At 37.1% G+C, this 72,089-nt stretch overlaps 2 protein-coding genes and 1 long non-coding RNA gene across 5 annotated transcripts; 2 read left to right on the top strand and 1 right to left on the bottom strand.

Moving 5' to 3' along the window:
* Positions 1-1,428: 1,428 nt before the first annotated feature.
* Positions 1,429-3,181, top strand: LOC149813222 (4-alpha-glucanotransferase, chloroplastic/amyloplastic-like). The gene is made up of 4 exons (XM_089992313.1): positions 1,429-1,792; positions 2,387-2,449; positions 2,892-2,980; positions 3,076-3,181. The coding sequence occupies exons 1-4, from the start codon at positions 1,439-1,441 to the stop codon at positions 3,164-3,166; spliced, it is 597 nt and encodes a 198-aa protein (XP_089848439.1). The 5' UTR covers positions 1,429-1,438; the 3' UTR covers positions 3,167-3,181.
* Positions 3,182-38,855: 35,674 nt separating this feature from the next.
* LOC149813221 (4-alpha-glucanotransferase DPE1, chloroplastic/amyloplastic-like) lies at positions 38,856-55,453 on the top strand. 2 transcript variants are annotated; one of them, XM_089992314.1, is made up of 8 exons: positions 38,856-38,881; positions 38,970-39,001; positions 39,075-39,149; positions 40,607-40,653; positions 40,762-40,850; positions 41,062-41,106; positions 41,458-41,610; positions 55,059-55,453. In XM_089992314.1, the coding sequence occupies exons 3-8, from the start codon at positions 39,145-39,147 to the stop codon at positions 55,158-55,160; spliced, it is 441 nt and encodes a 146-aa protein (XP_089848440.1). In that variant the 5' UTR covers positions 38,856-38,881; positions 38,970-39,001; positions 39,075-39,144; the 3' UTR covers positions 55,161-55,453. The 2 variants fall into 2 exon arrangements, with proteins under 2 accessions (XP_089848440.1, XP_089848441.1); XM_089992315.1 differs by lacking the exon at positions 38,856-38,881 and having other exon boundaries at positions 38,914-39,001.
* A 1,654-nt stretch (positions 55,454-57,107) lies between these two features.
* Positions 57,108-66,249, bottom strand: LOC149813220 (uncharacterized). Of its 2 annotated transcripts, none has more exons than XR_016428301.1 (2): positions 66,129-66,249; positions 57,108-57,597 (listed from the first exon to the last, which is right to left on the bottom strand). It is a non-coding gene; the product is annotated as an uncharacterized LOC149813220 (long non-coding RNA). The 2 variants fall into 2 exon arrangements; XR_016428302.1 differs by having other exon boundaries at positions 57,108-57,556; positions 66,129-66,209.
* Positions 66,250-72,089: the final 5,840 nt, after the last annotated feature.

Raw genomic sequence — 72,089 nt, 5'->3', positions numbered from 1 at the left:
AAGTGAAAACCTCCCGTACGTTTCCAGGGGGGGTATTTGCCCATCCATCTATCCCAATGAACCATCTATGGAAGCGTTCTACTTTTTTCTATTCTTCACTCTCATGTACTGATGGCGTCGGTGACTCTGTCTAACATCCTAACTTTAAGTGTGTACATTACTACATTTCACGTTTTCAACCGATTTCTTTTACCCTCTTGTTTTAAAAACACAGTTGGAATCACACGGTTGATCACTGTTCAGTAAACGAAAATTCAATAATTATATTTTAACAAAAGAATATCAAATGAGCTATTCTCTCTAGGCACAGCCAATCATCAAATGGGGAGCACGAAAGCACCGCCATTACCGTACAAAAGTTTCTCTTATTTATATATATGAAACAAAAAACCCTTTTGTGCTCATCCAATAGTAATATAAAAGTAAAATATGAATAGATTCAAAAAGCACAAATGAAAACCCTGCATTGCACCGAATTAAGGTGTCGACGGTCGGGTTTGATTCAGATTCAGGTGGAATCAGACTTGGACCAGATTTTTGGGTATGGTATAGGATTTTAACCCAGATCTAATCTGGTTTATTATGAGAGAAATCATACCGGGACCCAATAAAAGCTATATGAATCAGACTCGGATCATACCCAGTCAAATAATAATATTTATTATTTACATTGAAAATTATGGGTCTTAATACAAACTCAGGTCAGACCCGGGGCTCGTATAAAATTTCACAAACTATACCAGAGTCCATGTGTTAATCGGACCAGGTCTTAATCAGGTCTTCTTATTTGTCATCATACCAGGACCCCATAGGATTCGGTCCAGGTCGGGTTTGGATAAAACCGACCCGTTAACACCCTACACCGAATCGAGCGATATTGTTTACGAGCACTTGGCTAAGGGGTTAGCTCTTATTGTATATCCGAAGTTGGCCATACATCACAAGTTACATGTTTTGGTGAAAAGATCAGATGCAATATGATTGCACAAGCACTGTCAGGTGTGGGGCCCAAGACCTGACGGAGGGCGATTGAGTGCTTAATGCACAATTTTTATTTTTGTGCAATCATATTGCACCCGATCCGGACTCCATGTTTTTGGAGGAGGGTATTATTCCTCACCGCAACGCTCAAGTTAAGGATCCATTGATTACAGTGAAAGTGGGATTTTACGTCGAGTTCGATCAAACTAAGGACTCAGTAAAAGAAGTGATGGGATCCATCTTAACATTTAATCTTAGCCGTTCAACCAACGGTTGGGATTAATTACATTCTCAGCTGGATGTAAACTGATCTTAGCCATATATCCAGATGCATCAATTAGACGGTCAAGATCGACGTACCTCTGTGCCATATGTCAGGAGGATTGGATCCTTTTTGAACGGCACCTACTACTGGAAAACTCTCTCTCTCTCGCCGTTACTGTGTTGGCCGCGGAGAATGGCGCTGTCTCTTCACTACCACACACCATCTTCCCCACCGGCCACCAAGCAACCCCATTTCGGCAAGCGGCTCTCTCCTCTTCCTACGCTCTCTCCACGGAAATCAGGTTTGGGGTTCAAACCGGCCGCGACCAGAAGCCCTCTGCGCAATGCCGCGGACTTCGCAGTGGGCGAAGACCTACCAGAGGATTACGGCGAGTGGTACCCCAGGAAGGAGGCTAAGGACCGAAGGCATGCGGGCGTCTTGCTCCACCCCAGCTCCCTGCCGGGTCCCTACGGCATCGGCGATCTCGGCGACGAGGCATTCCGTTTTCTGGATTGGCTGCATTCCGCCGGTTGCTCCGTTTGGCAGGTGAAAATTCGGTCATGGTGCCTTTTGATTAGCTGTTTCTTCGTCTCAATTGGACTGAATTTTTGGAATTGAGGTTGTTCGGTTTAAGGTTGTGGAATGTGTTTAGATTTTTTCTGCTAAATTAGCAATGCTTGGCCTGAATTGAATTTAGTTCAACCTGAATGGGGCCTTGAGTCGCGTTTGCGTTAATTAGGTTTTTCTGAACTTCATGGTTTTCTTGAAGATGTCGAACTCTGTTTTGTATCTCAACCCTGAAAATTTTGTGCATTGGTAATGATATTTGTATTCTTAGGAATACCTGTGGATTTTTTTTTTGTTGCATTTGTTACCCAATAACAGATAGGCTTGATGAATGTACATTCTACTTGAGCTTGTTATGAGAATGGTGATGTTTGTTTCCCTATTCTTGCTGCCATTTCACCAAAATATGTCATGTTAAGGCGACGTCATTCTTTTATTGTGTGTATTTCGTTTTTTTTTTCTGAATTCTTCCTTTTCTTAGATGTTTCTGTTATTCAAGGTCGACGGTTTATTTGTAATATTGCAATCATCTTTGTGTGATCATTCTTTTAAGTTTTTTCTTAATTTGAACAGGTTCTCCCTCTAGTTCCACCGGGCCGGAAAGGCAGTGAAGATGGGTTGCCCTATGCAGGCCAGGTATTGTTTGTGATAGTTGCACTAAGCGTAGTGTAAATGCCAGTAAGTTGCAAAGTCTAAATCAATTAGACAGTCATGTGCGCACAGGCAAAATGATGTACCTTGACAAGAGATGCTGTATTCTCATGGCTACAAGCTACTGATAGTTGTAGTGTGAATTTTTGCATTTGAAAATTGTTTGAGAATTTATGCTATGTTGTGGATCCAAAATGGAGCTAAATCATAACAAAGTTATGTATGCATGACATATTGTCTGTTATGCTGTGCGGCGTTCAACTTCTTGTTTCAATGAATTTAATTGGATTCGATTTCATCATCCAGTTTCCCCTACCAAACACTGGAGTTCTCATGTAAACTGTACTCTAGTTTTCCTCTTAGTACTGTGTAACTGCATTGTCATATAGCGGCTGAGTTGTCTGAGATGATATATACTTGGCTGCAGGATGCAAACTGTGGTAATACACTTCTTATTTCTCTGGAAGAACTTGTCAAAGATGGTTTGCTGGAGGAGGAAGAACTCCCAGAGCCAATGTGAGGACTGTTAAGAGCTTTCATCGATATGCAAAGCATAAACTTTTTTGGAAAATGCTAATAATATTATTTGCGCTATATTTCTTAAATGCAAGGGATGAAGCATATGTGAGATTTGCAGATACTGCCGACATAAAAGATCCTTTGATTGAAAAGGTAACAATGTATAGGAAATTTTGCACTTGAACTTGTAACTTACCTTTGCCTATTGTATTTGAAGACACCATGCACCGTAATTCGCTGGCCATGACACTGAAATGTTTCTTTGAAATTTGGTTAATATTTTTTTGGGTTATTTAGTGTTGGATACTTTTCCTCCTGAAGTAGCGATTCTATAGGACTTGCCTTTCTTCATTGTAGGCATTTTTTTAAAATAGCTATTTCTCTCCATTATTAACTTGATTGTCACGATGTATTTCACAGGTATGGTTCAAGATGTCTTCATCATACCCTTGATTTCTCTAAGCATCACATGGGCATTGACAATATAAAAGTCATTTTGCACTGAGATTTCCATATAATAACTTCATTATTCTGCATAAATGAGAAATTTTACTTAATACTTTATTTTTACAAAGATACTACACATATATTTTATTTATTTATTTATTTTCTGCACCCTAATTTGAAGAATGACATTGAACTCAAACTTGGACTCAAGGGATTTGGGCTCATTTAGGTCTATCTGGATGGTTTGTTCCATCATCTTCTCAAGTTCTTAAAGACAGTTTTACTGGCTAACAAGCTTTTTTCCCCCTTGTTTTTTTCTCTTCTTCTCCCAACATCCTTCCTACTAAAATTTTGTCAACCAAGTGATGCCTGGTAAGGGGAGAAGAGAGAGAGAGCTCTGATTTTTGTTGGGAATCAACAACCACAATTACACTTAGTGGTTGCACTAAAACATCATTAAGGTAAATAGGTTTTACAATTCTTTTACATGGACAAAACTGCCCTGGGTTAGTAATGTATATTACATTACAATATAACATATACGTGAACCATATGGATCCTCTACAAGATCCATATCTGACACATATTCTAATACCCTCCCTCAAGTTGTGCATGAGAGTGAACCATGTGCAACTTGTTCTTCAGGTACCAGAAACGGTTACTTGTGAGACCTTTTGTGAACATATCAGCGACTTGGTCTTCTGAAGACACATAAACCGGTTCAATCTCTTTATCTGCTATCTTTTATCTGATGAAATGTTGATCAATCTCAATATGCTTGGTCCGACTGTGATGAACGGGATTGAACGCAATTTGTACAGCACTTCTATTATCACACATGAGAGTCGAACTTGAGATACTCTCTCCCATCTCTGTAAGTAGATGTCTAATCCAGGTCACTTCTGCTGTGGTAGCTGCCATAGATCTATATTCTGCCTCTGTGCTAGATCTTGCCACAGTTTTCTGTTTTCTGCTACTCCATGAGATAAGATTGCTTCCAATGAAAACACAGTATCCTGAAACAAACCTCCTTTCATTTGGGTCCCCTGCCCAGTCTGCATCTGTATAGGTCAATATGTCATGTTTCGGTGTTACCCATAAAGATTGTACATATGTGAGTCCATCACCCACCGTGCCTTTTAGATAGCGAATAATACGTTTGACAGCATCCATGTGACCAGTCTTTGGTTCATGCATGAACTGAGATACTTGATTTACAATATATATAATGTCTGGTCTAGTAAAGGTAAGGTACTGTAACATGCCCACTAAACTGCGATACTTGCTTGCATCAGGATATAACTCACCATCACAAATACTGAGTTTTTGATTGACAACACTGGGTGTAGGCACAGGTTTGCAATTTGTCATTCCTGCTTTGGCTAGAACATCAAGAGTGTATTTGTGTTTAGTCAATGACATTTTTTCATCCTGTCTGTCCACCTCTACACCAAGAAAATATCTTAGTTCTCCAAGATCTTTCATCTTGAATCGCATACTTAGTAAAGCTTTAATTCGTTGAATATGGTCTGGAGCATTACCAGTGATCACTATATCATCAACATATATAAGTAAGAAAACCATACTGGTTCCATCCCTGTATATGAATAGAGAATGATCTAGTTGAGAACGAATAAAACCGTGGTTCTGAATCTCTAAGGAGAAGCTTTCAAACCATGACCTGGAGGCTTGCTTTAAACCATACAATGCTCTGGTTAATTTGCATACATATTCTTTTGGGTCTCCATCTGCATAACCTTGAGGCTGCTCCATGTAGACCTCTTCTTTTAAATCCCCATGAAGGAATGCATTTTTAACATCAAGCTGACTAAGGGTCCACTCATGTTCAATAGCTAGGCCAAGGATAATACGAATAGTCCCCATTTTCACCACTGGACTGAAAGTCTCATCATAATCTTGACCGTATTCTTGAGTGAATCCTTTGGCAACAAGACGTGCCTTGTATCGTTCAATGCTACCGTCCAGTTTATACTTAATCTTATACACCCATTTTGAGTCAACAACATTTTTATCTGGGGGACGACCAACTATCTTCCATGCTTGACACTCATGAAGTGCCTCGATCTCCTCAGTCATCGCTTCAATCCATTTGTTAGATTGAACAGCTTGACAAAACCCAAGTGGTTCATCGTGTTTTTCAACCTTGGATAGAAAAATCTGAAAATCCATAGAGAAGTTATCATAACTCACCCATTTTTCAATAGGGTGCCTTATCCTGCCTGATCTTCTTGGTGCCTCTCTGTTGCTGGACAATGCCACGTGTTCTCCAATAGGTGCATCTGTTTGCTCTCTGGGTCTCCTTGTATAGACATTTTCTTTGTATCTCAGACATTCTGTTTTCGATATCTTATCTGAAGCCGTCTCATTATGTATGCTTTCAGGAGCCAAAGTGGTATGTTCAGCAACATGTGAAATAAGTTTAGCACTGAGCCATGGATCATACCAATTATCAGCTACGTCACCATGTTCATGGTTGTGATTTGCTTTATTTTCCAGAAAACTATTTTCATCAAAAACAACGTTTTTGAAAATTCTGATCTTCATATTGGCAGGGTCATAGCACCTGTAACCCTTGTGTTCATCTGCATAACCTACAAATTGACATATAGAGGCTTTGTCCTGAAATTTGGTTCTCATGGATTTGTCAATGTGTACATAACATGTGCATCCAAAAACTCGTAACTCATCATAATCAGGATGTACACCAAAAAGAACATAATAAGGAGACTTATTTTCAAGGATAGGCATAGGAAGACGATTTATCACATGAGTGACAGTGTGAAAAGCTTTTGTCCAAAGACTAATGGGCAAGTTACAACCATGCATCATACTCATTGCACTTTCAACGATATGTCTGTGTTTACGTTTAGCAATTCCATTTTGTTGTAGAGTGTATGGGCAAGAAACTCTACGATGTATCCCATTATCTTGGAGAAAATCTAAAAATTCTTTGGAGGAATACTCACCACCTCCATCACATTGGAGAATTTGAACATTTTGGGAGAATTAAGTTTTAACATAGGCATGCAATTGACGGAAAATAAGAAAAACCTCTGATTTGTGTTTCATAAAGAATATCCAGGTAAAACGAGAGAAACTGTCAATAAAAGATACATAATATTTACTTCCAGAAGAGGAAGGATTGGGGGCTGGGCCCCAAACACCAAAACATATTATCTCAAAGGGCATGAAGGCTCTTTTATTTATTTGATGAAAATGAAGTACATGACTTTTGCAGACCTAACAACTGGGATACATTTTATCCTTCAATGAAGGTGAAATAGACTCTGAAAGAAAACCATTGGACACTAACTTTTCAATAAAGACTTGACTACAATGACTAAGACGAGAATGCTAGAGATCTGGCTTATTACATTTGGATATACTTAGGACGCTTTTAGAGACATGATCAGACTTGGACTTCAGGACACTGGAGGCTGGATCTTCATTGAAGACATACATGTTTCCACGTCGCTCTCCTTTAGCGAACATCTCCTTCGTTTGAAGATCCTTGACAAAGACAGAAGTAAGAGTAAATTCCACAGATGAATTGGTAGAGTCAACAAGCTTAGAAACATAGATAATATTTTTCTTTATATTTGGTGCATGAACAACATCAGACAAATGAATAGATGACTCAGACAAAGGAATGAGGACGTTGCCTATGTTTGAAATAGGGTGATGAGTCCCATCTCTAGTTACAATATTAGATTTACCAAAATAGGGAGTCAAAGTAGAGAACTTACCTGCATTGCCAGTGACATGAGTTGCTGCCTCAGAGTCAACATACCATATTCCATCATCATTCTGTTTCAGATTCAAGTTGGCCATCGCAGATAAGGGAAGATCCTTAGCATCATCATTGACCCAAAATGTACCTGCAGTTCCTGATGTAGCAACATTTCTATTGTTTTGCGTTTATTCCGATTGGGTTGAACCAGCAATTGGCTTTGATGTGACCTCGTTTGTTACACTGGTAGCATCTGGGAACATTCTTTGAAAAACTGACAGTGGAATTTGGTGTAGGTAGTAACCCACGTCCACCCTAGATTGGAGTTCCCCTGCCTCTTCCACGTCCTCCTCATGTACGATCAGCTATCATCTTTGTGGTAAGAACCTCATGCGTAGATGATTGTCCTGTTGAAACATCAAACATGCTTTTCAGAGTCGTCTCGTACTGAAAAAGTTTGGCACGTAATTTCTCAAAACTGAGCAACATAGGTAAGCATAATAAAGAGGTAACAAGAACATGATACTCTGATCCCAGGGCATTCAATGTCTGCTGCACCTTTTCTTTATCTGACACTGGATACCCAACCATGGCTAATTGATCTGTGATGCTTTTGACTTGATTTAAGAATTCAATAATGCTCATTGCTCCCTTTTTTAACATATGAAATTCACGTTTAAGAAACAACACTTTAGCCTCTGATATCTCAGAATAGGTCTGAGCTAAAACCTCCCACAAAACTTTAGATGTGCAATCATCCAGAATGAAAATCAATTCTTCTTGTGACAATGTGGAAGTGATGTACGATGAGGGCCTGGTCGCGTTTCATCCAAGTAACAAACGCAGGGTTGCGAATAATATTTGGCAATCCTCCATCCTCTTTGGCTTCAGTTGTGATAAATTCTGTAGGCATTAGAGTGGAGCCATCCAAGTGACCTGAAAGATCCTGACTTCGAATAAAAGGGGCAATTTGCCTTTTCCAAGTCAGATAGTTGTTTGTAGTTAATTTTTCCGAAACTAGCTGCCCTAGGAAATTGGAAGAAAGACCCGAATTGGCTGAAGTATCCATTTGTAGACTTGTTGACAAAAACATTTTTCTATGATGAACAGAATGACACTAGTGGCTGAAACTGGATTGTTTTATCATAAACTGGCACAGTTGACAAAAATCGGCACAGAGAAAGCAATGTCACGACAAGAGAAATATATTTTTGTGAGTGTAAAAAAAAATTGACAGAAAACGAATGGGAGATCTTAGATATGGGCAGGTAAAATAAACGAGAATGGGGCAGGCGTGACAGGCAGATTCCTTGTTGGGAAAACTAGGGAACTCGACTTTTCTAATATTAGAATATTAGATATTAGATATTGGATATTAGAAGATGATAAGACAAGAGGGAAAAACAGGAAAATAGACTTTTCACAGCAAAGCAGGTTGCGAGATGAGATAAGAAGAAAGGGAAAAACAGAAAACTCGACCTGTTTTAGAGAACTTGGCTTTTGGGTTCGGTTGAAGAAGATGAGGAGGACTCGACTGAAGAAACTCGGCTTTTGGGCTCGACTGAAGAAGATGAGGACTTGGTTGAAGGAACTCGACTTTTGTGAAGATCCTGTGAACTCGTCTGAAGAAGATAAGGAGCAAGCTCGACTGAAGGAACTCGGCTTTTGTGAAGATCCTGTGAACTCGTTTGAAGAAGAGAAGGAGCAGGCTCGACTGAAGGAACTCGGCTTTTGTGAAGATCCTATGAACTCGTCTGAAGAAGAGAAGGAGTAGGCTCGGTTGAAGGAACTCGGCTTTTGTGAAGATCCTGTTAACTCGTCTGGAGAAGAGAAGGAGCAGGCTCGGCTGAAGGCAGATCATAGCCAATGGAGCAGACCCTTTCACGTTCCTGATAAAGACACTTTTACGCCCAGAGTTGCCGCTGCTCATGATACCATGATAAAATCCTGCAAAAATCGAGAGAGAGAGAAAGAGAGCTCTGATTTTTGTTGGGAATCGGTAGCCACTATTACACTTAGTGGCTTTACTAAAACATCATTAAGGTAAATAGGTTTTACAATTCTTTTACATGGACAAAACTGCCCTGGGTTAGTAATGTATATTACATTACAATATAACATACACGTGAACCATATGGATCCTCTACAGGATCCATATGAGCATGTTTTTAAAGGACCCTCACTCAGGAGAGCCATTGCAAAACTTAAAAGAATAGAGATACATCTAACATGATATCATAACCCTAGTACACAGCCAAATTAATAACACTCTTTGACTTTGTCTCCTTTACAAATTGCCGAGAAGCAACTCACCTTCAATTTGTTTTCTATCATGTTGGTTAGTTGAACTTGGAAATTTCTTGGCTTCATTTTGATTAAGGTCCTGCTTGAACATTTTCAGTAGATGCCTTATGTAATATCATGTATTTTTCCATGATTTTTAAATTCAAAAATTATGATTTTTAAATTAAGTATTTAATGAAATTGATAAAAATCATGGAAAATATATTTAAAAATAGTTGACGTCAGCTGGGCATGGCCTAGAGCCTACTGACAAGACCTAATTGAGCCAATTTTTGAGAAAATTTTCTATTTTAACCTTTAAATTTGAGCAAAAATTATACGAAATTTAGGTTAAATTTAGGCGAAATTTGGGGGCAAAAATAAAGTATGTGTACCATTTGATGCGCCTTGTAATTCTAAGCACATTGATGTCCTATTTTTCTAAAATCGGGTTATGGTTGGCTCGAAAATCGCTTTTTTTAAAAAATGACCTGCCTCTTTTTTTGCCTTTTTCTGAATTGGTTCGGACTGGATCTGTTCTGTTTGATCTAAGTTAATATGAATTTGGATCCAGTCTATGTCCCATATTAACTAAGATCTGGTCCAGTTAGGATCTATATAGATTTTGGATATGGATTTGGATCTGAATTCGAAATCGATACATGGCTAATTTAAAACTTTAAAATCAATTTAAAATTTAAATTGGGTAGGTAAAAGAACTGTACTCCAGAAAGACTTTCAGAGGGGGGCGACACCCTCTGGAATATTCTCAGGATATTATATTAATGATTAAAAAAAATAATTACTCTACTTATGGTAAGCCTTCTCTAGAGGGATGTCACCCTCTAGATAAATCCAATCAAAATAAAAAAACAATAAATAAATACTATAATAATAAAAGAAGGGGATAATAGTATATAAAGAGGGGTTGGTCTCCTCTCTCTCTCTAGAAATCGTGATTCTAGAGAGAGAGGGAGAGAGTTAGAGAGAGAGTAGAGAGAATCCCAAAATCGTGAGAGGGAGAGAGAAAGAAAGAAAAGAGAAGAAAAAAGAAGAAAAAGAAGAAAAAGAAGAAGAAAGAGTAGAAAAAAATCTATTTTCTATACATCCATTGTCTTCCTCCAGCCTTTTTCTATGCTTCGATTAAGGTACGGGTTTTTTTCTCTAACTTCGTACGGGAAGAAATACGTATAAACTAATTTATGTGTAAGTTTAGATGAAAAAGGAAAATCTGATTCAAAAATATGTATGCGCATGTATTAAGTGACAATTTTATGTATTTCTTGAGATTTTGATTTCTCTCTTGAAATATCTATGTTTTTATGTTGATTTTCTTGATTTGATATAAGCATGCCATTGATTTTTCCCTGCTTAAGCATGTGTTCAACTTTTGTTGACTTTGGATTTGCATACAGTGTGAGATACATGCTGTCGAGTATTCTTATAGTTTATGTCGATGACATAGTGGTGTCAAGTGATGAAGAAATATCTAAACTCAATCAGTACTTGAAGCAAGTATTTGATATCAAAGAACTAGGAAAGTTGAGGTATTTTTTTGAGAATTGAAGTGTTGCAGTCTTCCAAAGGATTAATTCTCTCACAGATGAAGTATGTAATAGATCTTCTAAAGGAGACCGTATGTCAGAAGCAAGCTCATTGTTACCCCAATGGAGGTGAACCATAGACTATGCAGGAATGAAGATAGCCCATATGAAGACAAAATCTGGTATCAGAGACTCGTGGGGAAGCTTATTTACCTTACCATTACAAAGCCTGATATTGCCTATGCTGTGAGCATATTGAGTAGATATATGCATGCCCTTAGTCAATCACATATGTAGGGAGTAACCTGAGTGCTGAGATACCTCAATGGAAATCCAGGTAAAAGGAATCCTTTATGCTAATCATAATCATTGCAGGGTACGGATGCCGACTTGGCAGGTTGTTTAGATGATAGGAGATCTACTACGGGCTATTGTGCATTTATAGGAGAAAATCTTGTGGCTTGGAAAAGCAAGAAACAAGATGTCATTTCTTGCTTAAGTGCTTCAGAATATAGGGCAATGGCACTAGGGGCATGTGAAGGTATATGGATAAGCTCTATTATGCAAGAAATTGGTATTAAGAGGGACAATCCTATGTTATACCGTGATAGCAAATCAGCTATCCATATAGCAATAAATCATGTATATCACGAGAGAACAAAACACATAGGAGTGGATTGTCACTTCATATGAGAAAAGATTGAAGATCAAACCTTTGAGATCACTCTTCTCAATACTCAAAGGCAACTTGCAGATGTTCTCACAAAGGTAGTGTTCAAGACAAAACATGTTGATTTGATCAACAAGTTGGGAATGATTGATATATCCGCCCCCAACTTGAGGGGTAGTGTTGAAGAGGTCTAATTCTGTCCATAATCATTGGCTATAATAGGAGTCCTTTTTCCATTGTATACATGTTTTTTTGGTGTTTTGAAATCTTGTAAGGGCATTTTTTCTGAACTTGAAAAGTACTTAACTTTAATAAAAAGGAGACTAGGATGATCGGGTGGTATTGCTCAATGTTGTCAGTATTAGTATCGGCTCTGAATCGTTTGGCCATTGATTCAGCTATATCGGTCGATACCGATACTCAAGAGAATTTGTAAAGACTCGTATTTTTGAAAAAAAAAATGTGTTTCGATCCAGGCTGGATCCGGCTTGATCCTGGTTGGATGTCGACCCACTAGTTGACATCCAGCCCCCCCATGGTTTATTTAAACCCCCCACAAGGGGGGGGGGGGGGTGTGGCGGTAGCGGCTCTGGCTCGCCATGAGAGAGCAACCTCTGGTTGCTGCCGTTTTTTTGAGAATGGGCAGCCAGAGGGAGGGCTTGATGCCTCTCCCTCCTGCCCTTCTGGCCGGATGGAGGGCAATCTCCTCCTACGCCTGCCTCCTTTTTCTGGAAAGACAGGCGGGGTTAGGCAAACCCCCCTGTCTGTCTCTCCCCCGCTCGCTGGGTTGGCCAGGTGGAGGGACTGGGCCATCTCCACCCGACACCCACCCTTTTTTTGTTGTTTTCCCTTTCGTTGGGTCAAACATGGAACTAGAGCCACCTGGGTGGTGGCTTTGTTTCGCCGCCCAAGGCTGCGGCGGTGGCAGCAAGGTTGCCGCTGTGCCAGCCTAGGTTCGGTTTTCGCCAAGGTGCCCTAAGTCGGGGTGCACCCTGGGTCTCGGGATGGGCTCAACTTGGCTTAGTAGAGGCACCAAGCTGCCCTGCCCCCCTCTTCTAATCGCTGCCCCTCGCACGAAACAGCGACAACTGTGTTAAAATATATCATTCAACCTTTGTAATATTATATATATTATATATATATATATAAAGGATAATACATATTCATATATTGTATATATGCATATGTATTATCCTAATTATATATATAAAATATATATTTCTCTATTTATAGGCATAGGGGTAGTTTAGACATTTCACAATTTTACGCATATTCCATTCGGAATATGTTTGTAATTTAATTTTATATTTTCTTTTTTTATTTTTCTCCTTTTTTTGGGTTTGAGCCACCTAAGGAGGCTCCCCAAAGAGTCGTTGGGGAGCCCCCAACGGTCACAAATGTGACCGTTGGGGAGCCCCCAACGGTCACAAATGTGACCGTTGGGGGCTCCCAACGACTCCTTTGGGAGCCCCCTTTGTGGCTCCTCTCTTGTGTTATAAATAGGGGTCTCCCCCTTGTATTTCCTTACTCCTTGGAGGAGCTTATGCTCCATTGTATAGGGTTTTTTACCCTCTTCTTCTTATTTCTTCAATAATATTCAACTTATGACTTTATGTCATATTTATCCCTTTTATGGGTTTATGTATTAGCACATGATGTGCTTGTGTTGTTCCCTTGAGTGGGTATATTCGCACTTAATGTGCATGTGTATGGGTTCATTATCGAACCTAAAGTATTCAAAGTCACTTTCTAACATGGTATCAGAGCAAGGTTGAGATCGAGTTGCTCTTTGGTGCATCAGGAAGCGTGGTATTCAAGAATTTTTTAAAGAAAAATGGTGAAGTATTCATTTCTCTCTCTTTTCTTTCTTAAAGTTATTCGGTATGCATTCTATTTCTTTAAGTATTGTATGAAGAATTTAATATGTTTTTTTATGTGTACTCTTTGTCATTATGTCTTTTTATAAAAATTTGAGTTACTTGATACTCTATTGAATCTTTTTCGTATACATACTTTTTCGTATGTTTTTCTTTGAAAAATTTTAAATGATAACTTGTTTGGCGAAAAATTAGATATATGATTGCTCAAAACTTGCTTTAATGAGTCGGTAAAAATTTATGACCATTGGAGCTTTGAATTTATATTTTAAACCTAACTTTGTTTATAAGAATACCTTTTATATGAATGGTAAGTCTTTAAAGAAAGGTATGTTAAGATTAAAATGTTTGTGAGGTGTAGTTTTTTTGAAAAATGCTTGACATATATGAAAAATTCCTTAATAAGTTTTGATTCACTTTCCAAATGTGTCCTTTTTATATGAGCAACATTTAATTAAGAAGGTTTTTTTTTTTTCCGGTTGAATTAAGTTTTAAAATAGTCTTATGGAATATGGTGATTTTCTTTGCATCTTTATACTCTTAAAAGATTTTTCAATTTGATTTAAAGAGCTTGTCTCATTATAAAATTTATGGTCTACACTAATGTTTGTTGCGTACTTATTGCATTAGGAGTTGGTAATAATCTATTAAGTCATGTTTTTTGATAAAACTTAAGAGTTTTGAATTTTTCCTCGATAAATGTTTAATTTTATAGATTTATGCCATAGTACAATCTTACTTTATCATAAGGTTTTTTAATAAATCTATTATTCTTCTTTGTTGGGATTTCTCCTACTTTAGTGGAGTTTCCCCCTTCTTTGGGAATTTTGTGTGTTTTTTGAGCTCTCTTTAAGGAGCCTTTCGGTCCTTATAATATTCTTGTGAGTATATACTCTTTTATGAAGATTTCATGGTTGTTGTGAGAAGATTGGTTGTGAGCATCATTTTTTAAGTTACAATAGTGGATTTCATAAGATTTTCAAACTTCACCATCTTTATGAATGCCTATATTGGCCTAAGTTTGTTATTTGCTCATTCAAGATTATTGTCATTTAAAAATCTTGCATTGCATAAAAGTGTATCTATTATCATTTGGTGTGCATTTAATTGCACTTTATATCTATCATAGTTGAGGCTTGTTTTTTACTTTTTCCAAATCGGTTCTTACGTATGATGTTGCTTAATATTTCCTAAATTGTGTTAGTTGCATAATAAGTCTTTTTTGTATAAATGACTTCTTTTGAAGATTAAGCATAATTCGGATTTATGCAAAATTGTTGTTGTAAAGCATATTATTGTGATTGATTATATTGGACCTTTGATTCAATTTTTAATCGGTCCTCTTTTCTTTGAAAAATGATTCCTAAAGTGTTTATTGCCTTTTTGTGGCATTTATATTTGTCCATCACATGTTATTTAATGCATCACTTGTTTGGCCTTATTATTGTTTTATTAGAGATGTTTGTTGAGGTGAGTTATGGGCACCTCGTGTTATATCATTCTAGATTGTCCACTTGCCATATTATAGATGGTGATTGAGGTGAGTTATGGGCACCTTAGGACTCTAGAATGATTTGGTATATGATCTCTAATTATGAGTGTGTCACTCATTGTTATGTCATTTTAGTTTGTCCACTTACCATATTATAGATGGTGGTTGAGGTGAGTTATGGGCACCTTGGGACTCTAGAATGATTTGGTATATTAGTGTGTCACTAGTTTAATGTTGGCCATTGATCTTATGGATGCTCTTATTTATATATATAAATGTGATGGATATATGATGTTTAAAACCTTAAATGTTTTAAGGTATATTAAAATCAAGGTTTTGGGGTTATTGCCCAACCTTTTATTGTTTATGAATCATATGAGTGCATTTGCACATTTATGTTTTGTGCTTTTGTGCACAAGTGTTCTTGGTGTGTGTATATTCACACGTTTTATTTCAAAATGATTTTGTTATGGGTATTCTTTTTTTGAAGAATATTGTTTCAAGGTTTTATTTATGTGTTTGTCATTACAAGTTTTATTGCCTCAAAAGTCTTCTCCTTTTATGCCCCTTATCTAAGTGTCATCATATGTAGACAAGAATTTTATTACACCTTCGTGTGTTGGTAGCCCTTTGTTGGCTTTTGCTCTCTTGGTCTAGTAGCTGAACACACTTGTCTTGAGTGTTATTTTATGTAGACAAGGCACGTTGATTCACACCATGTTGTGTGATTTTAGTCCATGTTGGCGTTTGTGTCCTTGTTCTAGTCGCTGAGATGTATGCCCATGGTTGGCTTATTTCACTCATTTCAAGTGACATCTTATGTAGACAAGAGATGTATTGTGTTTTAGCCCATGGTTGGCTTGTTACTCTTGTTCTAGTAGCTGAACATACTTGGTTTTGAGTGTATTTTTACGTAGACAAGAGATGCTTTTGGTCCATATTGGCGTGTATTCTCTTGTTCTTGTCGTAGATGCACTCATTTCAAGTATTATTATATGTAGACAAGAGGTTCTTTTGCACACCTTTGTGTGTGTCTTTGGCCTTTAATGGCATTATATTTATATTCTTGATCTAGTAGCTTATACACTTGATTTATGGGTTTTGGAGGACTAATGAGGTAATGATTTGTAATGGATGAACTATTGTCGAAATTTGCAAAATTTCATTCATGACTTGTGTTTTAAGATATTCAAGTGAATCATATTTTTGATATGCATATTTTAAAATCAAGTTGATTTTTTGACATTTAATCTATATATTAAGTGCTTATGGTTCGTTGGCCACTTTTGTATGCAAAATGTGTTTTTGTCAATTGAGTGAGATTTTCCTAAATGGGTAAGATTCTCTACTCAAATAACACTCTTCGTTTTGCCTCGTAAATGGATTTAAAACCTTGTGAACTCTTGTGTTTATTTTGTCTAAAGTATGTTTGGAGACTTCGTTTCTCTTGTTTGGCACTTCATTACATGTTTGAAGCATGTTCATTAATGATTCCTTTAAGTATTAATTCATTTCATGATAATATATGCATATGCTCTTTATGACCTTTTAGGATCTCATTCAATAAAGCATATGTAACTTATGCCTCTTCGTAGGCTTACTGTGGTGTCCCTTAGAGGACCATTGTGTTATTCCCTATTATGGGGTTATGTTTGTCCAATGTTGGACCTTATGAATGCATTATGCATTCTTGCAATTCATTTCCGCATAATTTGCTTCCGCTCACCATTTAACATGATATATGATTTTGAAATCTTGATTTTTCTAAATTTTCCTCATGCTAAAGTAATTATTTTATCATGTGATCTTGCATAAATATAATTTTGCACCTTGTTAGGAATGTTCCATTTGAGTAAAGTGCAAAGATATTTTTTACTTGTTCTTTGTTGTTGTTCCACAGGGATCTTGAAGATAAGTGAAAAAGGAATTACCTTGGATAGATCATGGAAGGTGCTCATCGTTAAAGACGTTGGAGGAAGACATTTGCATTTTCAATGGCATTCGGACTGAAGGCTCTTGAAGCTTTGAGATTCTTCCTCTTGCTTTCTTCAATCTTTTCGTTTCCCCACGCAAAGTTTGAGGGGGGGTGTTAAAATGTATCATTCAACCTTTGTAATATTATATATATTTTATATATATAAAGGATAATACATATTCATATATTGTATGCATATGTATTATCCTAATTATATATATAAAATATATATTTCTCTATTTATAGGCATAGGGGTAGTTTAGACATTTCACAATTTTACGCATATTCCATTCGGAATATGTTTGTAATTTAATTTTATATTTTCTTTTTTTATTTTTCACCTTTTTTTGGGTTTGTGCCACCTAGGGAGGCTCCCCAAAGAGTCGTTGGGGAGCCCCCAACGGTCACAAATGTGACCGTTGGGGGCTCCCAACGACTCCTTTGGGAGCCCCCTTTGTGGCTCCTCTCTTGTGTTATAAATAGGGGTCTCCCCCTTGTATTTCCTTACTCCTTGGAGGAGCTTATGCTCCATTGTATAGGGTTTTTTACCCTCTTCTTCTTATTTCTTTAATAATATTCAACTTATGACTTTATGTCATATTTATCCCTTTTATGGGTTTATGTATTAGCACATGATGTGCTTGTGTTGTTCCCTTGAGTGGGTATATTCGCACTTAATGTGCATGTGTATGGGTTCATTATCGAACCTAAAGTATTCAAAGTCACTTTCTAACAAACTGGTGCTGGCTTGGGCTTGGCCAGAACCAAGCGGAGCTCGGGCCAACCGAGTTCAACTCGGTCCCTAGCCGATTAGGGATCAAGATCGACTCGGTTGGAAAACGAGCCCAGCTCTATAGTTGACCTAGCCCGGCTTGACCCGGTCAACTCGAGTTGGGTTCGGGTTTAACCTCTGCAACACAAACGTCACTTATTCTATGAAATTAAGTTTGTTACATCGTTCTATTCGTAGCACGATAAAAACCATTTTCAACGCACCATTCGGCACAACGGACGAGACATGCTTACCAAGGTATGGGCCTTTAAGAACCTACGCTCAGAATCGTCAGAGATTCGGTCCATCTTTGAGGTAAGGAAAGTTGCATACGAGAACAAATGACAAAATACTTCTAACATACTTATATATATATGATTTTAACTAAAGGACGCAGTTTTGCGTATTCTTCTTTATTTAAATTACGTCATTTATTTTGCTGCCACACTGTAATGTGCACAGGCTCCTGCTTACGCAATTTATTTAGCCCGATATACGGTTTCATACATCGGGCATCGCTTATGCAATTTATGTAGCCCGATGTACGGTTTCGTACATCGGTCATCGCTTACGCAATTTATGTAGCTTGATGTATGGTTTCATACATCAGACATCACTTACACAATTTATTTAGCCCGATGTATGGTTTCGTACACCGGCCATTGCTTGCGCAATTTATTTAGCTCAATATGTGGTATTACACATCAGGTCTTGCTTTATATCATTTACTTTGCTGCCGCGCTGTAATGTGCACATGCTTATGCTTTAATATATATATTCTATATACATATATAACTTTATAAAGTATGCAGTTTTGAGTTCTGCTTATTTTAGATTACGCGTGTATGTATTTAAAGATGCATATTTGCACATCCTCGCCAAGTCTCTATTTTTAAAAAGATTTCACATGTGAGATTTCAAGTTCGCATTGTTCACTGTCTCAAAAAGCAAAACAAGTATTTGGCGTTTGTGTATTCGCAACTGAGTTTTCTCCTCAAACCAGCATAACGAAAAGGCTTCGACTATATAGCCCTATGTGGTATATACATCCGGTTCTTCTTTTTGATATTCGAAATGACTCAGATATTCTCCAACCTAAAGCACAAGACTTTGAAATTTTTAAATAATGTTGGGGTTTCTTTTCGAGAAACCAATATCTTTCTCATTATAGTGGTACTATCAGACGTGTACAACATATTAGTATTACGATAATTGGACGGGAGGCTTATAATAACCTCGTAGTGTGATAATGCACGATGATTAAAAGAAAATCACATAAATGATGATGTTCGCCTTCACAGGAAAAATGCTCGATTTGGTTTGAAAGACTAGAGCATATTGAATGAGTTGTCAGATAAAATAAAACCTGACATATTCATTTATTCTTTGGTTCTGTTAAGGAAGAGGATAGGATGGTACAAAAACTCTGATGGACAAGTTGTTAACTATGCTCTTAGAATAGCAATGACTTAGTGTCTCCAATCATCGGAGTTAGGGGACTGGGCTACCAAAAATTATCCTAGGTGTTAGATCTTATTGGATTTTGCAGAAGTTCGGATGCATCCCTTGCTATTTATGCCTTTGGGGAATTCTCTCTTGCTCACAGGTCGTCCCCTTAGGAGCGGACTCTGCTAGTTGTTCGGGGTATCAAAATACATAGAATAACAAACCCTCAGACAGTCTCAGTTGTTTTTATGTTTATCCTATGCGTATCCTTAGGTCCGTTAATTATCGAAACAAGATTACCATGCTTATTTTACTTATTCTGAACTGCACATCACGAAATGAACAACGCATATGTTAGTCTTGTTCTGAATTTTGATATCTATGCACCTACCAGATTTTTATAAGTCTAACCATTTTATGGGATACGAGTGATGATTAGGTTGATACTACAGGCACTTGCGCGTGACGTGATGATATCAAGATCTCACTCTTTCTTTGTTGTTTCGCTCTTGAGCACATTTTGTAATTTTGTATGAGGGTTTCTTTTGAAATTCATTTTTTGTATAAACTTTAATTATCAAAAACCTTGTTTTGATTCTATGCTTATATGGAAATACAAATCTAATGTGTAAAGAAAAGTTCGCCTGTAATCCGCCCAAGGTCCGTTAACTTGTTATTTCAAACACCATTTTTCGCTGAACTACCATTTTAAACTCTAAGAAAGGATTGAGTGCAAAGCCTTTAAATTTTTCCTAAAAAGTTTACAAGTTTGGGATTTTGGGGTGTTACAGAATTGTTGTGTATCGGCCCAAAAATAATAAAAAATTATTACATGTCAATCATAGCATGACTAGTGTTAAAACCATTAAAATAATATTAAAAATTTATTTTTTGGTATTTTTTTACATTTATTAAAAAATAGCTGGTTCAGGCTTGCTGCATATCGATTTTCTGCCGAGATGTGTATCAGCCGATACACACTGATACTGATAACATTGGTATTGCTCTCTTCCTTTCTCTTTCCTCTGATACTTTCTTTTTCCCTCTTCTTTTCTCTCTATTTTCTTCTTCGTTTTGCAGGCATCAAGAAAAGACACTCAGGCTGAATAGAGCCATCTATTCTCATTAGAGAATCCAAGTTGTTACAAGACCCAAAGATGAATTACAAGTGCGACCCATAGCCTTTATATAGACTCTTAGCTACCTAATTGTCCAGACTGACCTTGTAACAGCCCAGCCATTACATTCCCAGAATACCCTTGCCCAATTACCTTTAAGGCCCTTACATCCCATTCCAATACCCGACCTGTCCATTGGACCCACTTGTGCACTACTCGATTCCTTATAGAAGTCCAACTCGGCTAGGCTTTCATCGGAGTGGTACTGATCAATCCTATCAGGTGTGAGGTTCCTTGTTTTTTTCCCTGCTGGCCATCATTTATGATGCGTCCTGGTTTATCCAGTGCCATATGGCCACATTTTGTTATGATCTTTTGTCTAGTTCCATGACTCCATCTACCTGCCACTGACGTTCTCTCAGCGATTGGTGCAAGCCAATAACAAATTTTTTCATGGATACTTCGTTTTATTACCAGTAGCTGCTTCATAGGATGTGTATGTTTAATGTAGTTTAGGGTTGAAAAGTTAGCTTCAGACTGTTTAGATTTGGGAATTTTCAAAGTGATTTCACAGATGGTGATCTGGATTCTGGATTTGATTTGGGAATTTAGATGGCAGGTGACCTCTTGAGACAAGGAACTTGGAAGTATAATCATCTCTTCTACCATGTCTAAGAATTTTGAGCATGGAAAGACAAGTTAATGATCTTAATCTTCTATATTTGTTTCTGCTACGTAATAAGATGTCAGTGTTGAGGTAGTAAGAAGTTGCTTTCTACTAGAGTATGCCATCATATACTTCTGTTCATGCAAAAATTTATCTATGCCAGTTGCAGTTTAGGGAGCTGAAGATTGGGATTTGGGAGAGATCTCTTTGTGAATGTCTTCTTTAACTTCAGGTTCATGAGCTATCACACTTGTTATAGTTTGTTGCCTATAGGCCCTATACCACTTTCTCTTTATTACAAATTTAATAATCCATTATCTAAATATTTTTTCTTATAATTGCATGTGGTAAATAATTCTGGTGTTTCTAGGGTTTGAACGATTTCTACTCTTGTACGTCTCTATTCTGTCTCTGCAGGGGATGTGCAACAAAATTTTTAGTGTATCTTTATCCTAGTAAAATAATTAAGTTTTGAGCAATGCTATATCAGTATCGGTGTGTATTGGCTGATACGCATCGTATTGGCAGAATTTCTTTGCAGGGTTGAATCGGCTAATTTTTAATAAATATCAAAAAATACCAAAAAATAAAATTTAAAATGATTTTAATGGTTTTAACATGTGTCACCTAATGATTGACACATAATTTTTTATTATTATTTTTGGGCCGATACAAAACGATTCAGCTTAGTATTGGTATCGGCCGATACAGCTAAATCGACAGCCTAACGATTCAGGGGTCGATACCGATACTGACAACATTGGTTTTGAGAGACTACTTTTTATGGCTATTGGTGCAGGTTGAGAACAATGACATTTTCTATGATTCCTTTGTCGCCTTATGCAACTTTTGTTCATTTTGCTTTATATTAATGATATTTTCCCTTTCTTCGGAAAAAGGGGAGGACTTTGTAATATGATTTGGTGTCCGTGTACTATTTTCCTTAGGATGTTGCTATTGATGTTGTTTTCGGTTATCTTGATGGATTTGTTTTATTCTTGCATGTATTACTTGGCCTTGAATAAAAAAACCTTCCTTGTCCCAATATTATTGTATATGTGTAACGACCCAAATCGGGGCCTCTCGAGACGGGGTTCGTGGATGTTAGTTCCCAATTTTTTTTTACCAAAACAACCTCAAAATCATGCCATTTTTTTTTTCATAATGATAACAACAGCAAGGTCTATTCATCCATCAATTGCAATGATTACCATCCTAATAAAAAGTATTCAAATTACATATTTTGAATGAAAAGAAAATGCAAATATGAAATAAAATACTCCAAGTGCTTTAATATCTGATAGTAGCCGAGTCTGAGTCCAAGATTACATCCTTCGAACAACAACAATCCCTAAATCTACAGTTGTAACCAGGCGGGGGTGAGTCTACAACTCAGTAAGTTCACATTTACAAATAAGATACGACCGTTACAACTGTAGTGAGCTCTAGGCTCTTAATCTTAATTTAGTTTGCTAACTAAGCACACATGTTATTTATAGATTTTATCCTCCTTTATTGTTTCTCTATCGCCATTCTCAAAGTAGACATTCACATTCAACACTAATCGACTATTCCGGAAATAGCCTATTTGGGCGTAGTAACCCATGTAGACAACTCAGAGTCTACAGTGTTTGCCAGATATATGAACCACTCACAACAACATAGTCCAAACCGGCCCAGACTATGGACTCATAATCGCTGTAGCCTGCTCGCCGGGAGCCTAAAAATGCTCATTGGCAGCGAGCCAAAGAATCTGAGAGGCTATACCTGCCTCTAAGGTGCACAATAAGCTATACTTGCCCCCAAGGTGTCCAATGAGCTATACCTGCACCCAAGGTTTATGGTTCATGTTACATCCTACATGTGTCTAGTGGGCAATGTTTTCAATCCCTAAGGGTTACCTAGGAATTCTTGAGTAAATCCCGAGATACAAATGAGGTATACATACCCCAAACAATGCCCTAGACCATGTCTATCCTAGTAGAGTTTCTTATCTTACACCGTGTTGTTATCCTATGTGCTTCATTATTTCAACTTTCAATTTTTGGCGTTAATGCATTATACAATAACCAATGTATGTTCACTAACTACTTTTAACATGTATTAACAAACACATGTCATATTTCTAAGGATAACAACCCACCACAGAGTCAACTCATTACGTTACGACACTTACAATGCCCTTCCCAAGGCATAAGCGTGACATGCTCAGGACAAGTCCTATCTTGAAACTCTGGAACTCTAATCTCATTTCTCAAAGTCAAACATCTATATTTAGCAACATTTTTCATAGATCAATGTCATGATTATCTTTACACAAGATACATTCTTAATCGAAATCATGTGACAAGTTAAAGAACATGAAATATGTGTCAACATTTTTAAGCATCATACTGAACATCAAAATTATGAATTCCTAAGCATGCTACTCAGTTGTTCTGTTCAAAAATACGATAACACTATCATAATTATTACACATGGAATCACATTGCAAGATGCTTAAATTAATCAGCATGTATTTTATTTAACTAAGGAGGAATTCGCAAATGTTCACTTACTTGAAACACTTAAATTTCAAATCTAAGGAATAACCTTAGTCTTTTCGCAAATTCTGATCTGAAATAGACAAAAATCTTATATCATCATTTAGAGTTTTATCTTGTAAAAATTATGAAAATACCCCTAGGCTTTCATGCCAAACTCTGACTCCATTTTCTCAGAGTTTGTTATGTCCCTTGCTAATGGATCCTACTCGAAAATAAGAATCCAAGGATAAAAAAAATCATTTGAATTTGATATCGGGGTGAAAAGTTATGCCTAATTTACCAATTGACCATAATAAGGCCAAGATGGTTTTTTTACTGTACGACCATCCCTAGATTCATAAAACTTTATCCCAGATTCGTTTTGTGCAGAGTCCCGTTTTGTCTTTATGCCACATCTAATTTACACTCATTCTAGTCCAAATTTAGTTCATTGGATCTTTTGATTGAGTATCGGATCCAGATCCAATCTTATTCTAATGTAGATCATTTAAGTTTTCAAACATAAACCCGACTGGATCCTGGATCCGGTACGACCGATCCAACCCTTGTTCATAATGGGTTTGGTACCAGTGTGGTGTCAATGATGGAATGAGTTTGGGTTTGAATTGAACCCAATTGGATCCAAATTTGTTTTGGATCTATCGCATATAGACAAGATTCGATCTGAGTTTGGATATGATTAAGATCCAAACCCATATCCGACTCATATGAGACATTCACCATGTTCATGTTTGATTTTATGAAATCCACAGTTTCACCATGCGAGAATGAAGAACAAAGAGAGAGAAGCTGTAGAACAGTGTTGTGAAAAGCGTTGAGGCGTAGCGAGGCACTCCACCAAAATCTGAGGCGAGGCGTAAGCCTCGAGGCGCAAAGCGTAAGCCTCAAATTTTTTTTTAAACTTAAAAAAAACTATAAAAATTATCTAAAATTATAAATAAATAAGAAATGCTTTATTGATGAAGCGCCAACCAACACGAAATAAAAAATCTCAAATAAATACGAAAAAAAATATGAGATTAACATGTAAAAGTAACATTAATCCAACAACTTGATCTATATAAGTATCTAATTGCATAAAAATGGAACTACCAAATGAACAACAGTAAGCACTCTCAAAGTCTTCAAGTGCTAAGAAGAAAAAACGCATTACTGTTTCACCATCATATGACCATTCACAGACACAGAAAACAAAGGGATGAGTACCAAAGACTTCCCTTGTTCAAATTCCCATAAGCAGAAAACACTACTAAGGAGAAAATTAACAAGAAACCATAACTCCAAATGGAATATCACCACAACACCCACCTATCATGACATCATTACCACCATAGCAACAAGAACTAAATCCAAGCAAACCTCTCAAAAACCACCAAACACGGGAAAATTTCAATATGTGGGCGCCATAAAAAGCAAAATCAGGGAACACCCAAACCATTGATTCAACAATTGGGTATTGCATAAAATCACAAAAAAAGGAAGAATAATCAAATGGGCATATGGTCCAATGGCTTGAATGACAAAAAAGAAGTGAAAAAACAACCTATAGTTTCCTCCGTTGCAGGATTGATGACGGGAAGACGCTTCCCATTGAATGGTTTTTCAAACCACCAGATCAACTCTTGAATCACAAACGAGATAAATCACTATTGCAGCCAAATCTGTCCAAAATAAACCTCCAAATCTTCTTTAACTGGATAGAAAATAAAAACATGTTGATTGGACTCCTCATGACAACCACAAAGCCGACACTGGTTAGCCAGTTGAATGTCATAATGCTGCAGTCTGTCAAACGTTGGAAGCCTGCTCTTACAAGCTAGGTAAACTGTCCATAAGGCCCTAGGTACAACATTCTTATACCAGAGATATTTGCACCATGCCTTTGCAGGAAAACTCATGTGCAAAGTCCTTCTAAATCACACCACGAGGAACTGAATAAAAATTCGTGTTTCCCCACATGAGTTTATCTGGGCCCCAACTAAGCGAGATCGAGTGCAAGAGTGAGGAAGACACTAGCACATGAGAACGAGAACCTTTGCGCTCTCTAATGAAGTCAGCAGTCGATAAATGAAGATCTTTACGCACTAGATCATAGTCTTCAGCCACAACAGTGTTTAGTAGAATCTGAGATGACCAGGGCTTAGTCTAAACTCTGCATGTCTCAACTCTCTCGAGCTATTAAACCAAGCATCTTGGGATCCATTCGTAAGTTTGACAAAGAAGTAGAAGTGACACGAATGTCTAGCAGAAAAATGGAACTACCAAATGAACAACAGTAAGCACTCTCAGTGAGGGGTCGACCAAGAGAGAAATAGGGAATCTGAATGGGAGTTAATAGGGAATCTGAATGGGAGTTAATACCCACCAAAGGCGACGACAGGGGCTCCGCCCCCTGTCGGTCGACCAAGAGAGGCAAGAGAGAAAAGCAGATTGGGGGCGACAAGGGGGCTCTGCCCCCCTGTCGGTCGACCCATCACTGAGAAGAAGAAGCAAAGAATGGACTGCGTTTACCTGTCACCGGAAAATGCAGAGGTCGCCGAAATGGACGACGGTGACTGTGAGTCGCTGGCGCGGCGGGTCGCCGATGCCTTCTCAGCAGAGGAAAGAAGAAGCGGTCATCGGCGACGGGTGGTGGCTGGCGGCGAGTGGTGGCCGGCGACAGCAGTGGCGGGGGACGAGAGGGGACGGAGTGGAGAGAGAAGGGGCGAGGGCTTTCCCTCGCCCCGAAGCGTCTGTCTTTTTTAAAGACACAGGTTCTCGATCTTTCGAGAATACGGGCCCGGATCCGGGTCGAACTCGGGTCTGGGCCATCCGATTTTTAATGCGCGCCTCGCCTTAAGGCGTACGCCTCAAGGCTCATGAGGCGTACGCTTTAATGACGTTGCACTTTTTAAGTGCGCCTCAAGGCGAAAAGGGCCTCGCCTCGAGGCGAGGCGCGCTTTTTGCGCCTTGAGGCACGTTTTTAACAACACTGCTGTAGAGAGGCTGCTAATCTTCTCATTATATGTTTTCACTAATACAAAGTTTAGGGTACTAAAATACCCTTTTACAACAAAGAATAATTACATATATGCCATTAATGAAAGGACGTCAGTTGGTATAATATATGGTTATGGGTCTGGACCCTGACCCGATTTAGACAAATATACACATATGCACGTCTTTTCACCCTCCCTCAAGTTGTGCATGGCTTTGAACCATGAAGAGCTTGTCTTTTAACATCCAAAACCTGTCTTTGGTCAATCCTTTTGTGAATATATCAACCACTTGATCAATAGTTCATACAAATTCAGGCCCAATCTCCTTCTCTTCTACCTTTTGTCTCACAAAATGTTGATTTATTTCGATGTGTTTGGCACGGCTGTGATAAATGGGATTGAAGGACATATTGATGGCACTTTGATTATCACGTAAGAGAAGGGATCGTGAGATCGATTCCCCCACCTCTGTCAGTAAGTGCCTAATCCATGTAGCTTCAGCAGTGGCAGTTGCCATTGACCTATATTCGGCTTCTGTACTTGATCTAGCAATAGCTTTTTGTTTCTTACTATAGGATACTGTTATCATCGCAAAATTTTTACTTTTGCAAATCAAACTGACATTTGAAAAAGATTTTTGAAAATAACTCGCCTCCGTTTTTAAAATGCGGGAAAATTCCGTAGAATGGGACTCGCCTGTCGGTACGAGGTTCAACCGTTCCTGCCACCTTTAACAGGGGTAATTGAACCAATGATCAATCTTATGCTCTGTTCTATTCAACTTGTCTAAATCATATTCTAATTTCTAAATGCACATAGAATCAGGCATGCGCTATGAATTTTCAGAAAATGCACATTTTAAAAAAACATGATGTTTGCTTTGAATGATAGAAATATTTAGAATAGGTATCACATGGAAAATCGTGAATTGGGATTTGAAATATACTTCTGAGGGAAATAAAAATCGATTTTGAGAAATCCTTGACATTTAGTGAAAATCGACTCTGAGAGACTTGGTTTCTCTGAATTCAAACTTGGAAATTGAAATTCTGACTTAGAAAATTTGAATTTGGAACTTGGGAAATATTTGAAATATTCTTTGAAATTCAATGCTTTTAGGAAAATCGATTTTGCTATAAGACTTAGGAGATTTTGAGGAATTCAATTTCCCTTGACTTAGAATTTGAATTGGAATTGGCAAATGCATGAAATGAATGAATATGAATTTGAGGAATTGAGAAATACTTTTTGTATTTTTGGGAAATGCAGTGCATTTTGAAGTTACCCTAAGAGTGTAGGCTGAATGTGGCTAATGTGAAGATCATAAATCTGGGTATCATTCATATTCTGACTATGGCCATAAATACGAATTCCACCAAGTTTATAAACTTCATAAAAGCTAGTGCATGTGCCATTCGTGTAGACCATAGTGAGTTTGAATATGCATGAATCATCATCCATCACACATTAACATTATTTAAAAAAATAAACTATATGCAATGCTGCCTAAGCTAAGCAGGAAATGTAAATTCTTATTCCAAAGTTTAATTACAAATTACATCACTATTGAAATTTAAATACATGAAAAATAAAGTCTTCAATGTACCTGCAAAACTAGAAAACTTGTTAATGAAAATATGTTGGCTTTTCTAGATTTATCCAGTAATATCCAGAAATTACTGGATTTTGCTAGATATAAGACTTTTCCTTGATTCCCTTAAATAAAAATGATAAAGTATGAAATAAAATTGAATAAATATGAGAGAGAAGATATGAAATTTCGAAATTGGGGTCAAAATGACCAAAATACCCCTAATAACAAGACTATGGCCTTAAAATTAGGGTTTTTAGAAAGATATTTTGATAAAATGCAAGTTTTGAAATTTGAATGGAATAAACTCAAACCAAATATGCTATGACATGATTAAAAATATGAAATTAGGGTTAGGGATTTCGAAATTTAGGTCAAATGACCAAATTGCCCCCGATAGCAAGACTATGGCCTTGAAATCAGGGTTTTTAGAAATAGATTTTGGTAAAAACTTAGGTTTTATGCACTAAATGAAATCAAATGAGCACAAAATTAAACCTAAAGCATCTTAATATGATTATGCACATGATTAAACCCTAAAAATATATGCTTATGCACGAAAATCCAACAATATCACAAAAACTGTGATTTTAGCAGTGTTTTTGGATCTTTCAGGAACCCGGTTTTGCAATTTGCTTAATTCAGCCATCAAATGGATTCCAAAATCCATAAAAATTGGTACCTGCACTTGTTATAACCCTAATGTCGAATTGGGATTATAAAAATAATTTTTTGACATTAAATTAATCCGAAAATTGCATTAAACCCTAAAAATATGTTATTTTTGACCTAATTCACCAACCAGTTTCAATCCAAGACCTGAACCAGGGGTCAAATCTCCATGGAAATTTATGAAATTTTACAGAGACTAACTAAGAAGAAAAACAGAGATTTCCCAATTTACAGATCGGAAAAATCATCTCCGGTTAGGGAGAAACCCTTCCGGCAATCTGAGCTAAAATATATCACTCTTAACAGGGATCAAAACAGCTATTCCAGATTGAAAATACAGACATAAATAGCAATCCTTAACAAAAATCTCTGAAATTTTAGTGGTGAACAGTAGACAGAAAAATAACAATACTCACTTTTTACAGATCATGAATCGGATCTGTGGTTTGGGATTTATGACTAGCACAAGTCTGATTAGGGTTTTGGTAAACCCTAACGAGTTTTAAATTTAAAAGCAGATTCTCTAAAAGGGGAAAAATACTAAACAGTGATAAAAAAATCTGAAAATTTCACAGCAGACAGATCTACTCAATGTGAATCCATAGCACTTTACAGATCTAAAATCGGATATAAGATGAGAGAAATATCATAACAACAAGTTACCTTCTTGATTTTAACCACGATTTTAAAGCTTTAAAAACCCGATTTGATGTCTGATTTTTTTGACAGGGTTCCCGAGATCCAAAACCTCTGATTTTTCTACAGTAACTCAATAACTCATGCATACATCACATATAAAAAAATCAAAAATAAACAATGAGAACTTCAACCCGAAATAACATTATCTTTACTGTTCTAAACCTAAAACACACAGAAATTTAAGAAACTTGAAAAACCATGCATTAACTAATGTAAATAAATAAAATAAACCATAAAACAGTAAATAAAACTTATTTCTATGCTATAGAACGTAAAACAAACATGAATAAACCATGAAAATAAAATAAAAACAGGGAATCAATGGCTCGAATTTGATATCACCTTTAAAACATAGATTTAACCCATTAAAAAGGGTAAATCATATATTTTATTGGTTAATAATGTAAAGAATCATATTAAAATTAATTCTAATGGATTAAAATCTCTGTAAATCATCCAAAACAGAGTTAGATCACCTTCTTGGATCGTTCTTGCTGATTCTTGATGGTTCTTGAGGTTGAATCCATGGTTTAATCCATGAAGGTGATGGTGCCAATGGCTAAATCATGCTTAAAATAATGAAAAATATTAAATAAAAACTAAAAATTAAAGAAAATAATTACCTTGAGGTTGCTGCAATGGAGGAAGGGTTGGAGAAGAGAGAGAAGCTCCAAGAATCCAAAGGAGAGCCAGTTGGAAAAATCGACCCCCCTTATGCATCTATTTATAATAAAAAAATTAGGTTTAAAATCAAATGTTTTAAAAAAATTGGACTCTTCTAAGGGGGGCGATTTTGGGGTGTAAAGACTATCCTACCCCTAGCCTAAATTATCTTATTTAATACCTAATTAACCCCTAGACTCTCCTAAAAAATCCCCAAATGTAATGCCACTTGGCATTTTCTACATTTGGCTTTTTAAAACACCTTTAAAAACCTTTAAAAACACTAGTTTTAAAAACTAACATTCAAAATGAGTTTTTCAAAATGGTTTTGACTCTTCTAAACCTCTAACACTAACCAAGACATCAACTAACCCTAGTCTAGACCTGACTGACTCGAATATGGCACCACCCCGAGTGGGCCCTACTTGAGTTTAAAAAAAAAACGATTTTAAAACTTGAAATTGAAGAAGTTTTCAAAAGGATTTTCAAAAGTAATCTTAAAATTAGGATTTTTGAAATGGCATAGGGTTCTAACTGAATTAGAATCCCTCTGGATATAGTGCCAACTGAGTGGGCCCACATCGAGTTTTGGAAATTTTGAAATAAACACTGAAAATGGCTTTGAAAAGGGGTTAAAATCGATATTTGAAATTCAAGATCTTTGAAAATAGGGTCTCAAGCGAACTGGAACTCCGAGTTAGAGTCCTGAACTCTTAGGACTCTGAGATTTTAGATTTTAAAAGCCAAATGAAAGAATTTTCCAAAAGATTTTATCAAGAAATGATGAAATAAGTCAAAAAACACAGTCAGGGTTAGACTCCTAACTCGACCGAACTCTAAAATAGAATCCTGAACTAACTGGACTTTGTAAAATGACCTAAATTTCGAAAACAAACGGAAAAGATTGAAAATGGAAGTAAAACAGACTTCAAAACAGACTCCTGACCGGATCAGGACTCTGAGACAGAGTCCTGATCGGACTGAAACTTTCAAAATTTTGAGAAATTTGATGAATAGAGGAATTCAGAAGCGACACCACCTCAATGGGTCTCATCTGTGAATTGAAATCGATTAAAATTTGAATTTGAAATGAATCCAGATTGTTTCCTTGAGAAAATATTTCGAAATATAAAGTCCTGGGGTTGAAAAATGACAGAGTGTTGAATAAAAACCCAGGTTTTGAAATTGATTTTGAAATAAAAGCTTTTAAAATTCAAATCTGGATTGAATGTTTTGAAAACAGGAGTGCTGGATCTCGAAAATGAGATGGGATGACATGCAATGCTATGCAATGCAATGAAATGATATGCAAAATGTATGCAGTGATATGCAATTACTTATGAAATGGACAAACACTAGATGAGTGTGAAAATTTAGGGTGTTTACAGATGCCGCGCCTCCCACCTCCCCTGTGCCCATCGGAGGCCCGATAGGTGGCCTACAGGGCCCCTGTCGTCCCCTTTTTTTTTCTCTGGGGGATCGCCGGAGTGCCGACAGGGGACCAATGGCCCCTGCGACACCCCCTCTTCCCTGTGTCTCTCTCTCTCTCTCCCTCTTCGGCAGGGATTTGTCCCCCTGCCATCATCCTTTCGCCGGACGGCAGACGCTCGGCCCCTGCCGATTCACTGTCGTCGGTAGGGGCTCGACCTCTGCTGATTCGCTGTCGTCGGCAGGGGCTCGACCTCTTCCGATTCGCTGTCGTCGGCAGGGGTGCGACCCCTGTCGTTTCAGTGCTGTCGGCAGGGGCGCGACCTCTGCCGCTTCAGTGCTGTCGGTAGGGGCTAGCCCCCTGCCGATTCGTTGCTGTCGGCAGGTGCTAGCCCCCTGCCGGTTCGCTGCCGTCGGCAGGGGTGCGACCCCTGCCGCTTCAGTGCTGTCGGCAGGAGCTAGCCCCCTGCCGTTTCGCTGTCGTCGGCAGGGGTGCGACCCCTGTTGTTTCGTTGTCGTCGGCAGGAGTGCGACCCCTGTCACTTCAGTGCTGTCGGCAGGGGGTTCGCCCCCTGCCGCCTCGCTGTTTTTGATAGCGGCTCATTCCCTGTCGCCCCGTTGTCATCGGCAGTCGGGGGATCACTCCCTGCCGCCCAATCCTACCCTTGCCCCCGTCTCACCATTAATTATATTAGTATAATTGAATATTTCACACTCTTGCAGATTTTTGCAATAGGTCCCGTTCGTGTTCCGCAGCCCGACTCTCGTATTATCCTCACGCATAGGCGTACGCGGTTGCATAACATTCCGAGGTAGGGTAAAGTCGCACAAAGGGCAATTGATGAACGTATTTAAGTTGAAATAATTAAGATGCCCATGCTAGATATGCTTAGATTTATATTGCTTCTGCATTGCATATTTTCTTGTCTGCATATTTATGAGTCGAGGTATGATTTTACTCTTTGAGTATTAATTTGCGTATTTGCTTATGTGGTTGAAGGTGGTTTCGTACTTTTTGCAATACTTATGCCCTTAATTGCTTGCATATATGCTTGCCTGTTCGTTCCTATGGGTCGATGTACAATTTCATTCTTCGATCATTATTTTGCATAAGTTGCTTATGAGTTGAGGTGTGGTTTCGTATTTCTTGAAATACATATGCCCTTGTTTGCTTGCATCCATTTTTGCCTGCACGTTTTCTTTGAGTGAGGTACGACTTCGTGTCTCGTGTATTACTTATGACCTTATGTGTTTGCCTATCTAAGTGGTCAAGGTATGGTTTTGGTACCTCGTGTGTTATGTGTTTTTTCGCTCGATGTGCGGCATTGAAAGTCGAGAGTTGTTTGTTGTCATGTTATAATCTGCATATGCTCACACCTATGGTAAATATGTACTTACGTAAATGTAGTCTTGTGTTTATCCTGATTTCACTTGTTTTCAAAACACTAGAAGTTGTGCTTGTGCATTGCAGTTCTTTAAAAGCGAGTTTCCTTCTGCGAACCCGATGCTCTTCAAAATGTACAACTTTTGTAAAGTATGATTAAGTCTTGCAGGATTGCGAAGTCACATTTGGGCCCTCCCAAGTCTACACACTTGGGAGAAATGTTTTATGACCTCGATTCAAGTTGCGGCTCAATTTGAATAACCCCGATTGGGGGCAGGAGCCTATGATCGAGTGAGGTTCTGTTGAAGGAGCCATTCTTCATTTATTAAACCTAGTGACGCGTGTCGTGCTAATCATGTCGATATTAAGATAAATTTTGGATGCAAGATTGATAGTGATGTGCCTTGTGTGAATTACTCAATGTGGCATTATGGCTTTTAAGGATGAATCGTGTCAAATGAACACCCCTTTATTCTTTGGATCGTTATGAAGTTGTGTGTTGAGTGTTCCTTTTGAGAAGCCCACACACCTCCCTGGTTCAGTATAGCGTACTTTTAGACATGCACAACATGTTAAGTACTTTGTTGATCAGACGAGAGATCCGAGATGACCTTGCATCATGAAATATGAAAAATGTTGTTGAAGTGAATTCAAGACTTATCTTGCCAGGCTGTGTTGTATTAATTCTTTTGCAGATAATATATGTTGGGGTTTCTTTTGTGGAACCATTTCCCTTTCATCGTAGTCGTACTTTTGACAAGTACGATCGTACTTTTTGACAAGTACGTCTTCTTACGTTGCGATGATTGGATGAGTAGGTTGTGGCAACCTCGATGAGTGCAAATAACAAAATGTTGTGATCACCTAAATAAGTGATGTTTCCGCCTTCACCGGCAAGATACTCGAATTGGTCGAAAGGCCAGAGTATGTAGAATGGGTCTTCAGTTAACTACCCCTGATGTACTCATTCGAACCGCTGACTCCTGTCAGGAGAGATGACGGGAAGGTACAAAAACTTCGATGGACAAGCCATTAATGGCAGTTACGAGCAAAAGACTCGGTTTCCCCAGTCATAGGAGTTAGGGGAAGGGGACTACCATAATTATCCTAGGTGGTAGCTCTCCATGTTTGGGATGCATCCATTGTTTATGCTGCTTTGGGGATTTCTCTCTTGGTCACCGACCGTCCCCTTAGGTGCGGACTCAGTCAGCTATCCGGGTTATCATAAAATACATAGCATAATAAACCCCCGGATCAGTCTAGGCTGTTTCTAGAGTCGTGCCTTGTGCGTACCCACTTGGCCAGTTAATATCGAAACATAATTTAAATCCGATCACACAATTTGTTGAGTTATGCACGTATGAAAGCTATAGCATGTAACGGGTTTCAATACTTATGAAATTGTGTGTGTGGTTGATGTAGCATCGTATTTTGCTAGTTAAATTGCTTATGCAGTTCTTTGCTTATAATAATTAGCCTACTTGTGCCAATGAAATGCTTGTAATAGTTTTAGCATTTTGCTCATGATAGTTGCTTCATGAATCTGTTGAAATTAAATTACTATTTAATTGCCTGTCTACTTGACATATTAAATTATTTTGCTTAACTATGTTCTATATTATCCCGCCTGTGCACCTACCAGTTTTTAATGAAACTGATCCATTTTATGGGCAGGTATTGGATAGGTAATACAGTCTGCGATGGCACGATGGCGTGATGAGATCAAGATAGAGCTCTTTCCCTGACGTTTCGCTCCTGAGGACATGTTGGTAAATTTAGTATAAAGGGTATTTCAAAATTTCTTTTTTTATTAAACCTTGAGTTACTAAAACTGTTTTAGTAAACTTCTTCTCAGTTTCAACAAACAAATGCTCCATTATTGAAATTGCATTTTAAAACCATTTGATTTTAATAGTTGTGCGAAATTCGGTAAAGAAAAGTTTACGCTGTAATGCGCTCAAGGTCCATTGACTTGTGGTTTTAAAAATATCATTTTCCGCTGAAGTACTATTTAAACTCTGATTATTGTATGATTTCAAAGATTTCTAAACTATTCTAAAAGTTACAAGTCCTGGATTTTTGGGGCGTTACACTGCCTCTGCATTTCTGGCAGGCTGGGAGCAGGCCTCCCTGTTCAGCTCATGTGGCTGGGGGCTAAGCCTTTAGCTCTCTCTACTCTTCGGGCATGTAGGGAGCAAGGCTCCCTGCCTCTGCCACTGTTTACTATCGGTGGTCAGTAAGGCTCTGTCAGGGGGCCATTGTTGCTCCAGCAGGTAGGGAACCCAGAACTCCCTGCCTTGCTGCCTCTGTTGCTTTTCTGCAGGGAGCTTAGCTCCCTGCCTACCCTCGTGTTTTGGGTCCGGTACCACTGCAGGTCTTATCGGACCTGCTTCTCGTTTGTATTATGGCATGTTACTAATGTTCTAAGCATCACAGGTTAAACAGTGGATCCAGATCGCCTTAGTGGCTCGAGCTCGTGCTTACCTACGCTGCAGGCGTACGAGGACTCGCAACCCCTCAAGGTAGGGGATTCTTGCGTAGAAGGACAATGAACGGATAAATGCTAAATAAGAAAAGATAACTAAAAGAGGATGATATATATATATATATATATATATATATATATATATATATATATATATATACACACGTATGTCTTTTAATTCAAGGACGCGGTTTCGCGATTCTTGTCCTCTTTACTTTCTTGCACTTTCCTTTTCTATTGCCGCCGCGCTATATGTGCCCAGGCTTTTAATTCATGTATTTACAGTTCATGTCATTTTAACTCATAGACGCAGTTTCGCGATCCTTGTCCTCTTTACTTTTTTGTACTTTACTTTTCTGTTGCCCCGCACTTTGCGCCATGGCATTTACTTGTATATGTATGCCTTTTACTCCAAGATGCAATCTTGGTCCTCCTTTATGTTCTCGCACTTTACTTTCTGCATTTACTTGTTGCCCCGCGCTTTATGCGTTATGGCCTTACTACTTTTGTTCTTCGTACCTTACTTTCTTGTTGCTATCGTGTTTGCTCTAGCACTTACTTTTTGTATATGTTGTTCGTCCTTACTTTGCCGCCGTACTTCGTGCATATGCTTTGCTTGTGCATGTATTTTTTATCTCTGTCATATGCTCCTTTACTTGCTTACACTTATCGATCTATCGAGGTACAACTCTATGCCTTGCAGTTATCTTTTGCACTTGCTTAGTCTGGATAGGATCCCATACCTCGTAAGTTGCTTACGTAGTTGTCTGCTCGTGTGTTTCGATGGTCGAGGTATGATTCCATACCTCGCGTGTGGCTTGTGCGTTTTACGCTTGAGGTGCAGCTTTGTACATCGAGTCTTGCTCCTCGATTTGCCACGTCACTATGATGTGCACGAGTTTGCCCCTTGTCAGCTTGCACTTCTAGAGTGTAGCTTCGAGTGTATTTCAACTTGTTCATTTGTCTTAAAAGACACGATGCACACCTATACTCTCGGTTCTCCAAAGGATGACTTTTTAAGCACCAACCTATTTTTGAAATGTATAGTTTTCCAAAGCAGATTTTGAAAGCCTTTTACGAGATTGTGGCTGGATCTCCCAAATCGATGTATTTGGGAGAGGTGTGTTACAACTTCAGTTCGCCTATCCGATACGACTCAGATAACCTTGTTTAGGAGCCCGTGCACGAGTAGGGCAAGAGTCCTATCGAGGTGCTTGCGCCATCGCTAAGATCAACGCTATATCACCTCTGATACGAGACTTAGTTTCTTGGCCTTCTGGTCAAACTAAGATAGTTAGCGCCTTTCCTTTTTTCGTGAGAGTATTGTTGATGGATTTCTTCTGAGAAATCCATGCCCCTCTCCTCATAGTCATACACTTGGTCATGTACGGTATGTTTGGACTACGAGGAGCAAGACGAGAGGTCTATAGTAACCTCGAAACGTGTATTGACACTTTAAGCTAAATTCCGTTATGTTGATATTCGCCTAATAGGCAGAATGCTTGCGATTGTCTAAAGGACTCGAGCACGATAAGTTGGAACTTGAATGAGTTCACTGTGGACTTCTGTAAAGCAGATGTGTTAGGGGATTTCCTGCTAGAGATCCTTACCCCTCTCATCGTGGTTGTACTTTTGAACAGGTACGTTGCGTACTGCAGTGAGTAGGATGAGAGCTGTGTGGTTGCCTCGAACGCGCAGTGGCGCGTGTAATTCATATAATGATAATTATGCGCCTTCACAGGCAAGATGTTCGATTGGGTCGAAAGACCAGAGCATATAGAATGGGACAGCAGTTAAGAAACCCTCCGTCGTGTCCGTTCAGGATGGTTCATCAAGAGAGAGGATGGATGATACAAAACTCTGATGGACAGACCATTAATGGCTATTACGGGCAAAGGTCCGGCTTCTCCAGTCATCGGAGGTCAGGGAAAATAGGGCTATCATAATTATCCTAGCTGGTAGTCGTCTGACACTTCTGCAGAAGTTGGATGTATCCTTAGGCCCTGTTTACCTTTGGAGACTTACTCTCTTGGCCACTGGTCGTACTCTTAAGAGTGGACTCAGTGAGTCATTCGGGGTATAATAAAATACATAGCATAATGGACCCTCGAATCGATTTCGGCTGTTTCTACGTTTTTGCCTTGTGCGTACCCACAATGACCTGCTCATAATGAGAACAAGATATAACCTACGCACATGATTATGAAATATGCGTGTTGTAACGTGGATTGCTTGCTTGCTTGCTTACTCAGTAGTTCAGTATGCTACTCGTTGAACTATGCACGCCTGTCGAGGCGTTACTCTAGTTGGTTAAACTGCTTACGCAGTTCTCTGTTTAGTGATAACTAGCTTCTTATACTAGTTAAATGCTTATTCGTTGTCATGCGTCTCTTATGATTGATGTGATTTCATACAGCTCATAATCTACGAATTGGTGACAACTAGGACTGATGTAGCCGCTTGTCTTATAAGCTGCTTACATATTGTGATATAACTGCTACCGTATGATTGCTTATCTTGTGTAGCTTATGAATTGCTTGTGATGTAATAGCTTGTGCCTTACGATTTATGTAGTTACTTGTCGATGGACTGAACCATCAAATGATAATTGTATGTATTGCGAGCATTGTTATGAATGCTTGTCTTATTCAGTTGGAGTGTTGCTTGTTTAGAACTATGGTCCTTACTGCTCTTGTATTTAGCTGTTTGCTTTACTAGAGTTTTGCTTACTCCACAACACGTTTGGTTAGTTCTGCTAGTCTTGCTTTTTCCTGCTTGATCTAGCGAATATCTTGCTTATTGTAGTATTTGTACCTTCTTGTCTTTTGCACCCCTAGTAGTCTGTTGTGAGACTGACCCATTTCGTGAGCATGTGGTGGACAAGTTAAGATAACTTGCGATGGCACGATGACGTGATGCATTCAAGGTGAGGCTCTTTTCCTGACGTTACGCTCCTGAGAACACTTTTGGTAAATGTGGTATAAAGTTTCTTTGAAAGCATCTCTTCTGATTAAAACTCTGGATTACTAAAATTGTATTACCAAAACTTTGTTCTTCGTTTTATTTCAATGAAATATATATTTGAGTTGCAAATCGGTTTGTAAAGGGAAGTTTGCGTTGTAATGCGCCCAAGGTTCAGGGACTTGCTATTTCAAACATGATTTTTGGTTGAACTCCTATTTCAAACTCTGAAAAGTAATCGATTTTGAAGCTTTCAACCTTTTTCATAAAATGTTTCAAGTCAACGATTTTGGGGCGTTACAGTTTTATAGTCCTTTATATGATTGGAAAGCTATGGAAAATGATGGTTTCTCTTGGTGGATACAATGAATAATGCGCCTATGATCTTTTTGATGAATTTCGGATATATCATTTTCGTGGATTTGCTGGCTACGGGGCTGTTTCTTCAGGTAATATCTCTTAACAATTATGTAACTTTTAGACTATATGTTACGATTAACTAGATCTGTCAGGTACTGAAACAGTGGAATTTTGCAGAAGCAAAGGTTGCAATGGTTGGAAGATGGCAGGTCAGTTGCTTCATTTGAACTCTCAACTGTTTATTCTATGTTGTTGTATACTAATATCTTTTTTTGGATATAGGCTGGACCAAAAGAAGCCTTATTTGATGCAATAGCCAAAGCAATTGGAAATATCAGTATAATTGCTGAAGATGTGGTATGTAATTAGCACCTATATATGGTACAAATTTATAATTGCATCAGGTTGACTGTTCTGTTTGAAATATTTTTGCAAAGACAGTCACATGATTTAATATTTCTTGCATCGAGCTTGGGAGTTTGTAGCATGATGCAAACATAATCCAGCCAATAGAACCAATGTCCATCTGAGATGTCTGAAATCAGGAAATATGAATTCAAATTCAATGATTTATAGGTCAAGAAATCAGATGTCACTCTGATATTTGTTAAAATGAAGTCTTTGTTAGGAAAATCTGAATATTTTTCAATATCAGATGACCATGGGTTCTCATAAATAAGAAGACAGTATGTTTGGGAAGTTGTCTGGTGTTGTTTGATGATGTCCCTTGTACATTTTTCAGGGGATATGTTTCATATTTGCTCAGAAAGATTTCAAATCAAGTAAATGTCTTAAACTTTTCTGGTGTGCTACACCAACTGAAGATCTAAGGATATGTGTGAAAGTGATACAGTGGCTCCATGATACTGCTTTCTGATAAATGTTAGCATGAGTTTTTCTTTCCGTGTGCAAATGGAAGTTAGAAATATAACCAATCTTTCTATGTTATAAAAAAAATTATATGGATTTGGAATTTAAGCTAATGTTTAGATCTGAGAGGGATAAAATGAGATAGGTGGATGGTTAGTTTGTACTACCATAACAAATAGAGTCTCATGTTCAAATCCCATGTGGGTTATCTCCTAGCTTAATTATCAAAAAACATAAAAAAAGATTAGATCTGAAAGTGAGAATATCTGCAGTAGTTTCACCAGCCCTGATTTGGTAGTTTTTTTGTTGTTTCTGATCTAGGATTATCTTCCAGAATGACCTTGTGATTGTTGATAGGACACATGACAAGTTCAGCCTACATGCAAATGTTAACAATTACGTAGATGATGAGAATGCTGTGAATTGCATGTGATGCAATGCATCTCTTGATGAGAATAACAAACGTAAGCAAGAAACTCTAAGGAGTTCCACAGCCAAAATTTCTTAGAGAAGATGGATTTTGTGTGGTTGTATGTTAAGATCTCTACTAATGAGAATAGAATAAAACTAGGGAAATCAAGACAAAATAAAGGCTTGTTTGGAGGTAATGCCTTACCATAATTTGTTCCACCTTTTCATCTCAAAAAGTGCATGGCATACAATGTTGAGAAGTCCAAGACAGACAGCAAAAAGATGCTAGCTGTTATGCTGTTAAATGACTTGACAGTAATAAATAGTTCCACGATTTGTCTTCTGTCTTTTTAAATAATGTCACTTATTGTCTAAAAATATCTTGTAAATACTTTTTCTATTGAATTATAGAAAAAATGTTCTCAGATAAGAATTGGAAGGTTGCTGCTTGTGCTACCATTTGCTTATAATAGTCTTCCTGGTTTACTGATATTTGATCTTTTAAACGGGGTAATCACGGATGATGTTGTTAGGTTAAGAAAAGCAATTGATGCTCCTGGAATGGCTGTTCTTCAGTTTGGTAATTCTTGCTAATATATTCTATAGGATAAATTTTCTCATTTCTGCTTAAGATATTTCAACATATTTCTTTTATCATTGTAATATCTTCATTGTACTTATGTGGCAGCTTTTGGAAGTAGATCAGATAATCCCCATTTGCCTCATAATCATGAAGTCAATCAAGTTGTTTATACTGGAACTCATGATAATGACATGGTAGGATTCTTCTCGTGGTTGCTTCATGACAATTTTTTTCTGGTCAATTTATGTTCACTGTGGAGTACTAGTTCTGCAATAAAATTGATATTACATGCCTAATCTGGCTCAACCTCCTTTCCCCTACAATTTATCTGCTTTTAGCAAATGTGTCTGAATCAAATTTCTGCTTCATTTACTGTGCTCCTCATGTATTATACTATTTCTCCAGGTTCTTGGCTGGTGGGGAAGTTTGAGAGAAAATGAAAAATCAAATGTAAGTTTTTATGTGGATATGGTTCACTCAAGATTCAATGCAGGTTTTTTCATTTGATTTTACATCAGTTGCATGGACTTGGACCCCAAAGGCTGTGGTTTCACATTGATTTGGAAAACTTTATTGGGGTTTTACGTCAACTGCTGGGTTGCACCCAATCATCAAGCAACTGATAGTTAAAATAAAATGAGTTTATAAGATATTTCCGAGTCACCAGATGCTTGACACTGGGATTTCAGAGTTGTTTTTTGGAGCTGCGACTTTATCATGTTTTTCTCTTTATTTGTTGCAAGAGGTGTAATTTGTGGCAAGATTTTTACTCATGTATGCCATTTGACGTACCTATTGCAGGTTCAGAGGTATCTTCACCTAAGTGAGGAAAGTCACATGGCATGGGCATTAATTGAGGCTGCATTATCATCAGTTGCACGAACTGCGGTGATACCCATGCAAGATGTCCTTGAACTTGACAGCTCAGCAAGGATGGATACTCCAGCTACCCAGGTTAGAAGAAAGAATTGTACGATCTGCATTAAAAAAATTCTGTTCTTTTACTAGATCTTTCTAACAGAACCACCATTTTGAAAGGACAGTAACTGCACACACACTCTCTCTCTTGCTTAAGGTCCATCTTTGAGTTACACTTAATGCATGTAGACAAACATGAAATTCTTGAAAAACTTGTTCCAGACTGAAGTTGATAGTTTTTTTATTCTGCCCCTGTCCTGCGTCATTGGGTCTAGAGTCTTGAACAACATATTTTCCTTTTTTCATTAGCATTATCCAAGCCCAAATAATTTTGGTGTCACTGGATTCACAAACATCCACTCATAATCTGCATCCAGCACATATGCGGTTGGTTCATTTTTTGTTGCCACTTAACTCCATTCATGGAGAATGCATCTGAAATGATGATTTTAATTGCTCAAATCAGCTACTTATTCCTATTCAGTAGTAAGCCTTATATCAGTGCCTTATTGTCATGAACTGAAAAGTATGCCACTAGCAGAAAGAATTACGATAATATTTACAAAAATGTTGAAGTTCAAACCATGGGATTTTGGCATAATGGTAATAATGATTATATTTTGGAAACATTGGCTTGAAATAGTTGTGAAATATCATGTTGTTTTATTTTATTTTTATTTGTATAGCCTTTTCTTAGTTCATTACTTCATTATTTTTGTAAATTCCTTGGTATCTTTTTCTTTTTCAGGTTGTGTGTAAGAAACATTAGTAACATCTTTTTCTTTTTCCTTTCTACATGTTTTTAAACATTTTTTGCCTTTTAAACAAGACTTTCTTAAGAAAGATTTTTAAATTTTATTTTCCCTCTAAAATGCCTCTCCAGAGAGATTACCAATACTCATTTTGGTGATTTTTCTTAAAAGCAAAAATTATATTGAAAAGTGATCAACAATAAGTAACAAAAATAGAAACAAGTGACATGTCAACCACAAAAAATGAAAAACAAATTCTTAAAATTACAATGTGAAGCAACCAATCTGAAAAGATCCAATCGAAGAAATATCTTCATCTGTCCAGCGCACCATTACAATCATTCAAAGGTACTGCTGCAATATTTCATAAATATCCTCAACCTCTCTTCATATAACCCCAACCTCAGACAACCTTGTGTCTCCCACTTTCCAAATCAACCACCACAGCTGAAATAGAGCCACCTATTTCCCCTTTTCTGAACCAATGTGGGCAGAATAAGGTTATATGTACAAACGTAATAAAGCTAATATATATATTAGCTTTATTACGTTTGTACACACACATATATATATATATACATATTTATATGTATATATATTATAATCTTTGTACATTATTGTAATAGGTTATACCCATTAGGGATATTTTTGGTCTTTTCAGTCTTTGTAATAGGCTGTACCCATTAACGGTACATTTGTCTTTTTTTATTATTTTATTTTCCCTTTTTAAAGGGCTTTTTGGTCTTTTTGCCAAATAAAGTTGTTGGGGGCTCCCAATGGCTCTATGTGAGCCCCTCTCTTGTATATAAAGGGGATCTCCCCCTTCTCTCATTTTATGATTGTCTCAAGCATTTCAATATAAATTATTATTTATATTTTGTGTGTTCTCTCTCTCTCTCTAATACTCTTTGTGAGTTGTTTGTGCTAAGCCCTTGTGGCTTATTTTATTTTGCCCATTAGAGGCTTTTGTGTTTGTGCACTCTTTGTAGTCCTTAGTGGCATTTGTTCATGGGCATTTGGTTTCATGACATGGTATCATAGCCCCTCGGTGTTCTCACTCTTGAGCATTGGTGATCGTGCTACTCAAAGTATTCGTAGCAATGTTGTACGTATCGTCCAGTATCGTATGATACATATGTTACTATTTAGAATATCGATACGCTACACACTCGTATCGCGATGCAAGTGTGTATCATATGTATCGTATGATACATGTCTGTATCGTACCGTATTGTACAAGATGAAGTGTATCGTACGATACAGGGTCAACACTCTTAAAAAAATGGCCAAATCATAATTTTTCAATTTTGGATTTTAAAGACCTCTTGAGGGCCGACTCCTTCATTTGTGTAGAAGCCATTAGAGAGGTATCCACGCACTCTAAGACTCGTGAGAGCGATTTGGGGGCCGATCCGTGCGCAAGAGAGAGGGCTTTTGTGGTTTGCTAAAGTAAAAGTGCATTTTCACCATTTTTTCACTCAAGGAAATGGGTTAAGGTAAAAAATATTTATTATGAGTAAAAATACAAAGCTACCCTCCAAAAAATTTTGCCTCAAGGGTGTTGCTCCTCTACGACCCCCAGTCAACTTACCGTGAAGTTGGATCCATAAAAATTAGAGATTTATATCAAGGTAGAAATCAGGGTCGGCGCTCTAACAAAGATGCATTAGATGATTCGGCATGGCAATGAGGCACTCAAGTAATGAGTGAAAACCGATTGAAAATCGAGTGCAACTATTGCCATAATATTTTTGTTTATATAATATGAAAGTATGAGTCTTGTCGTATGTTCTTAATTGCACGATATTTAATATTTTGCATTGTTGTTATGAGATAGTTGATGTTTGATAATGCCTTATGTAGCTCATTGAGACATAAATGATTCATATGTGATTTTCTGATTATATTTTATACCATTCATCATTGTTTCATGTTATATGATTTTTTTTGAATTTTTGCTAATTTTTTCTGTTTTTTTTATTAAAAATTTATGATATTTTACGATATGATATGATCTTAATTTGGGATCGACCGATACAGGTAATGATACAATACTTACAACCTTGGTTCATAGTGTTCGACAAGGTTATGTTGGTGGTGGTCGTGTTCATCCTTAACCATTCCCATTTTTGTCTCTCTTATCTGCCTTCTTCGTCATGGCCGTGAAAGATTCAAAGATCTATCTTTCCTTCAAATCAAATGGCTCTAATTGTAAAACACAAAAAAAAAATTGAATTGATTCGGGCTGGATCCAGATCCGAACCCGACCCGACCCGAGGCCACTGCCTCTAGCTGTAATTAAGAGACAGCGAGGCAGGCAGGAGAAGGGTTATGAAACCCCCCTCACCGCCTCTCGCCCTCTCGTCTCTCTCTCTGCATTGCCGAGCACCGACAACCCCCTCCTTCTGGTGACTTCCTTTCTCCGGTGAGCTACTCTCCTGCAGCCTACCCAGGTACACCCTTTTCCCCTCTTTGCTCTCTCGTCTCTCCTCTGATCCCCTCTCTTTCTCCCTCACCTTTCCGTTGCATAGGGAGGGGGTCGAGCCGCCTCCCTATTGCCCTAAATCACAAGGGAGGGGCAAAGCTCCCTCCCTGCGACTCTTTTCAGCGAGGGAGGGGTCGAGCCCCCTCCCGATACCCTCTGGTTGCAGGGGAGGGGCCCATCCCTTCCCTGCACCCTTGTAGGTAGGGGAGGGGGCCGAGCCCTCTCCGTGCTTCCTATTACGGCAAGGGAGGGGCTGAGCCCCCTCCCTGCTTCCGGTTACGGCAGGGGAGGGGCTGAGCCCCCCTCCCTGCTTCTTGTTACGGCAGGGGAGGGGCCGAGCCCCCTCCCTGCTCCCTATGATGGCAGGGGAGGGGGTCGAGCCCCTCTTTGCCCTTTGTTTTGACAGGGGAGGGGGTCGAGCCCCTCCCTGTTCCTTGTTACGGCAGGGGAGGGGTCGAGCCCCTCCTTGTTCCTTGTTACGGCAGGGGAGGGGTCGAGCCCCATCCCTGTGCCTCTTCTCTCTTTAGGCAGGGGCATCGCCCCTGCCTTCGCTGTTTTTCGACAGGCAGGGGCAAGCCCCCTCGCCTCGCTCTCCTCTGGCATCAGGCGAGGGCTTCGCCCCCTGCCTGTTTGCATTTCTTCAGGCAGGGGCCAAGCCCCTGCCTCCATGCATGTTCGACAGGTAGGGGCGAAGCCCCCTGCCTCTCTTCTGCTTTGTCAGGCAGAGGTGCAACCCCCTGCCTCGTTGTTTGCTGACAGCAGGTTAGCAGGGGCTCGCAGTCCCTGCCCCTGCTTCTTGCGTTGATAGTAGGTGCACAGGGGCACGATGCCCCTGCCTCTGCTTCTTTCACGTCAGGACAATGACAGTGTCCCTGACCTTCTATTTTTGGTGTTAGCATGCTAAGACTGTCGCTTTTGCAGCTCGTACGACGGATCTCGCTCGCGCTCCGCGACCTTAACCGTCAATTGTTTACACCCGCAGACGCCAGCAAGCTTGCAACTCTCCAAGGTAGGGGAAGATTGCATGGAAGACTTGGACAATTGAATTAAGTTTAATTAACTAAAAATGACTATTAAATATATATATATATATATATATATATATATAGAGAGAGAGAGAGAGAGAGAGAAATATATATATTTATACGAGTACGCATTTAACTCAAGGACGCGGATTCGTGATCCTTGTCCTTTACTTTCTATCAGTCTTTACTTTGTCGTCGCGCATTGCGCAAAGGTTTTGCGTTGCACTCCTGCTTACAGTCTTTACTTTGCCGTCGTGCATTGCGCAAAGGTTTTGCGTTTCACTCCTGCTTACAGTCTTTACTTTGCCGTCGCGCATTGCGCAAAGGTTTTGCATTGCACTCCTGCTTACAGTCTTTACTTTGTCGTCGCGCTTTGCGCCCAGGCTCTTGCTTTTCCATATGTGTTGTTACTGTCTTGCTATTGCAGATGACGCTCAGGTTTTCGCTCATTGCATACGCTTTTGAGGTATCCTCGTGGAGGATGCAAGAGACATCTACCACTCTCACTCTTGCGACAAGAGTTCAGTCGGGAGCTAGCGATACATCCTCGTCTAAGGAGAGAGATACCTCGCAAGGATCCTGACTCTTCGTGTACGCAGTTCCTGCATAGTAGACTTGAGATTTAGAGAGTTGCACAAAAGCATCAAAGACTGCCCAAATCAAAGCATTTGGAAGGATGTGATTGGTTGGTTCTGTTCATCTATTCAGCATATCTCAGGTGATCCCGAATTGGGGTTCAAGCGAACTTCTTAGCGGGGGTTCTGTTGAGAAACCCGTATCTCGTCTATCGAGGCCGATATCGAGTCATGCAAGGCATGTAGATACCTCGATAGCGGATGTGATTCTAGAAAATCGCATGCCAAATGTTGGCACAAGTTGTTGGTTGTTTCAAAAGATAAAAAATGTCAAAGTATAGTTTGAGAAGCATTACATCTTTGTGAAACACTTCTGATGAGGCTCTTATTGAGGAACTATACCCCTTTTATCCTAGAGTACTTGTAGTCGTGCACTACACTCTAGTACTGCGATAATAAAGTCCTAGTGGTTTGCTTCTGCCCAAAAGTCTTTCGAGACTTGATTTGCTATTAATAAAGTCCTAGTGGTTTCTATAATATGACGATGTTTTCGTTCTGCCAGTCCATTTTGTTGAGGTGTATAAGGACAAGATCTTTGATGTATGATGCCATGCAATTTAAGATAATTTTGAAAATTTGTAGATAAAAGCTCTCCCCCTGAATCTGTGCGAAAAATAGTAATATCATTTTGAAACTTGTTTTTAACCATATTATGAAAAGTTTGAAAGTATGAAAATACTTCAGACTTGTGTTCGAGAAAGTAAATCCGCGTATGTCGGGAGAAATCATCAACAAAAATAACATAATAAACAAATCCTCCTTTAGAAATTACTGGTGCAGGACCCCAAACATCCGAGTGTATTAATTCAAGTGGTCTTGAAGAGAAAAAGGTTTTGTTCTAAAATGATAATCTTTTCATTTTGCCGAGAATACAATCTTTACAATCAAATGATTCAAAGTTACAAAATTTTCCTAAATTTGAAAAATGTTGGATTTTGGCTATATGTGGGTGACCAAGTCTCTTATGTTACAGTTCCAACTCTATTTTTTGAATACTATAACAAAAATCTTTTTTCGGCATTTCCAAAAAATCCATGTAATAGAGTCCTCCTTCTCTATGACCTTCCCCAATCAGCTTACCCAACAACCATGAGAAGAAAATGAAATATTACACCCATAATCAGAAATTTGAGATACATATAAAAGATTTAAATTTAATTTGGGAATATGTCTAATTTCTGGAATAGAAAATTTCTTTGTTTTATAAATTTTTTTAAAATTTCTTATTCCTTCTATTTCAAGAGAAGTCCCATCAGTAGTAAAGACCTTTGACACACTTGTTTTATTTTTAACACATTTGGATAGACTTTGATTATTTGGAGTCATATGAAAAGATGCACCAGAGTCAAGGAGCCAAGAAATTTTACCTGGATCAGAAAAAGATGAGGTTGTTGCGTCGGTTGAAGTTTCAGATGAGGAAGAGGCACCTTTGATGAGAGACTGAAGAATCTCCATTAGTTGGACCAGAGAAACTGGTGCATCTTGATCTTTAGGCTCCGATCCAGCAATTGCAACTCTTTTTTCTCTCAGCTCCTTAAGTTTGGGACATTGTGGCCTGTAGTGTCCCGGTTCATGACAGTGATGACAAATAACTTTTTTCTTGTCATAGTCACCATTTTGTCGGTTAAAGTGAGTAGGCCTATATGATCGAACATGATTCCCTAGTCTAGACACGGCTAAAACGGAATCATCTTCAATTTTTTAAGAACCTTTCCGGAGACGATTTTCTTCCATTGTTAACTCTTCAATAGTTTCAACAATAGAAGAAATTTTTCCCTGGTGAAGTAGGGACGATTTAGTAGTTTCAAATTCTGGCCTTAATCCAGTGATAAACTGGTAAAAATGTTCAGCATCGAGTTGTTTCTGACGAAGCTCGATGTCTTTGACACAATGCCACTTTGGTTCTAAAAGGGAAAGTTCTTCCCAAAGTTCGGACAACCCATTGTAATATTTACGAATAGTTTTGTCTCCTTGTGTCATCATTCGAACTTTTTCTTGGAGGTTGCACACGTGTGCAATTTCTTTAAGGGAATACATATTCTTAAGGTATTCCCATGCCTTATCGGCATGATCAAATTTGGCAAGACTTGAGCATTTTTTAATTTCAACGCTATTGATAAGCCATGACATTATCTTCGCATGAGATATTCTCCATTCTTTCTATTTCTTCTCGTATGAGGCAATAGCCTTGATTTTCTCTTCTTCCGATAGAGGGACCTCTTTATCTCCCTCCTTTTTAGTAAGAGATAGCTTAGGTTCCGAATCAGAACCATCCACAATCCCCCATAGGCGTTTTCCCCATATATGGTGCTTCATGATTGAAGCCCATGTTACATAGTTCGTATCGCTTAGTTTCATAGGCATGATGGTGACTTTATCATTGTCATCCATCGATTACAAGGAGAGAAAGAATAAGGATAGAAGAGAAACAAGAAGGAAAATGAAAAAAAAAAAAGAAAAAACAATACAACAAGATGTGAAATCTTCCCCAATGAAGTGATAAAACACTTCTCTTCAAGTGGCAAACACTTTTGCAAATGGGCACGGAAACAAAGGTAGCTTTTTCTCAAGATTTAGTACTTCCGTGGCTTTGATACCATGAAATGAAATGGGGATCTTCGAAACACGAGCTTAGATTCACAATGGCAAGTGTCAAGAATGACACTAAAGCATAACCCTTAAAAAGGGTATAACTGGAAACAAAAAAAAATGTATTCTTTATTGATATGAAAAACCAATTGCTTAAGAAGCATTGGAATTAAAATACAAGAGGGGCTGCTCCCCTTTATATACACAGCTGAAAGAGGACTCAATAGAGTTGTTGCTCTATTGCTAGTCAAGTCTGGATAGGACTTGACTAGCAACAGTCATTCTAGTTCCAACTGAACTAGATGACATAAAGACAAAAAACAAAAAATAAAGAAAAAAATTACAGAAAAGAAAGAAATGAAAAAAAAAAATATATATATATATATATATATATAATATTATATATATATATGTGTACAGTTTTACATTTTAACAAGCCCCTCTCTTGTATATAAAGGGGATCTCCCCGTTCTCTCATTTTATGCTTGTTTCAAGCATTTCAATATAAATTTTTCTTTATATTTTGTGTTGCTAGCCCTTGTGGCTTATCATATTTTGCCCTTTAAAAGCTTATGTGTTTGTGCACTCTTTGTAGCCCTTAGTGGTATTGTATTTGTATGCATTTGGTTTCATTACATAAGGTGCCTAATGAATAAAGGCTGAAACCTGTCCAACCTCCAATGCCCCCCAGGCCAAATTCATGTGTGTCGAAAAAAATAATACAACAAACAACAACTACGCCTTCATCCCAAAACAATTGGGGTCGGCGATATGAACCAACAAAGAAAATCATTATGGGTCTTCCACATGAATCCTTCTCCTCCATTCATTTCTATCCAATGCCATGTCCTCGGTGAGGTTCAAAGCATTCATATCCTTTCTTATCACCTCCATCCATGTCTTCCTAGGCCTACCCCGACCTCTTTTAACTAATATATTTTCCCATTTCTCCATCCTTCTAACTGGAGCATCATTAGGCCTTCGTCGAATATGTCCAAACCACCGTAAACGATTCTCTCTCATCTTATTTTCAATGGGTGCAACGCCTACCTTCTTACGTATCTCCTCGTTTCGAATCTTATCTTTTATTGTATTTTCACACATCCATCTCAGCATACGCATCTCAGCTACACTCATTTTTTGAATATGATGTCTCTTGGCAGCCCAACATTCCGTACTATATAGTAAAGCGGGCCTAATAGTCGTCCTATAAAACTTTCCCTTCAACCGCAATGGCATTCTACGATCGCACAACACTCCAGTTGCACTCTTCCATTTCATCCACCCAACCTTTATCCTATGATTTACATCTCCATCAATTTCTCCATACTTTTGAATGATAGATCCCAAATATTTGAAAGAATCATCCACCGGTATTTCGTGCTCACCAAGCTTCACTACACTCCCATCACTACTTCGTTGCTTACTAAATCGACATTTCATGTATTCTGTCTTACTCTTACTCAACTTAAAACCTCTTGCTTCCAATGTCTGTCTCCATAATTCTAACTTAGCATTAACCCCAGCTCTAGACTCATCAATCAAAACAATATCATCAACAAACAACATACACCACGGCACATTTTCTTGAATTGATCTCGTAAGCTCATCCATCACTATAGCAAATAGGAAAGGGCTTAAAGCAGATCCTTGATGTAACCCAACCGTTATAGAAAAATTGGTTGTCACCCCTCCACAAGTGCGGACATTGGTTACTACTCCTTCATACATATCTTTAATTATACTAATGTACTTGAGAGAAACACCTTTCTTCATCATTGTCCACCAGAGAACGTCCCTAGGTACTCTATCGTAAGCCTTCTCCAAATCAATAAAAACCATATGCAAATCTTTGTTCCTCTCTCTATTTCTCTCAATAAGTTGTCTAAGAAGATGTATAACTTCCATAGTTGATCTTTCAGGCATAAAACCAAATTGATTCTCCGATATCATGACAATCTTCCTCAACCTAGACTCAATCACCCTCTCCCAAAGTTTCATAGTATGACTCATGAGTTTTATACCACGATAGTTTGTGCAATCTTGTATATCACCCTTATTCTTATATAGAGACACCAAAGTACTCTTCCTCCACTCATTAGGCATCTTATTTGTCCGCCAAATCTTGTTAAAAAGATTTGTCAACCATTCTAAACCTTTCTCTCCCAAGCATTTCCAAGCCTCGATAGGTATACCATCTGGGCCAACTGCCCTTCTTGATTTCATTCTCTTCAAAGCCTCTGCAATTTCTTTCTTTTGAATCTTGCGCATGAAGTCACGATTCTTCTCATGAAAAGGAATTGAAAAGTCTTCAAGATCCTGAGCATGACTTTCATTAAATAGCTTATCAAAATAATCTTTCCATCTCTCCTTAATCTCCTCATCTTTAACTAAAACCCTTTGTGTTTCATCTTTGATACATCTAACCATACCCAGATCCCTCGATTTCCTATCTCTCATCTTTGCAAGCCTATAAATATTCTTCTCACCCTCTTTGGTATCCAACTTGTCATAAACCTCCTTATATACCTTATCCCTCGCGTTCTGAACTACTTTTTTAGCTTCCTTCTTTACTATCATATACTTCTCCAAATTCTCATTATCACGATTTTTACTTAGATTTCTATAACACTCTCTTTTAACCTTAATAGCTAATTTGACATCCTCGTTCCACCACGATTTATCCTTACCTAGCGGTGCACCGCCTTTAAACTCACCCAATACCTCCTTAGCCACCTTTCTCATGCCACCCGCTGTCTTATTTCACATAGATTTTGAATCCTCCTCGAGACACCAATTAACTTCCTTAACTACCCGCTCTACAAACATTCCTTGTTTAGCTTCTTTCAGTGCCCACCACTTAATTCTATGATCTATCATATGTCTATCCCTTTTGCAGTATTGTCTAATTCTAAGATCTAAAATTAAGACTCTATGTTGTGTAGCTACACTTTCTCTCGGTATAACCTTACAATCGATGCAACAACCCCTATCTCTCTTTCTAAGTAGGAAAAAATCTATCTGACTCGTATTAACCCCACTTTTAAATGTTACTAAGTGAGACTCCCTCTTCCTAAACCAAGTGTTTGCTAAGATCATATCATAGGACAAACCAAAATCTAAAATCCTTTCTCCACTTTCGTTTCTTTCTCCTATACCATAGCCTCCATGAATACTTTCAAATCCATCCCTACTAATGCCTACATGCCCATTAAGGTCATCGCCGATGAAAAGCCTTTCTCCATAAGATATCCCTTGTACTACTCCATCTAAATCTTCCCAAAATTGACGCTTAATGGAATCATCTAAACCTACTTGAGGTGCATAAACACTAATAATATTAATAATATTCGTACCTAATACTAATTTAATAAGTAAAATCCTATCACCCTTCCTACGGACCTCAACTACATTATCTATAAACTCACGACTCAAAACAATCCCTACTCCATTCATATTCCTATTTATTCCTGTATACCAAATCTTATATCCCCAAGGTTCTATCACTTTTGCTTTCTCACCTACCCATTTGGTCTCTTGTAGACATAAAATATCAATCTTTCTCCTACACATAACATCTACTAACTCTACCAACTTACCAGTTAAAAATCCTATGTTCCAAGTGGCTAACCTAATTTTATGGTATTGGACTAACTTCTTTACCCCCATCCGTCCAACAAAGTGAGGGAACCCTTGCCTATTTGACACCACACCCGGGCGACGGTGTGACGCGTCGCGTCTGGGCGACGACCTAGCAACCCTTGCCCATTTATCACTGCCTCCGGGCCTATAGAGTACAGCGCGTCGCTCAGTAGGGAACGCCCCAACGAAATTCTCATATTGGTTCATATTCATAGGGTATGACTAAGTTTTTATGCTGGCTGTCACAGGCCTACCGCAACCCTCCTCCTTTATCCGGGCTTGGGACCGGCAATGTATAACTAAACAGTTATACACAGGCGGAGTTCGTCGAAAAAAATAATCATTCGGTAAATTTGTGATCAGTGTGCTCTTCTGCATTCCTGCATAGGATGCAGAAACTCGCCATGCTACATCCCTTCAACTTCAGTTTACTTTGAAAGAGGACTCTGTCCTGAGCAATCAGCTAGGCAAAAAGCTTGACTTGCAGATTCAAATGTGCCACCCTGATTGAATTTCATGGTTAAACCCTGTTCCCAGCAGGACAAAAACTGAAATAGCATGAGGCAATTGAAAACTCACCTGTGGGGGAGCTTTTTCAAAACAACTTGTTCTGATAAGCATTCAGTTTCACCTATTTGGGCAGGTCCATAAGCTTTAGTCACTCTGAGCCCCACTTCATTGGGATGTCTTCATACTGTCACCTGCCAACCCATATCTTTATGCCAACAATCCTGCACTATTTGATGTTGAAAGCTAACAATATTAAACAGTAAGGGGAACTGAATATAGAGAGGTGACTCTCATAGCCAAGGGCCCCACCAAAAGGTGATCGGAAGGCTCTTTTTTGGTTCAGCTCTAATTCTCTCCATGAAAGAGTCAAGGCACTTAAGCCAACGTTTCCAAATACCCTATCCATTTCTCCACCTAGTTGATGACTTCCATTGTCATGGCCATCCACACATCCCATTCTTCTCATTCATCAGTTTTATCCCATCAGTTGCAGTGATAAATATGCCACCAACACTTGGTAATAAACACTTGTTGAAATTCCTCAAGTCCCTGATGCCCAACCCACTTGTATTTAAGAGTAGAGCCACCTATTTCCAACATATCAAGGAGACACCTGCTGAATCATCCCCTTCCAAAGGAATTCTCACAAGAATCTTCTCAATCTCTTCTCTGTTTTCCTTGGAATATGATAAATCACAATAAGATATTCGGGCAATGTGGATAAAACATGCCCAATTAGAGTTAATCGCCATGCCATAAAGAGCTAATTTGGCTTCTACCTGTGAAGGTTCCTTGCTACCTTTTCAACCCCCTCCATGTTGGTTCTCTTTGAGATCCCTTTGAAAGATTGTCCAGCTAGGTCATTCTTCCTATGCATGAATGTTTTTGCTCATTGTATCCTATCATAGCTATATATGATTAAGGTTTTTTCAACCATGGCCTATGTGACGTTGATGACTGACCTAGTGTGCGTATGACAATGTGGTGCCATCACACACACCAAATTTGCCCTCAAGTTTTCTGATAGTCTACCATGTGTCAGACATGGCTGACACCTTGTCATGGTTTTTTGTTTCCTGTGTTTCCTGTTTTGATATTTGTCATTGATTGTGTACCTTCTAGTTTTCTACTTGGACTTCTTATTTAGTGTTTATTTATCATGTCTTAAAATAATTTCAAAATTCACATTTTTAAGACGTCTATGCATTGTTGCTTTAGGTTGTTAATTTTGAATATGCACGTTCACACACACACACACACACATTTTCTACACCTACATTTGGCAATTCTTGTCTTTTTTAGCAAATTGCAGATCAGCAGAAATTTGCGTCTTAAGGTTATGGTTCATGTTTAATGTATTGACTTAACACTACTTAATATAGTTAAACTATGTGCCCTAGCGTCACGATTTATTACCCTTCAGTTCTGGTTATTCTTAGCTTTGCAAGCAAATTAAGTTGACACCAGAAATCTGCATTTATGGACCTGTCAACTGCATTGACTTTGTGGGTCCCTCTCACAGCTGGCATATTGGTTTTCTGCATCTCTAGATAGCTTGCCTGTCATTATTGTGCAGTGAAAAATCATGAAATTGACTTGTTACATGTCTTGATACTGTTGTACATGCATTTCTGTATTTGAAATCTGCTCCTGCTATAGCATACAGAATAACCATCTGATTTTTCTCCAGCATTCAATTCATATCTCGGCAGAATGCTTATTAAAAAAGACATTACATGAGAACACTTGGAAATGAAAAAAAAGTTATATTCACATGGAGCTAAGCAGATGTTAAACAAATGATAAATTGTATGTTTGTTGTTTCTTCTCCTGTACTACAAAACAGTTTGGGAACTGGCGCTGGAGAATGACTAGCTCAAGGAGCTTTGACAAGTTAGAATCTGAAGCAAGGAAACTCAGAGATATGCTTTCCATGGCTGTGAAATGAAACCGGACCAGCAATTTTTGCTGCCAATAGAAGCCAATGGGTTGGAACTTGAAGCATGTACCTTTATTGGCAATAGTCATGTTCCTGCATTCGCTCTTTCTTTCCAGGGATGTCCTAAATTTAGTGAGTCAGAAATTTTTATAAAAACAAGGCTTCATCTGCCATTTTTTTTGGCGTGTGAAAGAATGAATAATCTAAGTGTATAACGAACAATGAAATAGAGTAGGCCATTTCTTTAATGATGTAATTTGAGAGGGTACAAATGTTGATATAAAGAATACGACTATATACTTCCATATGGTTGTTTGTGTTTCATCCTCTCTTCTTTTGAGTGAGTCCTGACGCTCATGGATAGGAGTGAGCAATTTCAATTGCTTTCGTGCAGTCAACAACAGAAGCTTTTGAAGATATTGCTGAAATCAGTGTTTTCATGGGCTACTTTGTTTTTCAAAGAACTTGCAAAGAATACCTGCAGGGAATAGGCCCTACGTAGAATCTACGAGTCACTCGAAGCTGATGACAAAAATCTCCATGCATGTAAAACATATAGAACATGCATTTAATCATGAACAGTTACATTAATCATGAGCGCCCCTTGCTGTAAGTTCGGAGCTGATTGTTTTCTTCCAAGTGTTTACCAATTAGAGATCTGCCACAATGTTGTCAGTATTGTTGTGAATCAGTGAAAAATCGGTACAAAAATTATATGTATCCTATAGGCAAAAAATCGGTACAAAAATAAGTTGATTCAGCTTCTTTTTAAACAAATTTTAAAAATGGTTTACAATTTTTTAATATTTCCCAGCACGTCATCTGCTGGTTAAAAACTGGCTGATTCAGTTCAATATCAGAATTGGCCGATTCCCTGAATCAATTTGAAAATTGATTCATGGTGACAAGGGGATTTTTCCTTGGCATTTGCTGAAAAAGAAAAAAGGTTGACAGTTGCATTTTAAGTTAGTGTGAGAAGTGACCACACAGATTCCGCATGCCTAGCTAAGGGCTGGTTTAGTGCATTCAAGTTAAAAGACATCAAGAGTTCAATACCACAGGCATAGGAACAGGGCCGGCTGGCCTTTTTGATATTTGAGGCCACCGCCTAGGGCCTCAAATGAAAAAAAATATATAACAATTATATTTCACATGCTGCCAATGAAACATGGCACATGCATGTGCCTCATGCTGAGGGCCTCCAATGAACCTAGGGCCTCAACTTCTCTTGAGCCGCCCGTGCATAGGAAGCCACTGAGGAGTTTCAACTGCTTGGAAATAGGTCATACAACAGAGAGTCAATCTCTTCCAAGCTCCAGGAATTAAGGGTGTGAATGTGTCAGGTTTGTGTTGAATGGATTTGTATCGAATACCTGATCCAAACTCGGGATTTCAAATGTGGGCATAACACTACCGTCCTGAATATTATTAGGTCCACCCAAACTTCGAACAGCATAGTCGCATACAAATCCGCAAAGCTGTACAAGTATGCTATATCATACAAAATCCACTACTTATGAAGTCATAAACTGTTGATCATGAACTTTTATTTCTGAAAACAATTGTTTATCATTAACCAAAATTGAAAACCATGTTAAAATATATAGTTGAAAACTTGTGATCAATGTACAAGACTAAAAACCAAATTTATTACTTGTTAACTATATATTTTGTGCACATATATAGCTAACATTGTGCACCTTTAATCTTGCATAGCTGACCAAATCATAAAATGGATCAGATTGACCGATTTAGGTTCGATTCCAATTGATCCATACCCAGAAGTATCTCGTACCAATACATTTGTTGACTATATGATATGGGCATGGGTGATTGGTAGAAGTACCCATGTTATATAGACTAAAAGAGTAAGAGAACCTCATGCAGTAGCTGGTCTTGGCCATTGCAGGAGCATGAAAGTTTTATCTAAAACCTGCGAATTTGAGCAAGATCTACTTTTTGAGATAATCATATTAGGTGCATGCAATCTTTACATATACCACAGTTTACAATATTTTTATTCAGGAAGCAACAATTTAAGCGATCTAATAAGGTGCATTATGTTCATAGAAAATGATTCGAGATGATAATAAGTAGTTCTCCATCCATCTAGCTCCTGATCAAGCTGAACACTGTAGATCATGTTCCCATCCTTTCATTTGTTAGATTCACATGCTTCCTGCCAATACCTAATGAGTGGCAAGGATTGGTTTGCTAAGCGAATAAACAACTAAAAGATGAAGTGGGGTTTGATGGCACATACATGGTGCCTGAATCTGATTTTTTGGGGGCGTAGATGGCTTGCTTCAAGAGGGCTATGCATTCCTTTATGCATCTCATTTGGTAGAGATCCTCGGCTTTTATCATTTCACCTCCTGGTGTTGCCATATGCTCAAAAAACCAACCTATCACCATCCCCATTATCCAATAACTACCACCACTTTAACTGCACAAAAGGAATCTACTAATTAAGTGGTTTATTGGATTCTCTGGTGAGACCCATATGACCATACTTTGGATCCAATATTTAGATCCATACTTAGGATTCAATACCTAGATCCAACATCTCTCACTTGGCTATAGGGGCATACTAACATATTATAACACATTTGGTGCATCATTTGAAGCAAAACATGCATCAAGGGTTATATCAATATTTAAGCATGATGTTTTCCTTACATGCCATGGGTTATTTTGTCACATAGACGTGGTTTTTTTCAATATTATATGAATCATGATTCTTTCACGCATATAGTATGGGTTTAGCCATAATATCATGAGGTTTTATATACACTAGCTAAACTTTTCCTTCACGATATATCTCTATCATGAAGATATTCACAAACTAGGTTGATTTTTCATCATGATCCTTTCATGCACTCATTTCACATAACCATATGGGTTTCACGTCATGTTAAAATTTTTAATCATAACCATTAATGTGCGAAAACATGTGCAAAATATATTTTCATTTTAACTTTCATTGTATCCTTAGCTATGCAGTCTATAGCTTTGAAGCAAACAAATATATATCACAATGGTGAATTATTTTGCATGTATATCATAATGAGGGTCTTACTTTCTTAGATAGTCATGGGGTTCATATTACTCTTCCATGACCATGACATAGGATATCTTCTTGTCTTAATAAATTTGCACAAAATTTTCATGCACATTAGTGAAGTACTATGAATTTTTAGCATCCCATGAATTTATAAAAAACTGATTTTTCAAACATAGTTATACTCTTACTTTTCAAAAATTCACCATAGACAATATTCTTACTATCCATGTGCATCATCATTACATGCAATATGCTAAAACACTCATCAGGTTAATCACCACATGATCATTTTGGATCAGTTATAGCTATATCCAAATAGTCATAAATATTATTATAAAAATTAATATGATCATATTTCATATCATGCACAAAGCATCTAAAGAATGAAAAACAAAATATTCATTCATGCATTCAAACAATATTCATGCTAAATATCTACATACATATGTAAATTATAATTCAGCTCTCACTTTTCTACATATTTCAATGTTACATTTTTCTTACATCTTATGCAGTTAAAAAAAATTTCATCACATGGTTAGTAGATGTGGTCAACCTCCACTAACCATGATTATCTCTTCACATGGTAAGTAGATGTGACCAACTTTCACTAACCACATGAGTTTTAGGTAAGGCCATCATGACCACCAATCTTCTCAATATATATATTTTGGAAAGGAATGCATGGTCTTTTTATGATTATCCATGCGAAGACTATTTGATAGTTAGTTTAATACCAAAAGCTCATATTGCTCACCAATAGTAGGTTTTTTGTCATACTGCTAATTAATTCAACTCTAAGAGTTGATTCATTGTTAAATGGTTCATCAACCCATTGATGTAAGATATTCATGTCAACATTTATATTGATAGTAATTTTCAAGCATGTTCATGCTTAAAATCAACATTAGTGGACCCCTATCTGGATTCAAATTAAAAATTCAATTATATTGCATGCAATTTACTTTAGTAAGCTTTAAATATATCAAACCAAGTTTATTTGATCAATTCTTAAACTATGATAAATGCTCCCACTTTTTATGTGCATTAAGAAAAGTATAAGTATGTTCTTTATTAAATATGCAATCAAAGTTATTTACTCTTACTTTCTCAAAATGAATCACAACCTGGTCATATCATCTTTAGATCTACGTATCTATATCCAATTTGTGTGTTTTGTTATTCAAAACAATAAACAAAAGTAATGCATTAATAATTCAAAGCATGTCAAAAAATATTTAATCATATTTTTATCTAAATTATTCATTCAAGGAGCATATAATCATAATACTACTCACATTTCATGTATATAATAAGAAATTTGAAAATATTTCTTTCTAAACATGCATATTTTAAAGTCGTCCTCTAATTTTATAAAGTGATTCACTGCATCAACATATCGACCTTAGATTCTATATATTGAAGCATATAATTACAAGTTATACAATATTCAAAATATGCAAAAAATCATGCAATCATGTTTCTAAATAATTAGCTCATTTTGAAAGCATTCCAAGTGAAAAGAACGTTGCTTCCACTTTTATAATAGTTGATATAATTCAAGGGAGCATTTTAGAACTTTAATCATGTCATGCACTTTCAAGTATAAAACCAAAGCATTTTTTATTTTATTCTATTTTATTTTTTATAAATAATATGTCAAGTAAAATAACATTGGGAGCTCAACACACATTTGTGTCATTTAATTTTTAAAGCCTTGATGTTTAGTCCAATTTAAACTTATACGTTGTGGATCATTTCATGATATGCATATGGATGAGATAATCAAGATCCACGGAAGAAGAAAAATCAAGATAATCATGTTTGGTCTTAAACAACAAGAAAATAAATCATTCAAGTCCTAACATGATATAGCACTTAAATCAATCAAACATGTTTCATTTCAATGCATGTCTCATCAAGTTGTTGAAATAAGCTTGGATCATGTCTTTATTTTGAATACACTTCATCAACATCTACTTATTTAATCACCATATTGAAGAATAAGATAATTTCAAGAGCTATTTGTCATAAGACTATACATATAACATGTTTCTACATATATATTAGTGAGAGTATGAGTTCATGGCCATATTTATCAATTATCATGCTCTTGTGACTTTACAAATTTGTAATGGTAAAAGACATATATAATGAAACATAATCAACCTTGTGCAACACATGTATCATTAAACATTAATATAGCATGATAAGCATGTCTTATGACAATATTATGTGTATTATCGTACCCATTACAAGAACTTTCACATAGAAATCAAACAATGTATTACACATACATCAACATGTATGCAATTTGAATTAAATACCAAATTATGGTCATTATGCATCTAAGTTTAATCATAATGTATATTCAAATTCATTGTATCCAGGGTAGAAATTCAACCCTAACAAAAATTAAATTTACAATAAGCTATAATCAATCATTAACTTTATGGGCACATAATTGACATTCTCCCACTTGCCCATAAAGCTGTATAAACATACTCTCACTTTTGGGAAAAATTAATATTAAAAAAAATGTGCAATCATGCTTTTTATGGGCACTATACTAAAATCCTTTCACTTAAGGCAAGTTCCATTTTCCAGTTTAAATAAATCTAAAAAATATATGCATCATTCTCTTGCCCATTCTATGAACAAAAATAGATCCAACATCCAAGATTTATATAATGAAAATAATATCTATTTTTTAGTTCCAAAGAATATAAATCCATAATATTCATGTCATAATTCCATCTAATTTTGTCATGCAAATCTATTTGTTTTTGCAATTTTAGCATGATTTTATTGTCATTTTTAAGTATCAGCATCTTTTCTATAAAAACAAAAAATTACAGGCACTAAAAAGTAAACCAAAATGTTTAAACAATAATTATGCAAATATAACATGTTGTAACAATTAAATAATAAATATTATAATCATTTTTTACTCTATAGTCAAATATGAAATTCCAATCTCTTTTTTGGAATTTCCAAAACTATAACAACTTTCCTGCAAGTATAAGAACTCAAACAACTTTTTAGCAAAAATTAATAGTTTTGGTAGCCTCTGAAAAAAGATAATTTTGATATGCCATTTTCTGAAAATAATAAAAAAGCTAACAACATTTCTTTAAATATGGATTCTCAAACAGCCTATCTAAAAAAACATGTTATGTGTTGCATTGACATTTTAGCAAAAGTGCCACCTTTTTGAATTATATCAAAATAAAGTCTCTACTTTAATATGCATTTTTTCTTTAAACCCAATTTTTAAATCTACAAAGTAAAGCCATCTATATGGATATCCAGCATTTAACCCCGCTTCTACAAAAAATTAAATGAAACACAATAGCTTAGGTTTTCATTCGATAACAAGAAGGAAATAAGGGGCGACACAGCAGAGGATGCTGACGATAACGAGAGGGAAATGTTGTCTTTCACCATGCCCTCTGATGATGACTGAGCACACACAAAAAAGGAGAAGGGTCGTTGGAGACGTAACTCGACAGAACAACAACTTCCCTGGCTATGCCATCAATGTCCTCCACCTCCATTTCCTCCATCGTCTTGCAAGACGTGGACTTCCCCATTTATTGCAAGGCCTCTGCCGCCTCTAGTGTGGTATTTAGCAAGAGCTTTGTTATAAAAATGGTCGCCCAATGGGTCAGAGCATTCAATATGCTAAAAACTGAACGTGAAAAGGATGATGATGTCAAAGTACATATGCTCCTCCTGATATCTCTTCTCCGGCCAGCGGTAACGACTACTTGTAGTTATGGCAGGTGAATCTCATAAAAAATTGGGAAATAGGGTGGAGATTTTCAGCTTTTTGGTGCCTTTTCTGGTGAGGGACCAACTTCTCATCAACGACGTTGTAGAGGTCCTCGGCCACAAAGAGTTAGAGGTCACTGATCGCCTCTCACTCCTTAGCTCGATCTCTATCTTCTCTGAGTGGCGGCCAGACCTTGAGATTTATGCGAGAGAGATCCAAAAGGTCTTTGTAACGACCGTCAGTTGAAGCTGAGTGTAATGATCCAAACCGAGGCCTCTCGAACCCAGGTTCATGGACGTTGGTTTTTAGAGAAAAATTACCATAATAACCTCAAAATCATGCCAACATTTTTTTTTATAATAACTGAAGGTTCATACATCCATTAATAATAACTATTTTCATCTAAATAAAAGTGTCCAATTGCATAAGCAAAATAAACAGAGAAGTGAAAGTGAACAATACTTCGAATGTGATGAATTCTGGTAGCAGTGTAACGCCCCAAAATTTTAACCCAATTTTTTTGAGAATTTTGTTTTTTATATATATAACAGCGAAAACAAATAATACTATAAGGGTAAGCATTCCAGAACATTACAGTGGAAAGCAAGCCAAATCATTTATTTCATTTCATTATCAAATGAATAATAATATCAGAGTTTAATGACATGTTCTAATAATAAAAAAAGAAACCAAAATATCCCGAGAATAGTAAATCCAAAATCTCGATCGAAGCGTCATCCTGCAACCACTCACAGACTCTACTCTTCACCTAAAAAATAGTAATTTATAGGAATTAGACTACAACTGTCTAAGTAGGAATTACTGTGAATTTGGCAAATATACCAAGTAACAAGTATGCAAGGGATTTGTTTAATTACAAACAATAAGGCATGGCACTAAGCATGGGACTAAGAAATAATTAACATGAGACTAATTTACTGCATAGCACAAATTGTAAATCACAAAACATAACAGAAATTAACATCTAATCAAATAAGTAACGCTGGTTTCTTAATCACATGTTCAATTTTCTAATCACAAGTAAACAAGTTCAAGTATAAAGCTCCCAATGTTTTGTTCGATCTCACGATTATAAGTCTCTAACTAGCATATGTAAACAAAATCAGACTCAAATCAAACTCACAGATATAGAGAGTTTATTTCATGTTAATTTAAATAACCATATGCCAAAAGTGACCATTAACAAGTTAAAGTGCAAACCTGACGATCCCTTATTCAACTGATGGACCCAAGATGTTTTTATTTAATGTTTTTCTTGAATTATCCCTCGGGTACACATGAGCCAAGGCAACCATTTTAGAAGAGAACATTTGAGGATTTATTATGCATTGATGTTTTATTAATCCAAACATTCTAACTGAAATTGTAAATCCTAAGGGAGCGACCCGTAACCGAGAGAACCTCCCGAAAGCCCAAAACCAAAACAAAATGCATCTCTAACTTCTGCAGAAGAATAAATAGCTACCACCTAGGACACATTGGTAGTCTGGGTCTCCCAACTCCGAGAACTGGGGACCAACGAGTCATTTTTGCTCGAAACAAGAAACACGTCTTTAGAGTTTTGTACCACTTACCCTATTCAAAGTAAGCCCGAATCTGAGTGGTTTGATCTTTTCATTTATTTAAATTTCTCAAAGTACAGGAGCGTTTCCCCAAAATTTATTACCATAGTAGTAGATCCCCACCCTTTGTGGTCTTACAAGGGTATACAAGCTAATTTTTTGTCTATTTGATTGCACTGACCCACTCAGAGTGTTACGGTACCTTTAAACCAGTCAAGCACGGATGCTCAGATACCTTTAAACCAGTCAAGCATGGATGCCCTGGTACCTTTAAACCAGTCAGGCTCACAAAAATTAAATTTAAGTTTTTCACCAATTTAATTGACATTGAGTGCAAGCTCTTCAACCCAAGTACCCGCATGAGGTACCCACCCATATTGCCCATTAGGCAAGATTTCCCAAACTCACCCTTTGAGTGCTCTGGTGCCTTTAAACCAGTCGAGCACGGATGCCCTGGTACCTTTAAACCAGTCAGGCTCGATTACCAGATCATCATTTATCATCATCATTATATATATATATATTCAATAGCAAATTGCCACAACATACCATTAGGTTTTGACTTGTGACGTCCCAACACATGGTGACCTGCACTAACAACTCTTGCCAAATAAACAAAGACCTGTTTGTTTCCATTAGAGAGTATGCAGTGTAATCTCAAAGATTTGGTAATACAACTATATGCTTTTCTCGAAACACATTCACATTTGAACATTCCACAAGATATGCAGCATTGTTGGCATTTGATAATTTCAAAAAAATATATGGTTTATTAGGCATTTGCACTTCATAAAAATATGCAACTTAACATGCATTTTCCCAATAGAGAATAAGCAACTTAATAGGCATTTGAACATAAGAGAATATGCAGCTTAATAGGCATTTGATCATAAGAGAATATGCAACTTAATAGGCATTTGATCATAAGAGAATATGCAGCTTAATAGGCATGTAAGCAATCCGAGATAAGTAGCATAACAAATGAAAAAAACATCGTAGGCACAATCAATATTTCAGAACCAATTGTATATTAAGTCTAAGTAGAAAAATAAACCAATGATGTATTTCAAAGCAAGATGTATTTTCAATCATTAACAATCAAGAGGTACTAGTGAGATAGCATGTATTAATATAGTTACTAGCATTAGATCTCACAATTCTCATAAACGAGTATGTCTATTACTAATGGAACCAAGTTTCAGGTCAACTTCGCTGCAAATATGTGGTCAAAAGTATGAATCTGAATAATCGGTTGCATGAGTAAACCACAAATAGGACCCTTTTTTTTATATATACTCAGCATACAATATACCTTTAGTTTTATTTAGTGAGTTCAACACTTCCTACTTCAAGCATTAAGGCATCTCTAAACGTTCTGTACATGTTTTTATGCTATCACAAATCGACATGTGCTAACCCACAATTTGGATCACACGATAATCTGAGTATTAAAATTTAGAACATGCGATAATTTGGGTATGGGAATATACTCAGAACATGAAATAATATGAACATTAAAATGTTAGCACCTGTGGTAGTTTAAGCAAGGAAATTAATCAAAACACGTGATTACAATTTCAGAACATGTGGTATAGTTAGCATGGAAAATAATCAAAACATGCTAAAATCTGTATATTAAGATGATAGCACCTACGATAGTTTAAGGAAAATAAATCTCTTAGCATACGCTTAAGGAATCCGAGCCTTAATAAATTTAGTAGTTACTGATGATAAATAATTCCAACAATGTTTAACCCCATATCGTCAACCAGTGCTAAAGTGTGATTATGTATATAACAAAAATAAAACTTTAGAGGTACTAACACGCAAGATGCTATTCTAGTGGCTGGACCAACCAATTTTTTTTTTATCCTATACATCTAATCAGGAACTCTGTGTGAAACGGAACAACACAGAACCCTTTCAAAAACCATGGAATGAGATATTTTTTTTTATCATGTATTCGTAACATGGAAAATGGTATCTTATACAACTATTCAATGTTTTTTGCACAGATCAAAAACCTCAAATATAAGAATAGAACATGCAACTCACCCACCTACGGTAACGATCACTGTTTGATACCCATTAATAGTACTATTCATCACTAGATTCTTGGGAAAATTTTCCAAAAATTCACCCACCCATAATAAGTCTAAGTATGCTCCACACGAACCATTTTACAGACAAAACTATGTGTATAAAAACACACACCACTTAGGTTATACTGAGAAACGTAAAGAAAGAAAATACAACAGTAGGTAAAACTCCTTTATAAAAAGATTCAGAACACCAAATCTATTTTAACACAAAAAAAACCCTCTATGGGTGTCTATTCACCTACAGAAGAACAAATTCACATTTAAACAAAAATAAAACTTCAATACCGACTTTCCCAAAATTGATACGTGCTAAATCAGAAAAACAAAATTTATGTAGGCACGCTGATAGAACCAAGATTCTGCCCTTATAGGTTGAACCTTCTCTAATGAGCTGAGCAGTACCATATCTCAGGCTTGAGACAAGCACTCGACAAAACCATAGGAAAAACCTACCTCTGTTGAGCTTTTTTCCCTTTTTTTCCCCTTGCAGAGCTTTGCTGTAGTTGTGCACCCTTCATCCTTGGTCGTGTGACGATAAGAGAAAAGGAGGGAGATAGAGAAAGAGAAAAGGGCGAATAACGAAAGGGAGAATGGGGTTAAAAAGAAAGTGTGTGAGGGTTAGTTAGAGAGAGAATCGGGGAGGAGATCGTGGGGAGTGGGGCTCGGTTACCCCAATTTTCCAACAGCTGCGTGAAAACCCTCTCTCATTTAACTCAAAAGCAAACCCTTTTTTAGGGTTTGCATAATCCTTTCTTTTAACCTTAGTTTTTTTTATCGTGCTTTCATTTTAACGCACATGTATGTGCGACTTTGGATAGACTGCGACCCGCGACCCATTTAAACTTTAGGTCCAACTTAAAACCATCCAGATCTAAGGATCCGAATCTTTTGATTTGGACTACGTCCTAATGGATGCTATGGGTCCAGGACCCAATACATTTATGGATCCTATAAAGCAAATTTTGGATCCACACAAGGATCCAAAATATTATAAAATTTCTGATACGATTTTGAATATGGTTTCCAAGGTGCAATCTCCATTAAAATTTTAAAATATCCAGTATCCAAGATCCAATTAGAATTTTAATTGGATCCTTACCATATTTAAATCTCTGAAGTCCAGGATCCAAATAAAGTAGTGTGGATCCAAACGTTGCATAGGCTACTACAAATCCTAATAAAGTGTTATAGGTCAAAAATAGAAATTTTCTCATTAATATTTAATTTAAACTTTGCGGACCCACTGAATTCATCCTGAATCCAATATCCAATATAACCATGATATTGAGGATCCAATATCAGAGATCTGATCCATTTGCCTAAAATCCATTAATGGTTATCCAATTAAAAATGTTCATGATTCGATATCTAAGATCCGAACATGATATCGAAGGTTCGAACTAGATATTAGGGACCCAATCATTAAAGATCCAAATAGGATTCCTGAGATCCAAATTAAAATGATAGAATTATACTTATACTAGCTCAAGGACATAAATTTCAAGTTTATTTATTTGATAAAATCACAGGTATTACAGGCAGAGTCAAAGTCCTCGACTAGTTCTTACGGTTGGTAGCAGTTCCTGAACCTACAGTTGCAACCTAAAGAGGGGATGAGTTTACAACCCAGTAAGTTTTCATTTACAAATAGACATGACTGTTACAACTATAATGAACTTTAAGCTCCTAGTCTTAGTTTAATTTGCTAATTATGCACAAATATTGTTTATGAATTTTACCCTCTTTTACCGTATCTCTATCATCATACTCAAACCCATACTCTACTCTAATCGCCTATTCTGGAGTCTGAACATAGCCTCTTCGAGCATAACAATCCATGTAGACAACTCAAAGACTATAGTGATGTCTTCTTTTTAAATCGTTGTAATTTTGAAAATATTTTTATATGTAAAACATGTGAAAACCAGACATCAAATAATAAAAATTGGTTCTCACTAGTGGATGAGACCGGGTCGAACTCAAGGAACGGGAATATGTCGTATTCAAACACACAAATCTAAATTATTCTTTATTGCCAAATTTTTAAATGTAAAATGTACGAGAAAAGTAAAAACAACTAACTATTACAACAAATGAATACCCTTCGCAGAGGGCGTAAAATACAATATTTACAAACCCAAAATTAAATTCATAATTCTAAAAATAAAGCAAAAATCTTCTATTCTTGAGCTTCTGTGTCATGCAATCGCTTCTGCTCCACTCCTGTGCGATCCTGCACAAGTCAAATGAACACGAGCAGTACAAGAGAGAGAAGTAGAAACAGTGCTAAACGAAGAATACTAAAACAATGAAAAGTAAAATAAACGAAATCTAAATGACAATAACTAGATAAACCTAATGACAATTAACTAAGTAATTCTAAGACTAAAAGTAATATTAAAAACAACTAATTAATCCATTAAAACTAAGTAAATTTTATGATCTAATATTGAGTAGGCTAGTTTACTTTACTAATCAATCACTCTAACAATTCCTAGTTACTTAACTAATTTAAACAAGCTTATTCTACTAATTCTAAACAAATTAATACACTAACAACTCACTATTTATTTACTTAAGCAACTTTATTCAACTAAGTAATTAAAAGTACAAATTGCTTGTATTACTCAAATATGCTAACAACTAATAGCTAACAATTCAATTAACTAAAAACTAACAAATCAATGAACTAACAAAGCAATCCAGAGATTTGATTACTCCTTCCAAACAATACTGATTGAAATTCTAGACAGCCACCACTGGAAAATGAGCTAAAACAAACAACAATGTAAAAATAAACTCAGTAAACTATACTCCTGATCACTGGAAATCAGATAGATCTTCAAAAATTTGAAATCACATTGATCAGTCAAACTGATCCAGAGATCAGTATCTCGTCACTCTTGATCCAGCAATTAAAAATCAATAAAAATGGTTGGACAACATTTATCTTTGATTAACCCAGCCTTTTCCAGAAATCAAATAATCAACCAGAAATAGCCAAATTTCAGGTGGCACTTCGATTAGAGATCAGTAACATCTGATCCAAAAAAAATTCAGACATTCAATCGATAATTCAGATAGTCAATCGATGGATATTAGACACTCAATTAGCTTTCAAACCATCGCTCGCCGAAAAAATCATTAAACAACAATCCATCATCGGAAATGCAGTAAACATCAGGCCATCAGGCGGAAATCAATCCAGATTTCTGGTGATCTCTTTTTCTGATGTAAAAAAAACATGATGATCAGTTAAAAACACAACAATAAAAGGGATCCAGATATCCGATCGAGTGAAGTCAACACAGAAATTAATGCAATGAAACAAAAAAATACAATGAAAAACAGGGAAAAAAAACGCAGGATGGAATTAAAGAATCTGGAACTACATCACGCTATGAACATAAATTTTAGGAATGAGAAAGAAATAAAAACAAACAGAAACTCAAAGACAACACAAGAAATCAAACAAAGATAAACGGGAACTTCACATTAGATGATGCATTGAAACAACAAATAAAAATCAGAAAAAAAACATAAATCAGACGTTGTTTTTTTTTTGTGGATTATTTTCTCAACTAAACTAATCCTACAGCTACAGCAATAAAGAAAGCAGAAGAAGAAGACGATGAAGAAGCTTTACCTTGATTTGAGATGGATTAGAAGAGAAGAGGTGGCCTTCAGTGCATACGCCATTGTCGATTGAAGAAGCACCACCACCACCGGCTGGATATTGAACAGAGAAAGAGGGAGAAGGGGAAGGAAGGGCAAGGAAGGGGTCGATGATGGTGGAAAATTGGTGAGAAGAGAGGGAAGAGAGGGAAAGAGGGGAAAGGGGAAAGGCTTCAGCGTAAATGGGTGAAGACCCTGATTTTTTCATTTTTTTTGGTTTTTAAAAGAGATGCAAACCGTGTAAATCGGTTTGTTACTGTTTGTTTTTCAGTTTTTTTTTTTTTAGTTTTTAAAGAAAGCAAACCGGTATGAACCGGTTTGTTTTATTTTCAGTTTGTATTTTCAAAAAGCCCAAACCGTGTAAGCCGGTTTGTTTTATTTTTTCAAAAATCTAAAAACTATTTTAAAGAATTTTATTTGCTAAAAACCTCAAAACTAAACTAAATTGCCCTAATCTAATTCTACTTATTATTATTATTATTATTTATTTTATTTTTATTTTTATTATTAATGAAAACTAAAACTAAAACTACTATGTTAATATCAAACATTAAAATATGTACTAAAATATACAAATAAAGCTATTTTTCATACATTTTCTATTTTGAAATCATTTTAGCTCATTTAACGAAAACTAGCATAAAATTGGGTTTTAAATCATTTTTTTATGAAATCATGCATATTTTTAATGTTAATTAACTCTGAAATATATGCATGATCAAATACCCCCATGCTTATGTTTTGCTAGTCCTCGAGCAAACTAGAAAAATGCATGAAATGAAAACTATCACCTAACTCACTTTCGTAGGAATCACGGTTGCATTTAGCTTATACAACAAGCCCTTTCAACCCCTGGGTTACCCCAGTGGACGAGTAAGGTCTCGTGAGGGTTTGCAGTGATGCTACCTACAAACATCTCTGTCATGTATGCAAAATATTACACATCCTCATAAGCAGTAGATAATTAAAGACTTTATTTTCACAAATATTTCCTGTTATTTCAAAATCAAAACATAATTAGAGTCTTTTATATACCACCATAGAAAAAGAATTTCTTTCACTTTTCTAAATATCACAATTATTTATGTTTTATTCTTAGAAAATCCAATAAAATCAAGTTATTATTTACTTATCCTCATTCATATGTTTTCTGCACAGATTTTCTCAATCACACTTTTAAGCACTGAACTTTTCTTTCTTTTTAAGCTCTTTTCTCTCTCTCTTTTTTTTTTCCACACTTCTTCTTTTTGCGTATTCATTCTTTTCTTATAGCTTGTGTGTGGTCTGCTTTTATGCCTTGTGCAATGTCAATATCTTTTATACTTTTTCAATGCATACCAAAAGATATCAACTAAGACATAAAAGTGACTTCCTTCATTCACCTTTATAACGTGAGAGTCAAACATTTCAACTTGTGTCTGTTCTCAGCTACTTAGGATCACGAAGTTTTCCACTCTCCTTTTCGAAATGGAATCCAAAAGTTTCAACTTACATCTAAGTTCCATCTACTAAGGATTGTGAAATTATCCAAACAACCTAACACACGCTCTTTTTCACCTTTTGAGCTCATTTTTACGCTTTTGTTCATTTGCTTAGTTTTTCAAAAATACAATTGTGCATATTCATATTTGTGATTCAAAATAAACTCTAACCTGTATTTATCATCATTTCTTCGAAATCCACATAAACAACCATAATTTTTAGATCCATGTCAGAAAAATTTTTCTCGTGGGGCTTAAAAATCCTCTAAAAACATCAGATTTAAAATAACATTCATATAAGTTCAAACTCTTTCTTTAAAAACCTACTTTTCATGAGAGATGTGTAAACATGTGTAAGAACGTAAACAGAAATATCAAGGTTTGCAAACTACACCCTCCCCCATGCTTGAATGACACTATCCCAGTGGCACTCCCCCATGCTTATATGAAACTAAGTGAATGCACATGAGAGGAAATAAATGAGGGAAAAGAGTAGAATAACCTGACATGAATTAAAAATGCACGTTCTATGAATGTAATGAATGCAATGTATATATGACAAAACATAAAACTCATAGAAAGAGATAGAACACGAAAAATAAAACCAAATAAAATCTACAAATCCTAAAAACAAATACTATATAAAATATGGGTTGCCTCCCATAAAGCGCTAAGTTTCACGTCCCCAGCCAGACGAATCCCTGAAAAAACCTTCATCGTCCATGAGATCAATGGACATGAAGTCAGGCTCAATCAAGCTCTATGAAGAAAAGAGTGTCATCTATGACACTGCGCACTGTGTTCCCATCCCGTCTACCTCTAAATGGCTCGAAGTGCCCGATCCAACTCAAATCACCTATATGATTTTCAAGTAATCCTCGGTGATCTTCTTCGAGTGATTCATTATCCTCTTCCTGAGGTGGTGGATCACTCAACAACCAAGCATATTCTGCTTCTACGAGGTCTTGAATGACATCAACCTCGAAAGAAGCCTCCTCAACAACAGGCCCCATAGCAGCACGAAAAATGTTCAGCCGCAACTTCCTATTTCTGAATGACACATCCATCGCACCAGTGCGGCAATTAATGCACGCGTTGGCGGTAGCTAGGAAGGGGCGATCGATAATAATAGGGGTTTGTTGTGGGCTATCAACTCCCTCCATATCTAATATCACGAAGTCGACAGGGAAATAACAATCCTCCACCTTGACTAAAATATCTTCAAGTATCCCTCTTGGGACCTTAATCGATCTATCTA

The sequence above is a fragment of the Nuphar pumila genome, chromosome 16, assembly GCF_984573655.1.
Source record: "Nuphar pumila chromosome 16, dmNupPumi1.hap1.1, whole genome shotgun sequence".
NCBI classification, from domain to species: Eukaryota; Viridiplantae; Streptophyta; class Magnoliopsida; order Nymphaeales; family Nymphaeaceae; genus Nuphar; species Nuphar pumila.
Note: the sequence above shows the minus strand (reverse complement) of the source record. Positions and strands in the feature narration are given on the sequence as shown.

Bases quoted from the DNA above. Each gene is read 5' to 3' on its own strand.
- LOC149813222 (XM_089992313.1), top strand. From the start codon at position 1,439: ATGGCGCTGTCTCTTCACTACCACACACCATCTTCCCCACCGGCCACC. The intron at 2,450-2,891 runs GTATTGTTTGTG...ACTTGGCTGCAG, and splicing joins GGTTGCCCTATGCAGGCCAG to GATGCAAACTGTGGTAATAC. The intron at 2,981-3,075 runs GTGAGGACTGTT...CTTAAATGCAAG, and splicing joins GAAGAACTCCCAGAGCCAAT to GGATGAAGCATATGTGAGAT.
- LOC149813221 (XM_089992314.1), top strand. The intron at 40,654-40,761 runs GTAATTCTTGCT...CTTATGTGGCAG, and splicing joins AATGGCTGTTCTTCAGTTTG to CTTTTGGAAGTAGATCAGAT. The intron at 40,851-41,061 runs GTAGGATTCTTC...CTATTTCTCCAG, and splicing joins GAACTCATGATAATGACATG to GTTCTTGGCTGGTGGGGAAG.